The 72089-nt window shown below is 44.0% G+C and overlaps 2 protein-coding genes and 1 pseudogene across 2 annotated transcripts; 1 reads left to right on the top strand and 2 right to left on the bottom strand.

The window, feature by feature from the left end:
• Nucleotides 1–4397: 4397 nt before the first annotated feature.
• Nucleotides 4398–5386, bottom strand: LOC129332877 (myb/SANT-like DNA-binding domain-containing protein 7). Its single transcript, XM_054984176.1, has 2 exons — nucleotides 4802–5386; nucleotides 4398–4553 (listed from the first exon to the last, which is right to left on the bottom strand). Exons 1-2 carry the CDS (start codon nucleotides 5265–5267, stop codon nucleotides 4513–4515), a joined length of 507 nt encoding a protein of 168 aa, XP_054840151.1. The 5' UTR covers nucleotides 5268–5386; the 3' UTR covers nucleotides 4398–4512.
• Nucleotides 5387–17843: 12457 nt separating this feature from the next.
• LOC129332658 (NADH dehydrogenase [ubiquinone] 1 beta subcomplex subunit 8, mitochondrial-like) lies at nucleotides 17844–24096 on the bottom strand (annotated as a pseudogene).
• Nucleotides 24097–26189: 2093 nt separating this feature from the next.
• Nucleotides 26190–29131, top strand: KCNE4 (potassium voltage-gated channel subfamily E regulatory subunit 4). Its single transcript, XM_054983869.1, has 2 exons — nucleotides 26190–26245; nucleotides 27786–29131. The coding sequence occupies exon 2, from the start codon at nucleotides 27818–27820 to the stop codon at nucleotides 28322–28324; it is 507 nt and encodes a 168-aa protein (XP_054839844.1). The 5' UTR covers nucleotides 26190–26245; nucleotides 27786–27817; the 3' UTR covers nucleotides 28325–29131.
• The last annotated feature ends 42958 nt before the right edge of the window (nucleotides 29132–72089 follow it).

Raw genomic sequence — 72089 nt, 5'->3', positions numbered from 1 at the left:
ATTTTGGGGGCTGACACACAACACACATTTTTTTTTCTGCAGCAACATCATACCGAAGAGAGGATGAGGTGACCATCTTGGCCAGCGAAACACGCCAGCATGAGGGGCACGAGGAAGAGGAAAATCAATCAATGGAGGAGGAAACCAGCAGTGAAGGCGCGATTATGGGAGGTCCCTCTGAGGTTTCTTCGTCTGAGGACCAAGGTGGGCCATCAATTATGCTTAGTGTTATCATGTTTCTCTCATGCGTGGAGGGTGTATGTTTTCTCTCACCCACAATTACTGCCATTGCTTACAGATCCAGAGGAGTTAGCCGTGTTAGTCTGTGGTAGCAAAAACAAAAAGGAGTCCAGTGTCACCTTTAAGACTAACCAATTTTATTGTTGCATAAGCTTTCGAGGAACACAGCTCTCTTCATCAGATGCCTGATAAAAACAGTTTTGATCTGGCATCAGATGAAGAGAGCTGTGGTTCTCGAAAGCTTATTCATATAATTGATTAGACTTAAAGGTGCCACTGGACTCTTTTAGACGTTGCTTGCTTTTTCTCCCCCACACAGAGCAATGCAAAACCACTGATGCAAGAGAAAGCCCATCAGAGGGCAGCCCGTCCTCCCACAGCATTGACGCATTCATAGATCTCACTGTGGAGCCCCAAACCACCGCGGCAGCAGATAGCCCTTCAGAAGGGACTTCCTCCACCCACGGAATGGAACCCTTCATTGACCTGACAGAGGATTCCCGCAATGATGATGCCGGGGACAGCCCTTCTAATGGAGCCACCTCCTCCCACAGAGTGGAACAGCTAGCCGTGCAAGCGGAGGAACCCCGAACCACTGCACTCGGAGATAGTCCCTCAGAAGGCACCATATTCTCCCGCATAGCTGAACAGTTCATGGAGCTTGCTGAGGGTCCCCAAACCACAAGGGCCAGAGACAGCCCTTCTAAAGGCACTTCAGCAGCCCACAGAGTCGAACATCTTCCCGAGCTTGCTGAACAACCACAAGCTTCTGGTGCCAGATATGACACATCAGAGGTTACCTCATCCTCCCACAGAGCGTTAGAGATCACAAACCTTGCTGAGGAACCACAAACCGCCACTGGCAGAGATAGCCCCGGTGAAGGCACCTCATCATCCCACACAGTGGATCCGGTAACCCTGCTTGCAGAGGTACCCCAAACTTCCGCTTCAGATGGAACCTCATCACAGCACAGAGTGGCCGAGCTCGGTGACCTTCCCGAGGAACCCCAAACGACCACAGACAGCCCCTCTGCGGGTGCTTCCTCCTCCCTCAGAGTGGATCATGTTGTCGAGCTTGCTGGGAAAGTGAAGCAGGTGGTGGCAACATGTCTCCGTGTGTGTGAGTTTTTATTTTAAATGAAAAAAAAATTTAAAGGCACCATATGAACCATGACTTATCCAATGTGTTGGGCATTGTTTGCCAGATTAAAATTGGGGTGGAAAGGGAAATGGCTGGGGAAGAGTAGAATTTTTTCCTTGCCTTAGGAACAACCACAAATTTCCCCTGACGCATGCCATTTCAGTCAAAGGATTGCGCTGCAATGGTGTTTGATTTCGGCAAAAGTTGTCATGACAAAAAGACCAGCTATTACAAATTACCGTGCTGGACACCCTCCAAAGACAGGGTTCAATGGGAGGTGATGGTTAGTGATCTACCTTTCAGTGACTGTGATTTTTATTTTCCCAGTGAAAAAGACCAACAGGAGGATTGACGGCCTTGAGAGGCAGCTGAGGATTTTGAGACAGGAAACCAAGGAGGATATCGGCAAGCTGAGGAATGACCTGGACAAAATAATCCATCAATCAAAGGAACAGTGATCATGTTTTAATGATTAACAGTAAAAAGTTTTAAACGGCGCAAACACTAAATAGTTTGGTTATGTTATAGCAGTTAACATTAAAAAATTTTCAAAAATCACACACAATAAATATGGTAGTCATGTTTTAAAATTTCTCAGACCGAATAATACCTATCCACAATCAAACTGTGAAACCTATCTGAAATGTTTATTTATTGCCGAAGTCAACTTTCACATGAAGTGACCGGGACCAAACAATCTCCCTTTTCTGATGACTCAATGCAATTGAGTTGTTCTTCCCCCCTGCCTCTCCTCCTCTTCCCTCCTCCAATTTTGTGTCCCTGGGGCTGTGATGGGTTGATCCAGGCAATTCCACACTCTCAGCGGGTGTGTGGGAGAGTGAAAAAAGGTAAATGGGAAATGGATTTGGCCGTGGCCCATGCCCTGCTCAACTTCCCCAGAAAGGAGTAATATTTCACATTTCAAAGGTTTTTCACAAATCAAATTTCTTGCTGGGTTTAATCACACGGCACCTCTTTCTGGGTGGGTTCTCCTGTGAAGATCTATGCACACTTCCCCTTCCACATGATGGTCCTGGCATGGCTTGGTGACTCTGCTCACGGTTTCCCCCCAGCAAAATTTCAGTTAGGGAGCTTAAGGCACTGACCGCTCTGTTGATGCCCTCAAAGTTCTGCTGCTGCGCCTCAATGAAAGCCTTTCTGTCTTCTTGTGCCTCCCTCATAGTGTCCTCATGCCTTCTCTGCTCCGCTTCCAGAAATTGCATGCGCCACTCTCGGCTCTCCGTCAATGTCTGTTTTCTTTCCTTGGCATTGTTGTTCTCCTCTCTCTCTGCCTGAGACAACATCTTTTCTGCCACGGTGCTAAGCAAGGCCACACGTCTGCTTCGGGTTCTAGCCTTTTCTAGCCGAGATGCAGGCGACATCTGTGCCGTGGTTTTTGGTGCGGTTTCAACGGGCTGATTTTCAGCAACTGAAACCAGGAATTGAGAAATTGGTGTGATTGTAAGAGAGAAATTTGTTTCTAGAAAGGGTTGAAGGAATCACGACCGCAAAAGCACACTCACCCACATTTTGACGACCGCCGTCCTCATGCTCCTCCGGGATTTCATCCACCTGAGTCAAGTCCGAATCTGTGGGAATTCAAAGGAAAAAATTTTTCTGATGATTGTGTCAGAATAGAGATGCCAGAGGTTGAATCTGGTTTTCTAGTTGAAAGCGGCAGCCAGTGAGAGCAGACAAAACTAGAGCGAGGTGGACTGAAAGGGCAAGTGCGGAGGCGAGTCTCACAGTGTGTGGATGCTGCCACAATTCAGCCCAAATTATTATAGTTAATGCTGTACATGTGAAAGGTTCCAGATTCTATCCCTGGCATCTCCAGATAAAGAGTCTTGTAGACAGAATTTGAGACTGACATTTCTCTGTCTAAGAACCTCAAGATATGTCACCAGCCCAGAAAGCAATATAATGAGTGACAGCACTTGGGGTTATGCCACTTCACATGTCAATGAACCAGCATTTGTGGTTTCCGGGGACACCATCCGCACTCAGAAGAGGGAACATCACGAAGTTAGCGCACATGTTCTCAAAGGCAATGCAAGATATATTCAAGCAATACAACATGGATGTTTGGGCCAAGCAATAGTTCTTTGATTATGAAAAAGCAGGTTTTCCCCCCCCCCCCAAAAAGGTGGGATTGGCAAGCCAGCCAATTCCGCCTTCAGTTTATTTTCTGAAAAATAGAGGCTGTGATGTGATCAAAGAAATTATTGCTTTTCCCAAACCTTCATGTGTGGTTGCCAGCTCTGGTTTGCGAAATCCATAAAGATTTGGGTGCAGTGCCTGTGCATGGCAGAAGCTCAGCCACAGCATGCGATGTTATGCCATAGAATCTGTCCTACTTAGATGCCATCGTGCCCAGGGAAAACCCCCTTTGCGGTCCCGAGATCAGCCGTCATTCCTGGAAGATTCCAAGCCCTTCTGGAGACTGGCAACTTTAAATGCTTGAACAGTTGAAGTGGCATACAAGTAAGAGCAAGGTAATAGAAAACAATTATGTTCTTTGACAATGCAGAACTTGAGTTATGTGCTTTGTCGGTGCCCAACCTTCCACTGTGAATGTTGGGTGCACCCACGTGCACCGTCAAGCGAGAGACAGTTTTGTGGCTTTCTTTCTGTAATGACTTTGGCAAACATCATTTTTAAGCTGACTGTCTTCTCTACTGTGGAGGCCCTCTAAATCAATCATCCAAAGTAATTCAAATCAATTAAGTTAATTCATTGACAGTATGATCCTAATGCCCTTCTAAGACCACCTTTATCTAGAAAGAACAGAAATCCTCACGCCAACGGTGTCTCTGCCTTATGCACCCCGTCCACTCTGCCAAACAGGATCATGGCACTCGATCTTACCTTCTTCTCCCACCTCTCCCCCATCACATGCTTCCATCAATTGTTCCTGGTCAGATGCAGCCCCTGGAAGAAACATAAGCGTAAGTTATATTTAGGAAAGTTTGGATATTAGTGACGCGAGTATGAATGGAAGACTCTTGTCAGAATAACATGTATTGTCCAGTGATGTGAACTCCCAAGTGGCTTGACGATGTCACAGGATAACAGGTTCCCACACATCTAATGTCACCGGTGCATGTCCAAACTTGTTGATTACTGTGACTTCAGGGTCGCTTCTGCTTGAGTTGTTTTTCACGGAATAAATCTGCAGGTGAGCAAAGGATCACTTGAAAAATCCATACCCACCACATCCCCCCACCCTAGGCCCCTCTTCACACACCCACCATTACAAGTGCCAACACAGATAGATTGCTTTGGCAAGGGCCTGACACCGGCAAAGTTCATAGGAAGAATGGGCATTGTCTATCTGTAACGTTATAACGTTTCGCCTAGTGGTCACATCCCTCCCCAGGATTCTGCCGCTTGACCCACAACAGCAGGAAACATACTTACCTTGATCGTTTGCTGTGACATCCACAGATTGTAGATTCAGGGTCACCATCGGGTGGCTAAACAGTTCCTCGGACCCCTCAAATTGAACTGGTCTCGGAGTGTCGGCGCGCGGAAGGGAGAGGCTTCTGGCCACCCGTTGTGGCCTGATGCTGGCATCGCCCCTGAAGATACGATGTAGCTGGGCATAATATGGGCACGTTGTGGGTGCATTTCCGGATTTGGAGTTGTGTGCCACCACTCGTTTGTATTCTTGGCGCATCGCTTTGGTCTTCGTCCGACATTCCAAAGCCGTGCGCTTGTGCCCTCTTGCCGCCATCTGCTCCGCGATCTTTTCGAAGACGTCTATGTTTCTGTGGCACATTGACAGTGACTCCTGGACCTTCTCCTCTCCCCAGAAGTCGATGAGATCCAGTGTCTCCCTCTCCCTCCACGACACTCCTCGTCCAGCCATTTTCTGCATCGCCATCTGAGCCGTTAGATAGACCAGGAATGAACTTCTCCCGCCCAGCAGTGCTCGAGCTCTCAGTGGTCCGGCTTGGTCACATGACCCAATTTTCGTGTCTCGCAGCACGCAACCCCCTCTCCTGATGTCGTTTTTGTTGTGTGATGAACGTTTAAACGTTAAAATGTTCAGTTTAAAGGGTGAGAAAAAAAAAGGGATTTGTGGCCATCGGGAGTTTGATTGTCGGAAAAAACATGTGCGCACAATCACGACATGAACGACTCTCCCGCCAAGCATTGCTCGAGCTCTCACTGGTCCGCCTTGGTCAAATGACCCGATTTTCGGTTCTCGAGCAATGCCCCTCAGCAAAAAAAAAAAAACGGAAAGTGGGATTTGTGGCTGTGCTGGAAGGCTGCTAATTGGAAAGAGCACAATCGGAGCGTCAGGGAAAATAGGTCAGGACAGGAATGAAGTAAACGCTTAAATGTTACTGCCCCCACTGAACAGAAAAAAAAATGGCGGAATAAAATTTTTGAGAGCTGCGGCCGGTGGGAGTGGCTAGACCGGCAGACTGTCCAATCGGGGGTTAGGGAAGCAAAAAAGGGACAAACGCTTTCACACTAGCATACTGCGGGCTGGGAGCCGTTTTGCAGCGAATCAACGTTAACTTCGCAGTATGTCCGCAGGAGGAAAAATCGGAGAAACCACTGACATGCTGCGGATTGGCATTCCATGACTCCTTCCTGAGTGTGAAATCCACAGAAACATGGGATGAAATACAGGTGCAAACGCGATCTAAAAACTGAGTGCGAAATGCACCATACGGTCTGATTTGTCCCACTGTTTGTTTCAGTAAGTTTCACACAAAGATCTCAAACAAGTCCAGACTGAAAACAGAACTAGGAACCAGGAGAAGTAGGGAGATTGGTGAAGATCATCATGCATTATTCTCCTGAATCAGTGGAGAGTTGCCTGACTTGCTGTGTTCCTCTCCATCACGTGGAACTAAATGTTTTTCCTGTATGGGAGATTTTAGTTATTTACAATTTTTATTTTGGGGGTTTAATATTTTAAATTTTTTATTATTCAGCTTGTTCTGTTCTTCTCCTCCAAAGCTCTCCTCAAGGGTCTATTTATTTAATTGCTTTGCTTTTGAAATAGTAAGATTTTTAATGCAATTGTCATCTTTCATGAATGCTGAAAGCTGCTTGAGATACTGGTCAAAAATAGGAGACAAATAAATCAGATCAGTAGATTTATACCAGTCAGTTCTTAGTTTTACTCTGTTGTTTTTGAACATTAAACAAAATTGTAATTAGTACATATTTTAGAAACATTCATCTGTGGTGTGAACTTCCTAAAATATAGCGATGCTTTAATGAAGGAAATTTGTTTCTTGCACATACTATGTAACAAAGATAAAGTTGTTATGTCTGGAACAGCAACAACTGTTTAGTTTCCACTACAGTTTCCAAACTAAACATTATTTTCAGATGTTCATAATTTTTTTGACATGGTCTATGGCTGCCAACTTCTGAAAAGCCCAAGGAGCCATATTTAATTTTCTCCCACTGAGCATTAAATCCCTACCAACATTTATAGTACTTGACTCATAATAAGGATAAAATTAAGAAAGCTGAGTTAGATATTATTACTGTGTTCGTCTTATAAATTCTAATTGGGACATGACTAGAATGGTAACAAAAAGCTAAGATTTTGTAAAGACATCAGGTTAGAAAATTTAGGAAAGTTAATTTGAATTTATTTGCAGAGAAATTGTGGACTTGTAATAAGATCTACTTTGACTTAGCAGATCAAATCAAGTTTTAATTTTGTAGTAGTTGAGGTGTGGGCTGTTTTGCAACCTTTGCTCTTATTACCTTAATAGCCAGTAACAGTATTTAAAGAAATTTCAATGAAGGTATGTGAATTGCGCCACACTAAAACTTGTTTGGTTATGTTGGTGTTATCCAGTGGCATCTGTTTTAAAGTGAAATTTAATCTAGAATTAGTTTTACTTAATTATGCTGTATCTATCACTAAAGAATACAGAGAAATGGTTTTGTATATTGTGATAGCAGCTAGGCTGACATAGGCAAAAATCTACAAACGGAAAAAAAATCACCCCAAAGAGTGACTTAATAAAGAATGTAAAAAAATAATAAAGAAATATTATCAAGCACATGGAGTCAGCCCCTGTTGAGGTGTAGAGTAGAGATAGGCACGAACTGAATTAAGAACCAAAGTTTGTCATGAATCGGGCTGATTTGTGGTTCGCAAACCAGTGGTTCGTGGGAACTCATTTCTCACAAACTGACGAATTTTAGTCTGGTTCATTTGGTTCGTATTTTGGTTTGTCACTGCAGACAGCCTGGCACCAATCAATCAGTTTCCTAGGCAACAGGGGGATGGGCTCTCTGCAGACCTTCTGCTGACTCAGAAGTTATGTTTTTTGACTTCCGGGATGGAGTAGCGAAGGCACGGCAGCTGAGTTATGAGCTCTCTGCTGTGAGCTTCCTGGTTCCTTGGGACTCAAGAATTTGGGCCTCCAAGTCCCCCCCCATGGAGAGGGGGGCAGGCTGGAACAAGGTGGAGGAGCTCAAGGGGACTGGCAACCCCCAGGAAGCCCCCCCACTGGTTCAAAAAGCAAGGACCAAGGGAGTAGCCAATATGGCTACGAAGCTACAAAAGCCGAAAGTCCGACAAGCAAAAATGAATTGAAGCAAAAACAAAGCAGATTCCTGATAAGACAAATAAAGACAACTGGAAGACGGAGCATTGCGACCCCACAAGACTTCCCATCAAGTAAGAAAATTGTTTTATGACTTTACGAGGGCTAACCAGCTTGATTGCACAGCGGTTGCCTGGGCGAAGGCTGGGGGGAGGGAGGAAGGCACAGAAGATTGATTGCAAAGAAAACTCCCTCAGCAGAGGGCTGGAAAGCAATAAATCCTTTGAAAGTATAAATAAAAGCGAAGCTTTCTACCACTTTGACGAGAGTTTGGACATAACACTTATAAGTAACTTTGAAATGGCTTTCCCAGAAGAAGTATTTTCCAACTTGCAAGAAATTGCTAAATTGATGACTGAGTTAATAACTAAAGCAGATATGATATTTGGAGTGGAAATGGATAAAAACACTATAAAAGATGATAAGGCAGAAGAAATTTCTAAAGCGGCAGACCTAGCTGAAAGAAAACTAGAATAGAATGAGGAAAAGTTTAGCCTGCAAAATGGAGGAACACATCAGTACGCCTCTGTAAAAAGACAAGGCATAAACAAGAAAGGGGAGGGGCAACGAAGCAAACCCATGAAGAAGAAGTCCAGCGTACCGTTTCTGAATGAGGAAAAAAGAATGCAACGTATCTTAAAGAAGAAGAATAAACAGAGAGCTAACACTATTCTTACTAACCCCTTCCAGAACTGGTTAGAAGATAAGAAGAGTCGTCTGTGGGGGTGCAGATGGGAAAAAGACTTGATGTACCATTTTACAGGGAGGAAGAAGAAAAAACGAGAATGAAATCCAGATTGTGATCCAATAATTTAAGCTTAACCTTTTATACTGTTAAGGGATAAGAGAGAGGGGGACCGATGGAGCTTTTTGTCTTCTCTTTTTCTTTCTTGTTTGAAAGGGAGCAAGAAGGAGAAACATAGATTATGATTTAGGCTCCCTCTCTATGCTTAATGATATGTAATACAGACTTATTGAAAGTTTAGATGTTCTGTAACATGTTAGATTCTGTATATTTACTGTTAATGGATTAGTGATAATGTGATAATTGGGTCTTTGGAATTCTTTAATCCTTCCTAGACTGCAGCTATTTTCTTTAGAATATAAACTAGTGCTTAAGCCAAATACCTGTTCTTCCCAGCCTTACTATTATGAAAATTCAAATATATAAGTGTAGATGGCTTGGATAAAACAGATGAAAGACCTACCCTCTCTAGAATATAAATTAGTGTTTAAGCCAAACACTTATTTGGTCTTCCCAACCTCACAATTATGAAAATTCCAATTTATAAGTGAAGATGGCTGGATTAAAATAGAGGAGAGAATGAGGGAAAACGTATAAAAATGTTCCTTTTTCCTATATTGATATATAATAAGAATCATTTATCTTTCTGCTTATACTCTCTATTTTTCTATTTTTATCTCCTAGTCCTGGAATGATTAAGGGATTAATAATTTTGGTTAAAATGTAAGGGATTGGAAATGTGATTTATGTATAATATATATAAAGGAAAGAATTATTAGAAATGAATTAAGAAATAAAGTGGATAAGAAAGCATAGAATGTAAATAATGATTGCAGAGATTAAAAGGGAAGCTTGAAGGTAGAAGGGGCGTTAACTGGGTATGTAATGTCTTGCTCTATTTATGGATGGATGGATATGTGTCTTGTACACGAATCTGCTAGTGAAACCTTTTTGTCTTGTTGTAACCCTTTTCCCCACTATAAAATCCAATAAAAATCATTTATATATAAAAAAAGAAGTTATGTTTTCACTAACTGATTGAACTGATTCATGAACTGAGGAAAGTTTGTGGTTCATGGTTCGTCAACTGTGATGAACCATGAACCAAATGAACCACCATTTTTCGGTTCGTGCCCACCTCTAATGTAGGTAAAGGTAAAGGTAGTCGACTGTGCAAGCACTGAGCCATTACTGACTTATAGGGGGATGTTGCATCACAACGTTTTCTTGGCAGACTTTTTGTTATGGGGTGGTTTGCTGTTGCCTTCTCATTGTTTGCCATTGTTGGGATTTATATTGTATAATTGATTTTTTGTCCTCTGTATTCTAGTATGTATTTTTGTTAACTATCACCATTTTAGGTGACATTCAGAGGCTCACAGAATTAAATATTTCTGCATTTTAGGTGCAGGCTCTGTGGCGGGATATCTGATTTACATTCCAAAGATTCCAGGTTCAGTTCTTTGCATCTCCAGCTAAAAGGATGTGAAAGGCTTCTACTTGAGACCCCGGCAAGCTGCTGTCAGTCAGATTAGACAACATGCCAATGGTGTTAATGTACATGTTCATGTATTCATTTATGTTTTGTGCAGGATGAAAAGCTTACTGTATATTGCCCATTCTTCTTCCTGTGCTTTCACATCTAATGTATGGCTTATTTTTTTCTGAGTCCCCACATGCTGAAGAAATTGTGCTTTCTCTTGAGATTCATGGGCAGCATTTGTTTTTCTGCCACCCTAGACAGAAAAACCACTAGATCACTCATCTTTTATTTTACTTAGGACTCATGTAAGCAAGACGTTTAAAATACCCTGGACAATGGAAGGAACAAGATTGTGGGTGGGTGGGTCGTAATAGGCTCAGTCTGAAGGCAGCAGTCATGATGGTTTAACATCTGCGCTTCTCTTTTGACCATAATACCGAGGGGGGAAATTTGCCCTTTTCCAAAACTGATATAATTTTAAATGCTCTGACATTTATCCAAGAGGAATTCCAAGATGTCATCTGTGAAGAGAAAGGCAAGAGAGATGCATGCTAAAGTCACCTGAAATCATCATAAATGAACAATAAACAGGTACTGTAGACGAAGTGGAAAAAAATCCCAAAAATCTAAAGGTCATTTCCTCTATTGGAGTTCAGCTACACAGAGGAAAATGTTAGCCACAGGATCAGCTGTCACCAGTGCTTTCTTCAAACTACTGTTGTTATCAGATTCTAGGGATGAGCCATGTTTTGGTGGTTGAGCACATGGTTTTGCACACTGAATGTCCCTGGTTCAAACCAAGACACCCTCAGTGAAAAGAATCTCATGTAGCAGGCATCAGCAAAGAACTTAAGTTTCTGAAAAGACAATGGCCCAAGAGTCTGATTAAATATATTGTGGCTTTGCATGTTCATAAACTATTCTGCTGACATGAACAATGAAAAACCAGGGAAGAAGCAAAATACAAATACTATTTTACCATTTTTGTTAGTCATCTATTTATTACTTACCCTGCATGTGTGTATATTGCCTATTTGGTAGTGCTGGAGAAGGCCTTCAAGTCATAGCTTACTCATAGCATCCCCTGGTGGAGTTTTTAAATTTTTTAAATTGAAACTGTATAACACAAAAAAATTTACAAAACACACAATCCTGGTGGAGATTTCATGGCAAGAAACTAACAGAGAAGGTTTGCCATGCCTGCTTGTGCAACCCTCGTCTCCCATCCAATTACTAACCAAGACCAACCCTGCTTAGTTTCTGAGATCTGACAACCTCAGGCTCACCTGGGCTATCCAAGTTAGATCCTATTGCCTATATGCAAAGTGATTTTTCTGGAAATACAAAGCCAATAAATAATAGACTTCTGAGGTTTGTTTTAATCATCTTAGGAGAAAGTACCATATCGAAGCATTTCTTTATTCCCTTTTCCCTGTATTCTTATACATGTTTAGAAAAAAAATAACCCATGTTAAGACCACACACATTTCTGCACGACAGCTGTTCATTTGTTTATACTGAAATTCTAATTGCATGTCATTAGAAGATCACTGGATACAATTTAAAAACCAAAAAAATGAACTCATAACATTCCACTGGATTAGCAATAATCTTTATTTTTAAGTATACAAGAATAAATTATTCCTTCTCCCCATTGTTTAGCGCTCAGCCAAAAGAAACTCCAGGATAATTTCAGTTGCCGTTAACATTTAAAGATATGACTTGCTTATTCACAGAGGAACTAGTTTTGAAAGTAAGGTTTTAATATTAATCAATTTTAATGTTAAGAGATTAAATTATGGTGAACTAGAATGGTACGTGGTTAGAGGGGTAAGATCTGGGAGACCAAGGTTTGAACCCCAATGTTGCCATGGAAACTTGCTGGGTGGCCTTGGGACAGTAATTTTCTCTTAGCGTAACCTACCTTACAGGGTTGTTGTGAGGATAAAATGGAAGAGGGAGTATGATGTTGTACCCCTCCTTGGGCCTCCATTGTGGAGAAAAGCAGGATATAAATATGCAAACCATAACGTAGGAGAAGGGATTTCCCATGGGACTTAAACAGAACCCTTTGCTGCCTTTCTTTCTATGGGGTTTTCCACAGTGGGATTTTTAATACAGTTCATCAGTTTCTTAATTACACTGGGTTTCCCCCTCTGTTACAATGACCAACAATCCATACTGCCTTTAAGGGAGTGGAAAATGTGATGCTGTTAAAAAAACTTGAGTTGCATCAAAATCCAGCATGGAAAACCCCTTAGTCTGGGAGAAGGATCTTGGTCTTGTATCTATTTCACATTGGTTCATTTATTCCTCACTATCACATGAAAAGTGTAGCACAGGCTCTATTAAGCAATAGCAGGTTAGAAACAGATCAGTAGTTTGCACATCACCAAACTGGCATATTCGAAAAGATCTTTCCCCCCAGCCCTTGCCCCTTCCCCAGCCCAGAATTCTTCATGCATTTAAAAGTACACACATGGTGCTCCAGCATGGGGAGTCTATGAGCGGGACCACAAGTGACGCCTGACACAGGTTGGACACTTGCCAGTTTCCCTCAAGTTTTGATGGGAAATGTAGGCAGCTTGGCGGAATGTTGGACAAGTGACAGTTGAAAAGTCCATTGGACAGCAGTCAGATAGTCAAGCTGCAAGACCAGGATGCCTACATTTCCCATCAAAACTTGAGGGAAGCTGACAAGTGTCCAACCTGTGTCAGGCGTCACTTGTGGTCCCGCTCTATGTCATTGGAGGGGGCACTAAGACTGAAGTGAATGAAATTTAGCAAGACAGAATATACTAAAATGAACCCTATACATTAATAATCTGTTGAAGGAACCAAAAACAGATCTGACAATCCAAAAAAAGAAAAGAAACTTAAAGCCATGCCAAATCAGCTCCAAAATCTGAGCATCATTAGAACCACAGAAGGTCTTCCATCAGCCAGTTGTCCCAGTCCAAATAGGGAGATGTGAGCATGGAACAGACTTCCAAATGAACATCAGAATCAGGCACTATAGGTATAAATCGTAGCAAATAAAGGAAAACAAGCCACAAACAGGATATTCTGGGCTCAGTACAAAATTTGTAATCACTCCCTTCCCATGCCATGCAGATCTGATTGTCGTGTAATAAAAGTTCAATAAGCTACAGAGAAGTGATTGGGGGAAGGAACCAGAAAATGCACAAACGGGTCAGAATCTGAACTTCTCATCTCTCCTTCCTTGCCCTCTGTTGCTATGCCACCTCAGTTACTCACAATTTCCTACAAAACCTCCACCGCTATGGGCCTCAATAGAAAAACAGAAGTATAATCTCTTCTCCAGTCCACTCATGTAGTCTCTGATCGACTCAGTGTAGAGTTACATGAACAAATTGCCCTTTTGCATGCATTTTTAAACCCTGTAAGCACTAAAAAAAAAAAAATCTGTCCTCACTATTTCACATTCATCACAGAAGAGCATCCTAGGTCAGTATGACCTTAATAGCATAGCAGATGTTTTATTTTCACATGGATAGCAGATGCCTGAACTGCATTTTGAATGTACCCGGATCTTCCTCCAACATATGGCACACACATCTGATACATGCAGTGTTTTTCTCTGCATTTTTCTGCAAGCATTCACAGTATGCCAGCTTTTTTGCAAGGAAAATGCTAGTCTCCATAGTGTCTAGGTCTTCCGCTACCTTGTTGTATGAGTATAAATGCTGAACAAGTTTCTCAGGATATGCTCTTACTTTTTTAAACCTCAGTTCCATTCATAGCTCAGAGTTTTTCTTTCTGTCTCTGGGCCAAGGCCTAAACAGAATGAGGGCTATTGGTACAAAGCAGAGAGAGGCATTATAGGGCCATAACTGCCAACAATGGCATTTTTCAAGGGATCCCAATGTAAATTTGGAAGGCAGCTAGAAGAGTCAGACCCATGATGTTGTTATATAAAATTGGGAAACTTTTTGCTTTTTGAAGGAATACTAGTATGACAAATCAACCACAGCATGCTTTCTGTCAGTAGACAGTACCAACAGTTAAACCTCCATTTTTCTCCCCAGTGGAGGCCTAAAGCAACTTACACTATTGTTCTTTTCTCCTCCTCTTTATCTCTACAATGACAACCTCATAGGGTTACCAACTCTGGCTTGGGGACTCCCTGGAGATTTGGGGGTGGTGCCCAAGGAAGCCACAATGTCCACACTCCAAAACTGCCATTTTGTCCAAGGAGACTAATATGTAGTCTGGAGATCAGTTGTAATTCCAGGACAACTTTTTCCAGATATAGCAATATATATCCCTTGGTGTTTTTTTTTTTAATTTAGAGATATTTATTCCTGCAGGTCTTTGCTCATTGATCACCCTCCTTATTCCACTTCCTTTTGTAGCTATGTACAGGCATTTAAAAACACTGTTTTCAACTGTAGGCACATAAATCCAGGTGTGCAGCCAGCAAGCATTACTTTTCCTAATTTTGTTATGAATTCATAGGCAGAACTGCTGTTTTTGCACAGTGGCTGTCGTCACACGGGCCCTTATTTCATCAGTTTTGCACTAGAAATAGTTTCTTCTGTTATCGTTATTAGAACGGATTCTCCCATCTTTTGACAACTGCTTGCGCTTCCAGTCAGTCACATTAAAAGGAAAAAGCGCAATTTGACAGTCAGTCAAAGCGCCTCTGGAAACGGGGCCCTAAAAATCCCGCCCTTAAAAAAAAAAATTTCGCATATTTGCGCTATATCACTCTTCTATTATACCAATGTTGTGCTGGGCCAACCCAAAAGCCAACTGTGATAAGTAGCAGAGGTTTCCCACCCATGGCAGAATAGTGCTATAGCGCTATAAGGCTGACGTTTTTTTAAAAAAATTACCTTGAGGCTTAATTGCGGGTCGCGCTGGGGCTTATGGTAGTGTAGGGCAGGAGAATCAGTGTTAGGTGGGACAGATGATCGGGGAGAGTAAGCGTTTTGGTGTTGCAAAGCGTTCATAGTTGATCCAGGACATTCACATGGAAGTGGATAAAGACGACATAAAGAGTCACAAAGTGTGAGTTGGGGAGAATGGCGAAATCGCAAGAGAGCCGGAATAAGGTAAGCATTCAGCGGGAGATGGTGCTAGTTTGGTGCTAAATTTATGGCTGTGTGACGACGGCCAGTGATTGCTTTGGAAGCCACTTTACTGCTCTTAGTATTACTACTACTACTACTACTACTACTACTACTACTACTACTACTATTCAATATAGTAAGTACTTGAGTATTTTTATATAGTATCCTCTTCAGAAACTCTTAACACAGGGCAGCTCCATTACAACTGCTGTGTGACAGTGATGTTATATTGATTTCCCCACAGCAAAAATATAAAATATATAAAAAGTGGAATGACATTTCTGTTTCCATAAGTGTGTATATGCCCATTTAAAGGTGGAAATATGTCATCCACACAGGTGTGTTTCCTATAGGAAACACCCATGAATCACCAGTGTATGTGGAGTTAAACCGCCCCCCCCCAACAGAAGATTAGAAAATGAAGAACGTCATGGAATATCTTGTTTCTGCACATAAGAGCATTTAACACCTGGAATAAGTACAGGGTTGAATTTTCAGTTTTACTTAAAACTACGAAGACTTCCCAAAGTCTGAGTATTTGATTTCCCTGATGTTCAGTTTCCTTTTTGCAGAGGAGGTCTAGGGCATGATAAATCGTGTCATATCATTCTCACCGCAAGCAGTACAACTCTAAAATTATGATTTCCAGAACTTTTGTTCTGCTTGGTTTATTGCTTGAGTGAGAAGAAGGCACAACTTATCGTGTGCCCACCCACTTTCAATTTTTGTTCATTTCTGATTTCTGTATTTTAAAAAAAATAAAAACTGAAGCCTTGAGCTAGTTTTTTCAGAAGATCTTGAAACTGGCCTGAGCTACTTACTGCTGGAGATGTTTATTTTGCTATCTGTGATACAATGGTTATATTCTAATAAAACAGTTTAATTTGAGTATTACAGCTTAATCCAAGAACCCCATTTCTGAAACTAGGAATGACGACTTTCCAGTCAAGAGCCAGCTTCCCATCGTCCTCTGACCCTGGAGGCCCAGCGTTCCCACATGCCAGACTCAGTTGACCGTTGAGCCATCAGGCTTCCCCCCCTCTTTCTATGGAATATGTACAGCAGTCCAGCGGGAAAGAAATAGAAATATAAAGTTTTAAAATCTTGAGGAAACTGTTCTAAACATGAAGCAAGCAAATCAATGATCATGTACAGAACTTGATTGATGATTTTAAATAACAGTCTTGTGATAGGGGTTTTCTTTATGTTTGCCTTTTGATCTGTTTTGCATCAATCCAGTTACACTGTGTCTGTTTAATAAATCTAAAATAAAATAAAATATATTGTTCCTATTTTTATACATATGCTTCTTTTTCACTACTGAAACTTTGCTTTGGAAAGAAGGGAGAGGATTTCCTTTCCTCTCCTACTCCCTTGGCCTCCCACAGCCCTTCCTTTCACACTGATCTTAAACAGATCACTTCAGAGGAGGATAAGGGAGCGTTGTCTACACACTACTCAGCTACATGCACAGGGTTGTAGGACCAGTGGGAATTGAATGGGGACCAGCATCTTAAGGATCAGGAAAACCCAGAGGGCTGATGTCATTGAACCTCACTGACTCACAAAACATAATCTAGTAGATAAACATAGCAGGAGGAGGATGCTCTTTCCCAAAGGGTTAATGCTGCAATTTTCACGGAAGCTTGCAGGAACTAGTTTTGCAGCTCGCTGGGATGAATGTTTGCTTTAGCACAGGTTCTCTAGCAATGATGAATATTGTGATTATTTCTTGGTTCTCTGGAAACACAGTAGGATGGGAAAATGTATAGGAAAGGAATTGCTAGCATGTGTGTGAACCTTCCAGGGGTGGGGGTGGGGCGGTAAGTGGCTTGGTCTGGAGGAACTTTGTGGTTATTTCTAACACTATTCATCTAGGCTGTAAAGTTGCTCTAGAATACCTTCCATGGCTGCATTGTATGAAATAGGGTCAACTGTTGGCTCTTCCCCGTGATATGAGTTATGGATGCCCAGCTAGATGCTTTCCATGTGCATCGCAGCTGGAACCAAGACTTGTTTAGTTTCCTCCTATAGGTAAATGCAGTGGTGGCCAACCTTTAAGCATGAGTGCTACAAGTCAAATTCAGAGCACAAGGAAGTGACACTGTAATGCATTCAGCAATGCACATGAACATATGAAGCTACTGAATTAGACCATTGGTCTATCACTGTTGGTAATGTCTGGCAGTGGCTCTCCAGGGTCTCAGGAGGAGGTTTTTCATCTCAAGAGATCCTTACAACTGGAGATGCCAGAGACTGAACCTGGGACCTTTTGCATCCACTGAGCCACAGCCCCTTCCCATGCCTTACTGTAGCTCTGCTATCTACTTATAGTAAAGTAGCAGGCAGGCATGCAAATCTCACCCAAGCTCATTGGCTCAAGTTCATTGGCTCTTTTGTAAGATAGGAGAACAGGGGAGTCACACAATCCATGCATTTTTTAAAAATCATTTTTCTCCTTTTGGGCTCTTTTACACAGCAAAAGTAACATTGCAACAGTCAGTCCTGCAGACAGGAAAAAGGAATGCCACAGAGACAGGAGTCCTCAGATCTTGTAGTTCTTCACCTCTGGTGGCTCTTGGTTGGGATCCCCGCCATGTTCTAGATACAGATTGTTGAAAGGATACTGTTTGGGGCCCACTGGTTGATACGATGGATTAATCTTTCCAAGGCCAAACATGAAGCGCATGAAGCCAATATAGCTCAAGAGATAGTTGCGCATTACATGCCAAGGAAAGATCGTAGGGGTGGTGTCAACCCGTGTCTGAAGAAACATGTCAAAATCCCAGTGCACCGGTTCTCCATAGTTACGCCTCAGATCACTGTGGCCCCAATTGTAATAAGGATCTCTCTCCTGCTGGGATCAGTCTGGGAGTTTTGGATAATCACCATAACCCATGCCACCATCTAGGAATGGCCCGTAGTCTTCCACCCTCAAGTTGTACTTCTTTGTAGCAGCAGCCTGTTCCTCTGGTGTCCTGGGATAAGGCCCTGGCAGCAGGTCCTTGGGCAAGTCTGAAGCAGCCCGGGCTCCGCTTGCAGCTGCCACCTTCCACCCGAGGGGTCCCCGGCGGGCCAGCACCCCCAAGCAGTGCCAAGCATAAAGAGGCTAACAAGAACAAGGAGGCTGTTCTCCCTATTATTTCCTCTGATTGAGAAGGGAATTGATTGCCAAACTGGAACCAAAAGAGTAATATATCAAAAGAGTAATACATTTATTTTGCATTTTTAGCATCAGATGCAGAGATATAGAGATTACATACAGATATTTAATTTTTTTTTAAGTGCCATTCTTTTAGTGGAAGACAATGTTTTGAGTCCAAAAAGTAAGTCCTCTGGCAGGAATATCAACAAGTCCCTCAATGTGTCTAAATTACCAGTGTAATTAGAGGGTAGCAGAAATAAGTCACCATCACATTCATTTTTTTAAAAGTTCAGTGGCATCTTAAAGGCTAACATTTATTTCAACATTAGTTTTTAAGGTGCTGCTGGACTTTTATTTTACTATAACAGACTGAGACGCTGTCATTCCATGAGTTTTGTGCGATTTTGCGCAACAGTTAAGACGTGTGAAATTGGCCTTGGTTATATTTAATCACTTATTTGTTAAGAACTGTAAGTCAGGTGCAGGGGAGGTACAGCCACACAGTTACAAAGGATAAGGCAGACTCAAGGGTTGTTGAACATGTAACCACAAGAGACAACCACAAACATGTCACCACAAGAGACAAAATACACTTGAATTACATGGGTAATTCAAGTGTATTTTGTAATTCGAGTATATTTGAGTGTTATTCGAGTGTAATTCAAGTATATTTTGTCTCATGTGCTTTGACCCTTAGTATGCCTTTGAGGAAGCATGCTTCATCAGCTATCAGTGAACTTATATGATGGCGTATGAAGTGTTTGTGGAATAAATGGTGTCCGGGGTCTGAGCCCCAGCCCCCAGACTTGACAAGAGGGAACAGCAGGGGACAAAAGGGTGGCAGCAACTCCACCCCCCAAGCCGGCAACCAGGGCCAGAACCTACCTACTCCATGGGGAAGGGGCAAAAGGCCAATACCTCAGAGGGGTGGAGGGGGCAAGGAGAAACCAGCCAGCCCCACCCTCCAGGGGGAAGAGAGGGGGCTAAGCAGGCCGGAGGGAAAGGGACACAGCAGGGAGAAGGTGGGTCCAGCAGCAGCAGCAGCAGCAGCAACCCAAGCAGAGCCCTTACCTGGCAGGGAGAGGACACCGCCGCTGCAGCCCAGAGCCACACCATGGCTAGAAGACAGCAGCCTGGCTCAGGAGTTGCTAGAAGCCAAGCCTCTCCAGGGGGGGCTGCTACAGGCATTCTGGGGGAGGAGATGGGTAACCCCGCCCAGCATTGCTGAGCAGGCAGCGCAGAAGCTGGCTAAGGCAGCTCCTCGTGAGCAGGGCCAGGCAAGCCCAATAGCACAGAGGCTGGCTGGGGCAGCTCCTCGTGAGCAAGGCCAGGCAAGCTCAATAGCACAAGGGCTAGCTGGGGCAGCTCCTCGTGAGCAGGGCCAGGCAAGCTCAGTAGCTCAGAGGCTGGCTGGGGCAGCTCCTCGGGAGCAAGGCCAGGCAAGCCCAATAGCACAGAGGCTGGCTGGGGCAGCTCCTCGTGAGCAAGGCCAGGCAAGCTCAATAGCACAAGGGCTGGCTGGGGCAGCTCCTCGTGAGCAAGGCCAAGGAGCCCTCAGCTGGGGATGGCTCGCACTCAACCCCACCCTGCCAGCATGGCAAAAGGGCCCAGGAGGGATTAGTGGTTGGAGGGAAACACCTGGAGGAATGCACAGCTGGGCCCAGTCAGGAGAGGGAACAAGCCTGGAAGGAGGGCGGGGTGGAGAAAGGAAACCCTATAAAGGGTGGCTGGGAAGAGCTCTGCGGTGGTGGGTGTGAGTGAGGAGTGATGATGTGGAGTGAGAGCAGTAGGATGCAAGGGTGGAGGCTTGGAGGAGAGTTCTGGAAGGAGGAGATGGAGGACACAGAGGGTACGCAGGCCAGGTTGAGCAGGCCAGCGAGTGGACTGAGAGGGAGTCTGGGTGAGGTATACCGCCCCTCCTTCCACAGAGCAGGGTCCTGCAGAGTCCCTGGCCCCCCTGTGACGTCAGGAGCAGACCGCCCAGTGCCACGCCCAGCGGCAGCCGCGGCAAGCCCTGACAAATGGTACAACTGTTGATAAAGAGCCATTTTGACATTCTCTAAATCAGGTTTTAGAACCAAAGTGCAAGAAACTGCAAAATTGTTTTGTCCCCTGTGTGTTATGACATATCCTGCAGTGTATAAATCTGGGAGTGCAGAAGAAGAGGAAAGAAGTATTCCCAACAAGTCTACAGCTACATGGATTATGTCCTTAATGAGACGGCCTGCTAACAGAACTTTGGCAGGTTATCTCACTCATTACATACGTCATTATTTCCCATGCGCGAGCAGGTCATCAAGAATGATCCCGGGTTTTGAGCGTTTTTTGTGAAACTTGTTCCGTTTTCATTTTTGATGCCACTTTTTTGCACAATTATCTAATGTACCAATGCATCTGGAGGCTTTTTTGTGCTTTTGAAGTGCCCTCCCACAAATCTCCAACCCCTCCTCTTGCCATTACCCCTCCCACACAAGTGTCTGGCTCGCATATGCAATCGTATAAGTCCTCCTCCCCTTTTTTACTTTTTAAAATGGTCCTTGTGCTACTACGATGCAGTGCTTGCTACACTGGATCACTCAGCAATCAGACTATCAGTTTAGGAACAACATTGGGAACAGAATGCCATTTCTGATTTTATTTCAGACTAGCATTAAAGCCTGTTGTTTTGGAAAATATAAGAGCTCCTAGCAGCGCTCCCCTTCACCCCTGCACCTCTCCCCACGGCATCAGTCAAGAGGGGGATGGGGAAGAGAGCAGGGGCTCCCTCCTCCTCTGATCCCCCAGCCACTGCTTGGCTTGTGCCCGGCCCTCCCTAGACCCCACGGAGGTGGTGGGGAGCACCACCCCTGCTGCTGTGGGACATTGGGAGGGTCTCACCGCTGCAATGAGCCTTCCCACAGCCTGTGCTGAGCTCTTGTTTTGCCCCTCACTCGCTTCTTATTCCTGCATACTGTGTCTCCGCGGGGATAAGGAATGAGTGCTAGAGAACATGGTTTGCCTTTTATATAGTAGGATATGAAATCGTGCGATTGTGATACTCTACTGTTTGCATATTTATTAAACACTTTTGCATTTAAAACTTTGGGAAATCAACGGTAGAGAATGGAATACTACGCATGCCCAGTTTCTACAGAAACTGAAAGACAGGACAACGATATAGCGCAATCCTGCATGCGCTCAAAAAAAAAAAAGAGGAAAGTAGGGCAGGACTGCACCAACATCATTTGTGACATGGTGCAGAAAGAACGTGCTTTCTGTTTTGGGATCTTTTTCCCTTCCACTATGAACACACACAAGAAATGCACGAGGATGCTGCGTATGGAAGGTGAGTTATGAATGCAGGTTGGGAAGACTCGGCTTCAGGACAGAGAAATTTTTTTAAAATTTTTTATTCGATTTGTATTCTGCCCTCCCTGTACCAGCAGGCTCAGGGCAGATTCCAATTACGAAAGCCTGAAAAAAAGGAATATGTGGAAGCAACCTGAGTTTAGCTTCAGAGAAACTATTGGAGTAATCCTCTTGTCTTCAGAAAGAAAATTGTGTGTTTTGTGTGCTATTTGATTGTCACTTATACAGGTAGCAGCAGATGAGAGGGACTGAACCTGGATTTTGCCTTGTACCAACCAATTTTTTAAAAACCTGCACTGAGTCCCTGGGTGTTCAAGTTAGATTTATAAAAGTTTTGAGAAAATCTCTTGTGTCTTTAATCTTGCTTTCTCTTTCCCTCTCTATGGAGGTGGTGGCAGTGAAAAGCCAATGTTAAAAATATATTTAAGCCTAAGTTAAAGGTATTATTAAGAGACAGAGAGCAAAAAAAATACAGACTTGGCAAAGTAATGCTGCAGACAGACTTTTGCAATATTGAATCCCAATGGATTTTAATCCAGTATTAGTGACTCCTGAGTTATTATATGGGAATGTGTGATGAGGGGATAAAATCAACTTCCTAGAAGAACAAAGCTGCATGGGCCAAGGGAAATGAGGAAGCCAATCATTACAGCCTCTTTCTCTATTTTTTAAAATAAAGTATAAGATTGAAAGTTTCTGATTGTGTAACTCCATGCTTGTTTAACCTCTAAAGAAAGAGGCAAGATCTGATTGGGAAACATTCAGATCATGTAACAGATTAGTTTTCAAATGCGGTGAGAAGTTGAAATGTCTTTTAATATAAACATTGCTAAATGTTATTAAGTGGGGATGACATTTATGCTATACATTCAGAGTGTAACTTAAGAGTATTTTCACATGTTGGTTACAGGGCAGTCTAGTGAGTCCATTTGTTTTTGAAATGGATTGTGTGACATGTAATTTCTGTACAAAGGAAGATGGCAGTGTGGTAGAGACTGAGTAGTTAAGCTAATTCTGCAAGCAGAGAATGAACAGAAACATCTGCCAAATTACTACCCAGAGTTTACTTATTTTATACCTGATCACTTGCCTTCCCCTGATCACTTGTGTGTGGAGCACAAGTGAACAGGGAGGAATGCATGTGAGTAGAGCTTTTTTTCTGGGAAAAGAGGTGGTGGAACTCTTTGGGTTGCCAGCACAGGGGGCAACTCTTGGCGGGAGGTGGTGCCCCTGGTACCACATGTGCGCACGCAAAGTGCATGCATGCTCCCAGGGCCAATGATGCCACTTTGGGTCAGCTGGAACAAGGGGGGAGTTTTTAAAAGTTTAAATCGCCCTCAGCGAAAATGGTCACATGGTTGGAGCAGTGCAGAGGGCAATCTAAATTTCCCTCTGTCTGGAGATCAGGGGGCGGGGCCCCTGAATCACTTTGGAAGGCTCCGAATCTTTACAGAGCATTCCGAAGCGATTCAAATACTCGAATCCGAAGCGGTATTTCTGAATGTTTTTCCTGCTTCGGGTAAACCCAAAGCAGGAAATCCGAATATTTCCAGCGTGCACACCCCTGGTACTGAATTATAAGTATTTGTATAAATATTTTATTCATTTATTTATATCTCACTTTTTTCTTCCAGTGGGTACCCCAAGCAACTTGTAATACATACAATACAAACAAACAGAAGAATGGTGGGGAAAGGCTTTTCAATGTAAAGCAGGTCTTCACTGGCTTTCTTCTACCAGATCTTCTGCTCAGCTCGAGGCCAAGACTCTCGGGCTAAGCACCAAGGGATACTGCGCATGCCCAGGCCTTACGTACTGGCGAGTAGAGGAGAAAAAACTCAAATGCTGCTAGACAATGCTTTTTTTCTTCTAAAAAACCAATTGCCAGTACTCATAATGCTCGCCACCTTGGAGGTCCAAGTCCACTCTGGAAAGAGGTGCCAGTATTACCTACTAGCATATACTGCCCAAAAAAAGCCCTGCTTCTAGATACCTAGTAGGGTCTTCCCCATTTCCTCCCCTGCCAGGAACACTATATGGCTTGTGAGAAGCATACACTGAAGATCACCTTCTCCCATATGAACCTATTGGTCTTCTCCAGTCATCTTCAGAGGCACTGCTTCAGATGCCCCTGCCATTTGGGGGCAGATGTGAAGCAACACAATAAATGGCTTCTCAGCCATGGTGCTGAAACTTTAGAACTCACTCCCCAGGGAGATTCATCTGTCTCCCTTTGTCCTTGTCTTCCACCAGTGGTTGAAGACTTTTTTGTTTGGTGTACCTCTCGTAAACTCTTATTGGCCATTTTTGCTGGTTGTGTGTGTTCATTTACACATACACACATACATAATCTTATATATTAATAGCCAAATGGCCCTGATCGGAGGATGCTTAAATCCAGATACTTAAATGTTTAAATCCAGAACCATGAATAGATAAGACAGATCTTCCTACACACCTCAAAATGTCCCAGGTTTGCAGAAAAATGGGAAGAGTTAAAAAATACATGGGCAGCTTTAAAAAACCCAAAATGATAAAAAGAGTGCCTGTAGCTTTAACCTGATGCAACCATAACAGTTCAGCCAGTATTCTAGGCTTGGTTTCAATCAGTAAAAGACAGGGGGAGGGAGCAGGGAGGGGGCAGGGCCCATTTTGGGGCTCTTTTAGGCTTTGAGGGAGGACTCAAAAGAGTCACACCCTGAAACTTAACATACAATGAGCCCCTCATAAGACCAAGGGCCAAGCTACACATGACGAATGACACTTGAACAGCAAGTGTATTTCTCCCTGTTCACTTGCCCTCCACTAAATCCACTTGCCGTTCAAGTGTCATTCGTCATGTGTAGCTTGGCCCCAAGAGAATTCGAATTGGCTGAAAAGTATATTTCTTTAATACGTTATAAAAATGGCTATGTGCATTGCAATAGCTGAGCCAGTTTAAGCAGAGGAACTACTGCAGGAAGACAAAAGTAGCTACATTGCTTTTTATTGGCACTAGATAATAACAGAGAGATACTATAGTAGCATTGCACTAAGAGTTCACTGTGAAGCGTTCACAGCGTACTGGCCTTGACCTAGGTCATAGAAATACCATCATCAAGTATTCTGCTACAATTCAAGGCATACTTACTGAGGAGTAAATAACACTGAAATCTGCAGGGCTTCCTTCTGAGCAAATATTCAGATTGCAAGGATGTTCCTGATGGCACTGCTCTGCCCACAGCGAGCCTTTTATCATATCAAGTCTCAAGGGGTCACGTATTTTGTGGAAAAGAAGAAATGTGGCAACTGTCCCCATCGCAGGCAGCAGCTGTACAATCTGATCAGGAGGACTCCCAAGAGGCTGTTGCCTGGTTTCAAATCACAGTAACCTGCAGTTCCCCAATTACAGTCGCAATGTCAATTTGCAGCAGTCTCGGCCAAGGCAGCTGAGAGTAGAGGACAAAGGGAACATAGTCATCCTGGGGGGCCATGAAGCTGGGCAAGTAGTAATAAGATGTGTTTTCCTACAATGCTTGGGCTGGGTAGAGGGAATCTTTGGCCATCTTCACACAGAGCTCTTGCTCTGCCTTGCCTTTGAAATGGCAGCAGTTCTTCTGAGGGGCTTCCACATAACACTGTTGCCTGGTCGTTTCCTGATGGGCCTCCCCCAGCTCTGCTGCAGGTTTTCCCAGCCGGATTTGCTATGATCTTCCCTAGAAGATCGAACACGAAGTGGTTTTGTGGAAACTGTGCGGTGTGTGGATGTCTGGTGTAATTTCCCCTCCATCCCTCCTGCCACACAACTGAGCTTTAAAAATTATCTCTAGTTGCTACATTGCTATAGTGTTAAAAAACAGTGATACACAAATTACCATTTTTTTTAAAAAAATGCCCAGCAAAAAGCTTTACATTCACAGTGGCAATGAGAACAAACCACTCAGGGATTGCCTCTGTGCAGAAGCTGACTGAAGTCTGGGGGCCTGTTGCAGCTTTTGGCAATCTTTGAGCCCCAGGAAGAAAACAGAACTTGCACATAGCCATGAAAGGGGCTGTCTGCTGGTTGCTTTTTTACTTCACTGTATTTTCTGGCAAAGCTGTTAGCATGGTTTATATACACAAAACAGCTTTCAGTACAAGTAACATAACTCATTGTTGGACTGTGAGTGGCTGAGGAGCACGCCTGCCCAAGCTCTCTGGCACTGCTCTTTGTTACGGAAAACGTTACTCAGAATTCTCACCCGTTTTCATTTTCCAGAGGTGTCGGGAGTTCAGCAGTTGAACCCACAGGCCTTGGAGTTCATTCGTTGACTCCAGCATAAAGCTGTTGTAGACGCAAAGTCACATGATGAAACATTTCTTCAGAGTCTATTAATTCTGGCCTCAGCTGGGAAAAATTCTCAGAGCAGAGGAATTTGGTAGAGGAACGGTCTTCTCTAGAGCTCTGGGAAGAAAGAAATTATTTGCAGGCTCACGTAAGTTGCTCAAATCATTTTTTTTTCTTTGCTTCATTGCGTAGGATATAACAACACTTTTCTGTTGCTATTTCCCCTAGTACAATGCTGACAAGCTATAAGCTTCAAGTCAATAAGCTTGACTGATAAGCCTCCCTGTAACTTTATGCCATCTGTATTTGTGTAATTTGTGTATTTGAGAATCGCCTTTATATCATTTGTTAATTCATGGTCGTGTGAGCCGTTACTGTAATATTGTTTGGTACATATTTTAAGAAAGAAAGAATGTATCACTTGTGCAACAGTCAGTTGATGAAATTAGATAAATATTCATTTAGACAGTATGTTTACAGGAAAGGAATAATATGGGAAGCTGTAGAGTTGTATGATAATAACAGTACTTAGCACTGAGGGTTCAAATCATTTTCTATAAAATTATCTAAGTAATTCTTCAAATAAACTGGTACTGTAGACCAGAGTGAGAGAGAATGGCTTGCTTGACACTACCTACTGAGCTTATGGCTAAGGTAAGAATTGAACCCAGGATCACACTGTACACTGGACCAGCTTTCATATAACCATGCAGTTGGGAATGGCATGAATATCATTGAGACTGATCTACTGAGCCTGTTCTTCTTTAAATGTTTCTGCTTCATTAATCCCTATACCCATGCCAGCTCAAAGACATTTTGCTGTCTGAGGCAGAGCACAAAATGGCACCCCACTCATCGGCCTTGGCTGCCACCCCTCCCCCAAGTGTTCATGTACCCTCTGCATGCACACTGTCTTGCCTTTGCTCTCCCCCACCACCTAGAACAGATGATCCTTCTTGCCCTCCCCCGATCTCTTTTAAAAAGCACAGCAAGCCACACGTGCTATAGAGCTTCTCAAATTCTTATGAGATGGAAACTGGTGATCTCCCAGAATTATAACTAATCTCCAGGACATAGAGATCCATTCTCCTGGAGAAAGTGACTGCTTTGGAGGGTGGACTCTATGGCATTACACCTTGCCGAAGTACCTCTCATTTCCACTCCCAAATCTCCAGGAATTCCTCAACCTAGAGTTGGCAACTCTGGTGAGATTCCTCCTGCTTGTAAGAGTTCAGTTATCATCCTAGTTGTAATTGGTAGGGTTGCCAGGAAAAGCCAAATAATGACCAAACTCTTATGAGAAGAAGGAATGCCATGAAAGTACAGGAATTCCTATTGGGTATGCATGGCTTGCTATACTGGAGTGCTGGAGGAGAGAGGGCAAGGAAGGTTAGCTGCTTGGGTTCCCAAGCAGAGGCAGCAAGAGCAGCAGTGATGGGGGCAGCACAGGAAATAGCATGATGCCCCCCCCCAATTACCACCAGCTGAGATGGCTTCCTCAGTTTGCCTAATTATTGAGTTGACCCTGTCCATACCATTTAGAAAATTAATACATCTCAAGCAAGGAGTCAAGATTTTCATTCACATCTCACTAAGATGTGATTCTCACAGTGATTCACATCTCACTAATGCTTGTTTTTGGAGAACTTAATCTTGGTTTCCATCTCTAAATGCACTTGCTGTTCCAGGTTCCTCCCTTTCCCGGAAAACTTTGACATTCATGATGGATCATCCCAATATGACCCACCCTCTGCTTGCTGCTGTCAGTCGTAGCACTGAAACATCCACTACTGAGAAGAGTGGAGGGAATGGAAATGAATACTTCTATATCCTGATTGTGATGTCCTTTTATGGAATCTTTCTCATGGGAATAATGCTGGGCTACATGAAATCCAAGCGAAAAGAAAAGAAATCTAACTTGCTGCTGCTTTACAAAGATGAGGAGAGGGCGTGGGGTCAAGCCAGCAAACCTATTTCGACCATCTCAGAACTGAAGTCCATCCAGATCCCAATGATGTTGAGCATGCTGCAGGAGAGCATGGTGCCAGCTTTCTCCTGTACCCTCTGCTCCATGGAAGGGAGCAGTGTGAGCGAGTCTTCATTGCCAGACGTTCACCTCACGATCCAAGAGGAAGCACCTGATGCAGAACTGGAGGCAACATCTGAAGCACCCTTTCTGAATGGCAGTAGTGAAGGGTCCTCAGAAAGCATCCACCAAAACTCCTAGCACTTGCAGGCACTGGAGTGGCAGCATTTTCTGAAAGAGCAGAGGGCAATGTTTCCAGATTTGCTTCCTACTTTAATCATTTACCCACCAGAGATAAAAGGGGTGGCCTATGTGATGCTGGAAGCAGGAAGGGGAGATATCCAACGAAGATGCTACTGAGCAAATCATTGCAATGTATTAGGGATTGCCTTCGTTATTAAGGAAAGGATGAAAATTTCTATCAAAGAAAATAGTAGTTTTTGTAGCCTTTGCATACTCTAGAACCCTGCAAGTGTCTGGGAGACAGATGCAATCACCAGAATATCAAGAGCTAGCCTGATGTGTTTGTATTTCACTACAGAAAATGATGGTATTCCTTGAGGAGGACTCACAGACAAGAAGTGACACTACGGATCAAGGGCAGGAGTTATGAAATACAATGGGCTAGGCACATGTGGGATGTAAGACGTGTAAAGGGTAGGCTTGGGAAAGGATAGCTGAGCGGGATTGCTTTGGGGGGCAAGGAACAATGAAGAAATGGATCTGCATCTATTCATACCGGCAGAGAGCATAACAATTCATGGAGCTGCTCAACCACCTTTTATTTCAACAGTGCAGTTTTTTGGAGCAAACCTGAGTGAAATGAAAGGAGACTTTGTAGCACCAGTATCTTGTGGATGTAGGTTGGGTTAGCACTGCATCATTCATTTTGCATGTGATGCATGCATTCCTGCAGATTGATGGGGGCCAGGCTTCTGTCCCTTTGTTTTTCCTTTTTTAATCCTATCTGCTCAGCATTCCTGTTTGGTTAGGGCAGGAGTCTCAGAAAGTAAAACACCAGCTATAACTTTGGTTTGCCAATTCAGATAGAACATCAGGCAGTGAACTGGATCAAGAGGAAAACTTCCATTGATTCCCCCCCCCCCCCACTAATTCTTCCCTCCCTGCCGCAGGCCTCTAATTCCCTCAATGCTGTTCCTGGGGGTTCTACCTCCCCTAGGAGTAGCATTGGAGGGCATTTTGGGTTGTACCAGGAACGGGGAGGCAGAAATGTTCCACTCATGGGTATCCCTTCTGCCAACAGAAATTTTGTACAGGATCCTTCCTTGTACAGCGCACAATTATAATTTGTTTTGCAAAGCCACTTAGAGCTATCATTGCTGATTCTCCTTTGCTGGCTGATTGTGGGTTGTTAGGTGAGACCATAGGGTTGCCAACTGCCTGGAGAAAAATGTCCTGTCCCGTTAATAGAGGCTTAATGGGAAGTGATTTACCTGATGTTATTAACCTCCATGGTTAATAGCTGCTCATTTCCTCACATTAAGCCTCTGTTAAAGAGAGAGGTTATTGGCAATTCTATTGGACATTGCACAAACCATATGTTAAGATCCTTCAACCACGGTTTGGTGTGCTGTAGGAATTGAGCCACTGTGGTTCTTCACTAATGCTTATGCATTGTTACTTAAACTGTTGCACAATTGTCATAAAAGTTGTAACACTGAACCAGAGGATGATTGCTTCCATCCTGCCTTGCATTTGACAAAAATGTCAATGTTTGGTTTGCTTTTGCAAGCATGAGAACAGAAATGCTGCCAAAATGCCTGAGTCTTCTAAGCTAAAATAGCCTGGGGACAGATGCACTGCCATTAAGCTTGGGATACACTCTGGGAAAACCGCTCGAGCAGTGAGGAGGCATGACTGAATCAAATGCCCCACTTCCCAATTTAAGGCCCCAGCTCTGAGTTCCATCAAAAGGGGGTATTCTAATGCCAGAAAAAGAACTGTCACTTAATTTTTCTGATGTCACAGAGATTAGTGTATTTTGTAAGTAGGCTTGATTGTTCATTGAGGCCCAGCTGCAAATCCCATTGGAGAAAATGGGGGTATGCACAACCTTTGGGTTACTTTGTTCCATGAGGGGCTGTTTTAAATTTTCCAAGAAGCCAGATTTCTGTTTGGCGTTTTGCCTGGAGTCACTTGAATTCTGAACCTTTCCAACTGAGACTGATGTGGGATCTGCCACATTTTCCCATTTTATGTTTTCATGTCTTGTATTTTACTACCAATGCTGGTGACTTTTTTCCATCCAAGTAGAGACAGTTTTGCATATACCTTTGATACCAAGCTGTATATATTTATCTGATGTATTTAATGTTAACTGTTTCTTTCTGATGACACTAAATTTTATTTAAATAAAGGGATCACTGTTTTGTGGATTGTGTCTTAGTGTTTTTTCTTGGTATTCCTCAGAGTTCCCCAAAGTTAGGGATGGACCTTGAGCAATAGAACAGACAAAGTGGCATGGCAAACTGCCCCACCGTGCTGATGGCCTGGTAATTCAGTTCAGTTATGCATACCATAGCTTTTAAAATCCCATGCTAAGCATTATTCCTATTTACATATATGCAACTGAGCATATATGGATGGGAGTAAACCTAGGGTTGCCAGGTCCCTTTTCCCTTCCAATGGGAGGTGGGGGAACCGGCACTTAACTTGTGCCTTGTCCATGATGCTCCTGGTGCTTGTGTGATGACACTTCTGGGAAGTGACATCACTTCCTTAAGTGATGTCATCATGCCAGCCATGGGTGTGCTCTTGCGCTTTGCATGGGGCTAATTTGGGCTAATTTGGGGCCAAAATTGGCCTCAGAGAAGCACAGGAGCATGCCTGTGGCTGGCATGGTGACATCACTTAAGGAAGTGATGTTGTGTCCCCTGGGAATGCACCTGTGCCACACATTTTCCCAGGGTGACTGCCGGTGGCGGGCAACCTCCGGAGGGCTTGCCACCTCTCACCAATTGTTGGTGGATTGGCAGGCAATGGGACAACTCCCCAGGATTTTGCCTGCCACTGGCAGGCAGCTGAAAACCCTAAGTAAGCCTCATTGAATTAAACAGGACTTACTTCTAGGTAGGCCTGCTTAGGATTGCTCCTCTCCCTTTGTGCATATATATGGGGCTCTTATCAGATGGGGCCTGATTAAATAATTTGCCACTTTGAGTCAGAAGACCTTGATCACAATACTTCTTTAGGATGACTAAGTAGGCCTCCTGTTTGAGGTTGGGGCTTTGCTATGCTTGGAAATAGGTTACACACTGGATACAAAGTCCTGCAACTGGCAAGGATTCACGCAAATAAGAGTTGCCGACTTTTGAACTGGCCTTGTGCCTTTTACAGATCTGCCAGTGATCATTTTGAGGAAAAGCTTTTCTGCTAAGATTACAGAAAAATGGTGTTCCAAGCACAAGAGAAAACAAGCTGGTAAACCTTAAAATGAGTTGGGGTAACTAACGGTTACAGCTTTCAAATCTTAGCTTGACCAGAGTAGGTTTGCCAAGTGTCTGGTTTTCACCCAAACAGTCCAGTATTTTCTTGGACTATCTGGGGAAAATGAATCAAAATACCAGACAGCTGACTCAAGACCACCCCAGCTGGCCTCCAGCTTCCCAAGCACCCAGCCCTCTGGAGCCTCTTCCAGAAACCCACCCAGCTCCTCCAAGCCTTCACACACCTCCCATGGCCAGGAAGGGCTGAGATTGCCCTGGGCAGCCCTTCCCTCTCCCCCCATCCTGGCCTCAGAGAAGGTGGCTCCTCCCTGCCCTCCTTTCCAGGAATCACTGGCAGGCCAGATGAGCAAGTGAGCAGACACTGGATCGGGGTTCTGAGAAGTCCCCTCTACCTCGTCCAGTGTGTTTCAGGTGCAGTGCCATGGCGCCACGTTCTGGATGCTGTTCCCCACTGGCTTGTGGTGGCTGCTGTGCTGCGGGCAAGACTTCACCTTGTTGCGGTGTGTTTAAATACCCAAGTAGCTGGAAGTAATGGATGACATTGCTTCTGGAAGTGACATCATCATTCTGGGTCCAGGAACATGTGCACACACCAGTGAGTCTGTTTTTTTAAAGATGCTGTTTGGCAACCATAGGCCAGAGCTCCCTCCCTGGTGGTTTAGAAAAAGTGTATCAAACTATCCAGATAAAGAGCTCAACACAAAACTTGCTTAGCAACCAAGGCAGAAGCTGAAAGAAGCCATCTAGGCTTCTGAGAGCGGAACTACAAGTGACAAAAGGCACAGGTTGGACACTTGTCAGCTTCCCTCAAGTTTTGATGGGAAATGTAGGCATCCTAGTCTTGCAGCTTGGCTTTCTTACTGCTGTCCAATGGACTTTTCAACTGTCACTTGTCCAACATTCCGCCAAGCTGCCTACATTTCCCATCAAAACTTGAGGGAAGCTGACAAGTGTCCAACCTGTGCCTTTTGTCACTTGTAGTTCTGCTCTGAGTATGACAAGGCCTAATGATGCCACCGTTGAGTTGCTACAGCCAGAATGCCATTGCTTGTTCTTTTTATTAAATACTTTTGATAAGGCAGAGGAAGCAGGTAGACAGTGACATTTGCAGCCTTCCAGGAAGGGAGAAAGTATGTAACTTCCCCATCTTGAACACTATCATCTGGTGTCGCAGGAAGGGGTGGGGCCATGTAGGGTTTTAATTGTGAATGGGGCATCCTCTCCTAGGAGGCCTCTAGAGTCCCATACACCCCTCCTTCCCCCTTCAGCACTGAGCAGGAAAGGGCCTTAAGTGGCTGCCACCACTCTGGTTGGTGCGTTCAAACTAGGGTGGCTCCACAGTACCTCCCTTTCTAAACAACGCCCGTCTACTGGTGCGGGTGTTGCCAGGTGAATGGATGAGTGTGAGGCATAGGGATCCAGGCAAAATAAAACAAACTGCTTTATTAAACAATGTGGGTAATAACCAAACAGTTGGGGAAGGAAACACTTGTAAAAGGTAACAGCTTCCGACTGAGAGGGCAAAATTAACACATAAAAGCGCTTGCTAGAAAAACAACGAAATTTCCTAACACAGCTTCCTCACCTGTCTAGGGATGCCGTCTCCAGGCTTGGGAATTCCAAAAGATCTTGGGGCAGGGCAGGGTTGTCTGGCTGCACCTGGCAACTAGTGGGAGGCTTAGGAGCGGGGACATCTTTGCGCCAATATCTAGCATGGGGCCTGTTTTACCCTCACTATATGCAAAAAAAAAAATCTGGGAAAACGTGCTGTATTGGCTTGGCACACATGCAAGGCACGTTCACATTTGGCTAGGGTAAAAATAACAAATAAATGTCTTAGCTTGAATAGCTGATTGGCAATGGCAGAGAAAGCAGAGCTATTTCTTGGATTGCCTGCTGGACTGAATGACACCCTTAGCATTTCTTCCCGAAGCAAGGCAGTTGTGATACAAAGCAAGAGATGTAGCTCAAGTCTAGTTTCCTTTGAGGAGGTAAGCACAGTGTGTGTTACTTCAAAATTAAAGAGGGGGCTCATGTGATGTAATGCTCCCCCAAATGAAAGGAAAAAAAGATTCCAACTTTTTGATATGCAACATTGCCAACTTCCCCCTGTCCTGAATCTCTTATTAATAGTCCCAAAGCCACCATACAAGCAAGAAGAGAATCCCACTTGAAGAGTGAATACTTTACAAATGTTTTTTTTCTTTTGCCGTTTTAATTTTCAAAACCAAATACAGTACCTGTTAACTTATTGAAAACGAGGCTATATTAAATTCAGATTTTAAATCTATGTATATTTATTTTATCCTATGGCAAACAATGACATTGACACAGGATGTAGTAAAGAGGGAGGGGGTTCAAATGACCATTCGATCTCTCAAGGAATGAGTGGGGGGGGGGTTGATGGAACTTGGTAACAATAATGCCTAGCATGTAGAAGGTGCTTTTTGAATGAAAAATTCTTTACATACATTAACAGAATATCTCCAATATCCTTGTAATGTAGACCAACGTTATCCCTTTATTGTACATAGGGAGAGAAAAAGAGTTGACACTGAAAGATTTACAGCACAGTCAGAGCACAACAGAGTTACTCCAGTCTAAGCTAATTGAAATTAATGGGCTTAGACTGGAGTAATTTAGTTTAGGATTGCACTAGTGGCCTTAAGTGACTTAGTAAGTGCAGAGCAAAGGGAAATTTGAACCTGAACAAAAGATATTCCACCTTACATCAAATTTAGTTCATCAAATTTCTACAAGCTACATATATAGCCCGTGTTGGTCCAATAATGTTCCATGGAGTACTGCACGTATTCCCCCCCCCCCAACTCCCAGATACAGTTTTTGGCCAAAGCATCTAAGATAGCTGTGAGAAATATCTTAGGAAGCATTTTATTCCAGTTAGAGTAAAGGAAACTGAGGAAACAAGCCTTAGCAGATTTGTTCAGAAGTCAGTCCCATTTCATTCAACAATGCTTACTCAGGCTTCCTATTTACCTGCCAGGGGCAGGAAGTTACCTGCCCACGGTCCCAATTTCCTTCCCCCAGGAAATAAGGAACAGGAGAAAAATGACCCCTGAATGTTGGCATTCTAAGCATTTCAGCCTAGATCAGCCTAAATCATTATTCGGAAGTCACATCATATCCTCCCAAAATTCTACCCTCTTCAGGCACCATTCCCCCAAATATCTAAGCATTTGCCACGGCAGTGTTAGGAACCCTAGGCTTACTCCCAAGAAAGCAAATCAATGGCCTGACTCAGTATACTGCCCGATCCGATCCAAGCCACCCAGTCGCGTCTGACCCTCGGCTACTCCGTAGATCGTCCCCCTCCAGGCCTTTCTGTCCTATAGCGCGGCGAGAGAGATCCGCAGTCTCGCAGTGAAGTTTTTACAGGGTAGTTCACCATTGCTTTCCCCAACCCAACTCACTTAGCCGTACGACAGCCACGGATGGTAAGTCATACTTTGCCACCCCCTTGGCACTTTGAGCCGGTGTGGGATAAGGGGGCAGTATACTGCACCTTATCATATATCCAAATAAAGGAAACAGAAGGATACGTGGGGATTCTGCAGTTCACATGCAGGCAGAACATCAGCCCCTGCTACTCCCCCAACATGAATAAAGGCCTCATTTAGGCATCACATTAACTACTCATAAGAAGTAGAAATAACTCTCGTATTTATACTTTTGCAGGAATATAAGGCATTCATGTGCTATCTGCATTGATGGCTTTCCTATCACACTGTAATCTCTGGATTCCGATATGTGGAGATATGCCTGACAAGGAAACAATCCATGTATACATCATATCCATACACTACATTTCAATGGCAATCTAGGCACAAACTAACCCACTGAAGAATTCCATGACTGGAAACCGTAATGAGAGTTGGCCCTCAGACAAAGCAAGACAGATGGATTGTTTTGGCTGTGATACTCGCATTTATTCTGGGACTGGATAAAAAGCCGAGGGAGGAATCGGGACAAAAGGATGGGTGCTTCCCAAGAAAGGGGCCTTGGAGAAACAAAATGACCATGAACTCATGCTTCATCAGTGATAATGAGAAATGGACACACTTGTTTATTTTTCACTGATTGTAATGGACATAATGATTTGACCTTCTTAAGCAATCATAATACGTAGAGGGAAGGAAGAGGTAAGAGCTTACAAAGCCACATTTTCTGCATTCTTATAGAATCCCGCATCCTTTATTGAGGAGTGTAGCTATACTGCATTCTGTTAATTTTGAATTCTATTGCAAATGCTAGATCAAGTATGCTGGGCTTGAATAGACTGTCAGTCATAGAATAAATTATGAAAGTATAGAAAACCTCACAGAGAAATGCAATTAAATATGTTTCTGCTCAAAACTTCACACATTTGAATATTTTTTTTTAACACTAGGACAAATGTTTGGGTTTAAGAATGCAGGTATGCAGATGGCTTCGATAGCTAAAAATAGACATCTTTACAACTTTCAGTAGCTCAAAATTGGAGAAAACATTTCTGAATGTGAACCAAAGAAGTTTTCTCCACCCAAGAATGCTGCATATGCAAATGTTTTCTTTGATAGTAGGTTGATGTAACAAAAAACAAAACAAACCCCTCTTTTTTGGAAATGAACTGCTCAAATTTGTTTACCGGAAACTATCATTATATATGTATACATGCACACCTATATCCTCTTCATAAAACAGGTCGACGTGTTAATAATGCTTTCCTTGAAGATCCTAATTGCTTCCCCCCACCTTAGTTTATATTTCTTGGAATGAGGCCTTGCATTGACACAAACAGAAATTGTACATGGACAGTGCTTGGTCCCACAGCCTGGATAAAAAAAAATAGGAGCAATTAGGAAGAATGTTTTTTCTTGTGCAGCATAGCTTAGTCTATTAAATGTGGTGACTATATTCTATTACGTTGTGTCATAAACACACTTCCTGCATATTAATCTACTCAACCTGAATGCCAAATGATTTCTATTTTGCTTATGGAATTGGAATGAAAGCCTTGATTCCCGTTCTGGAAGGGCATATAGAAGCTGCTATGTTTAGAGGTGTATTCTAGGTATCAGTAGAGTAAAGTGGGCCTAATAACGAGATTACAGGTTCTTACAGTGCAACTCTAAACAGAGTCACTCCATTTAAGCCCACTGAATACTACACCACAGTTTCAAAGAAGCCAAAAGAACTCCAGGAAGACTTGTATTTTTAACAGACTGATATAAAATCCACAATAGACATCTTATCCTCTGCAATGTCACCATTTTACATATCCTTATGAAACTATTGTGGCAGGTTTACAGTTCCAAGAAAATACAGTCAAAAACGTCACATAAAATTGGTTTACTTATTCAACAGTTCTCACTCCTACTGTCCTACCAGAGACAATAATGGCCATGGACTTCATGGTGATTGGACAAAATAGAGACTCATATTCTCGGTGCCACTTTCTCACAGTAAGTCCCCCTCAGGATTTCTCTCATGCCTGAAACCTTCCGCCCACAGAGAGCTATAAACTAATTAGATCACATCTTTTGCAGTCTGGGAAAGAATTCAGCATTGTTATTATTATTTTAAATGCTGAGTTAGTACACAGATATTGGTGAATGCTAGTACAAACATAAATACATAATCGTAGGCTATGGAAGGGATAAGAATAAAATTTTCTGGTAGTTTTTCTCACTTTTTCACATGGAAGGAACCGCAAATCTGAACATATTGTGACATTTTAGAAGCCATTATGATGAAAGTGTTATCTTTCTTGACACTTGAACTTCTGGCAAAACATCTAGAATAGCATTGTTTCAACCCATTTCCTGTCATTTGTTTACCACTCACTTGTATATGTAAATTCATACACTTTCCAGCATCAATCACCTCTGCCTCCAGCTTTGTGCTACTAATAGATAATTAGAAAGAGGCCACAACAATGGTTGTAGTTCTTAGCCTCGTCTCCAGAACAAGGGTTGGAGGAGTACAGGTGTACATAAAATGGCAGCTATTTTGTATGTACCTATCTTTATACCCTTGCTAATTGCATCCCATCCTAGAAGCATAGGGTGGGGCAGGTGGGCTATCTTGGCGACTTCCATGCAGTGTGGTGTCCCAAGGTACTCTACTGTAATCCAGATGAGAGGCCATCACTGGGCGTGCCCCAACACACACGCCACCGGGGTCCAGCGGTGCACCATCAAGTCCGGAGGAGGTGGGTGTGGATCATCAAGAGAGAGCTTCCCGAGTCCAACAGTGCCTGCAGTCTCTTCCGGTGTACAATCACGGGGGTGCACAGGTCCAGTGTTCCTTTGAAGGCCGTGCCAGCCAGCCATGAGATCTCCCACGCCAATGCACATTCCACTGTCAAGCCCCCCTTGGCGCACAGGCCTGCCCCCACTGCTCCACCTCACGCGCCATCGCAGTCTGGGCTTCTTGGTACAAGGCCATTAGCTCCCCCCACAGTTTCCCCAGGCATTTCTCCAGCTGCTGCCCAAGCCTAGCTTGGTCCATTCTGCTGGGCCACACCCTGTCCATCTGCATCTGCGGTAGAGCGAAGTTCCCTGTATGGGCACCATTTTGTCAGTGCTCATCCCGGGCACTGCTGCGTTGGGTACCAGGGTGCCTAGCTCTAATGCTTGGGGGGGGTCATCAGAAATACTGCAGGACCCTACTCTGTGGAAGGAGTGGTGGTATACATCACCCTGACTCCCTCTCAGTCCACTCGCCGGCCTGCTCAACCTGACCCAGCCACCACTCTCACTTCCCTCCACCTTCTCCTTCACCAACCTTCCTTTTCCTCCATGCATATTCCTACTCCGTTGCTTCCAATCACCTCCACTCCATCACTCCTCCTACGCAAACCACCACGAACTCTCTCCTGAGTCAGCTTTTACAGGGTTTTCTCCACCTTCCCCCGCCCTTCCTTCCAGGCTCCTTCTCTCTCCTGATGCTGCCGGGCTGTGCCTGCCCCCAGGTGTTCCTTCCCTTTCATTAGCTTCTCCTTGCATTCCCTGCCTCTCTTGCAGGGTGGGGCTGAATGTATCCTAGCTGGGGCTTCCCTCAGGTGTGCCTCCTTTCCCTCTTCCCTTCTCCCTCAGTCTTTCCTGCAGGACAGGGTTGGCAGGGCCCTTCCAGGTGATGCGCCACAGCCTCTTCTGATTTGCTCATGAGGAGCTGGGCTGGTCTCCTGGAGTTCAGCCAGCTCCCTTCGGTGGTTGGGGTTGCTGGTTTCTCCTAGGGCTTGGGCAGGGGCTTCCAGTACCTCTACCTCCCTTCCCTTGCTGTTGTCTGGAGCTGCACCCCCTCCCTGGGGCTTCCTGCGCCTGCTGCCAGCGTTCCATTGGCTTTCAGGTAAGGGGGCAGTGGCAAGTCCAGGGTGCTTGGGGTACTCACCCCTGGACACTAATAAATATTTAATGGCCCTAAGAACTTGTAATCCCTAGCAAGGACTGCCTTTAAATGCATTGGCTCTATTGCCACAGAGCTTAAATACACAGAATTCTCTAGAAATGTGATCAGATCCCAAACATCATAATTGAGACAATTATACTTTTGTGTGGTGCTATAATTGATATCACAGGGCAGCAAAATACAGAAGAAACTACCCCCCCCCCTCCTTTGAGCTATGGAAAGTTACACATTATTTCCTCGAGTTCTATCAGGGAGATTAATAGTTTGTGAAAGAACATTTGGGATTTAGATTGTCATCAAGAGAGTCATAAAGGAAACATGTTAAAAAGTGTTCTGGAAACATAGCTTAGTTCCTTGGAGTTTTGAAGTATGAATGCCAAGCTGTATCTAGTGCGAGTATAAAGAGCCTTATCTTTTTCCCATTAAAGCAGGGATGGTGGAGCCGACAATGTGCTGTCAGAAGTTATTATACACTCACTGGAAACAAATTGGATTCCTTGTGATGTAAATTTCTTGGAAGGGCTTAGGCTCCGAATTTTTTTCTTTGTGTTATGCTGTATGTGCTTCATGCGTCAATAGAAAGATGGGCAATGACAGGAACATTTTTTTTTAAAACAAAATCACCATGGATCTCTTCCTTACGATGGAGTCTGAAATGCCGACTGGAAAATGATTAATCTGTATGGGTGGTACATAACGCAAGACGCGATAGCCAAATCCACTTTGTCTGTGCCTGTGTACTTGTTTCCAGCCATTCTTGGGTTTCTCTCCAGCTGAAAAGTATCTTAGAAATGCTACATATAGTTTACTTTTCAAGAAAGAGAGAATTTCAGTTTTTATAAACATTTGAGGGGCCTTAAAAAGCTTCATTGCACTATCACTGGTAAAGGTTCCGTGTGTGTGTGCGCGTGCATGTATAGAGAAGGGCACCTCAAAAATTTTTAAAAATAATTTCAGGTCTGGTCACTTTTTTGTTATCCTGATTTTTCAGGAGTGTTGTTAACAGTTTGGGATTTTTCCTTGCATTTTTTTCAGGTCCCCCAAAGTAAGGATCATTATTTTATATCATTTCCCCCCTACCCAGGTAGCAGGAATGGGGAGGCGAAAGAGAGGAAGCCACCCCGGACATACCATTCTGGTATCCTTCCCACTGGAAGTGTCTCTCTGCTGCAGGCATTGGAGGCAGCAGAGCCCACCCCATCACCAGAAAATGGTGGGTGTGCCGGTAGGCACTGGGATTCCCAGAAGGCTTGGCTGTTATAGTGGCTATTTTCTCCCCTGCTACTGGGGACTTTTTAAAAATTGGCCAGTGAACAGCATTATTATTATCGATATGACAATATAGCTATATGTGCACCAGGTTTTCTGAATCCCCAGCTTTCATTAAAAATAGTAAGTCTCTAGCTCTTTATTTTGCAGTGGTATAAAGGAAGAAGCATATCCCTGCAATGGAAGACCTAGAGAGCTTTTTCTGTTTTTTTAAAGGTAGGAATTCAGAGAACCTGATACACATATTGTTATACTGGTATTTTAAAAAATTCCCCAGCTGGCAGGGGAGGAAATGTTAGCTGCAACAGCCAAATTTCATGAGTGTCCAGGAGCCCAGCATTCCAACTACCATTATTCAGTTGACAAGGTAGGCTCTGCTGCCTCCAATACTGGTGGTGGGGAGAAGCATCTAGCAGGGACAATGGTGGCATGGTAAGTCCACGGCTAGTTCTGTTTTTCCTCTTTTAAAATTTAAAGAGCTGCTGCTGGAGGATAGGTCTACCTGACCATCAGCTGTTAATCAGCACCTCTCTTTGACTAACATTCTTTTCCAGGTGGCTTCCTTTCTTTTCCTCCTCACTCCCACACCTCCCTAAAACGCCAAAACAGTTCCCAAATTCCAGGAGATAATTTTTTGTTACTGCCAGAATTTGAGGAGCGTTTCGTGTCATTTTGAGTGTTACTGATCTGACCAAAAATTTGTAATTTCAGGCATAATTTTGGCTTGGGTATATCCAAATGCCAGTGGCAGGCAATGGAAAACCTCCTTTATTAATCTCTTGCCATGAAAACCCCAGTAGGGATTGCCATAAGTCAGCTATGACTTGATGGCACTTTCCATCACCATGCAGACCCTATGTGTCTGTGTATTTGTGTGAGACAGTGCTAAGTGTTAGTAAAGGAGAGGAGAGCTTACCCAAGCTAACCATCCTTTAGAATGCACCATCTGATAGGAAAGAAAAGGTTTAATGTCAATTCCCCCTGAAGGTGTATGACTACTGCCTCTCTAGAAGCCATTGTGAATACTTTATACACTATATAAGCCTAGTTTAGTAGGTGTCTACCTGCCAGAAAGTTATTCATATAAGCACTGTAGCAGGACAAGATGGAATTTTTGGTGCTAATAAATGGTAATATCAATGAAAATGTCATCTAATTCCTTCATTATCCTTTGAACTACACGGGGTGTGTGTGTCACTACTACACCATTATGAACCTGGCCAAACTGGGTTGTTCAGCAGTTCTGTGCATTTGAACTGGGGGGATACCGTTTGACATTCCTTTGATGTCAGGGGTTCAATCCTTGTCACGTTTCAGGTTAGACAACATCTTACTAGTTGTGATGGTGGCACGCTAGTTCCTCCCAACATAGGTTGCCACCTAACATTAGTAAAACAAGGTGGTAATTTCAAGGAAACCGATTTCTACTCTCTGCTGCAGTAGAAGAAGACATATTGATTGTCAGCAGCAGAAACGGGCAAAATCCTAACACCCTTTTTTGTTTCCTGTTTCGGACAGCACAGGAAGTAACTAAAGTGGCCCAATCCAAATCTCCAAGTTTCCCTTGAGAATCATCTTCAATAGGATGTGACTGTGTTTGGTATGAGTTGATACTGTAGCTCTTTCATGTAATAGTAATTTTGTTAGCCATCTTTTGCAGAGCATTACAAAGGCAGAATATACATCTATCAGGGCTATCAAGCTATCACATTTTTATCCTGCCCTTCCAAACATGCATGGTTTTCTCCTCATCTCCTAACAGAACATAATAAAATTAATGTAATAAAAACTACACTGTGGTGCATCCATTTCTAAAGAAGTCTGTCCTGGACCCTCAGTAATCCCTCTTTTGTGCCCAATGTTTTAATTGTTTTTATATTTTAGTATGGTTTTTTAGCTCTGGTTTTAACTCTTTTAATGTTTATTATTGTTTTTGTTATTCTGGTTGTTTTTATCATAAAATGTTATTTTACTGTGCATGTTTTAATTTGTTAGCTCCATTGGTGTCCCTTAAGAGGGTAGAAAGGCAGGATATAATTTTTGTTAAAATAAAACAGCAATGGTTAGGACTGGGAGCTGAACTCCAGATATTTTCCTTCCCCAAGTGGACTCAACTGGAACTTCATTGGGGAAAAAGTAGTTGAATGGTGGAACCTATGGGAAAAAGTGACAGGGAGAAGAAGGATTAAATGTTTCCAGCTCCCCCTATTGCTTTCCCATGTGCAATCTTTCCTTTACACACACATTTTACACATTTGGTCCGGCATACCTACAGGACCTATGGGACTGCCTCCCTCCCTATGTTCATCTACGGCAGCTTTGCTCATCTGAACAGGGTCTCCTGCAGGTACCAGGCTGCACACAGGTGAAGTCAGCAGCAGCCCATACATGGGCTTTCTCTGTGGTGGCCCCTATCCTGTGGAATGACCTGCCTGAGGAAGTCAGAAGAGCCCCCACTCTCCTGGCTTTCCATAAACGATGCAAAACCGAACTATTCAAAAAGGCTTTTTACTCAAATGGGAGGGCTGTATTGTAGGGATGGGGTCTCAGATGCTTCGCTAACAAGTTGGGGATCATAGACTTCATCACCATTTTTGCCTTATATATTATCTGCTGCTTTGAATATGTACTACTGTGTACAACCAGCGCTCCATGTTGTCTAATGTTAGTCCTAGAATTGATTATGTTTTGCTCCAGTATTTTTTCTACTGTGTCTTGGATCCTTGCTAATGCTATGTCTTTTAAACTTGTATATGTTTACCTTATGATATTGTATTGAAATGTACTTACTTGATACTGATTGTATTAGCCTCATACTGTGTAATCTGCCTTGAGTCGCAGTGAGAAAGGCGGACTATAAAAGATGTAAATAAATAAATAATAATACGTTGGCACATACCTGTCCATGTGGATCTACTGTTGTCATCTGAACATACCCTCTGGCTACCTCAGGCCTGCTGCACTGGGAAGGGGGAGGGTCCAGCTGAATCACTGTCCCACAACTTCCCTGAAAGGACAACAGAAAACCAAGAGACACATGCCATCAGTTCCCAGTGAGACCAGTAGCCTAAGAATTATCTTTTGCTGTCTTGTTCTGTTTCTGTATCTTATCTTTTAAAAATTTTAAGTTGTGCCTGTCTGGGGCAGACTCCGCCTGCCCCAGCCTCGGGCCTCGGTGTCCCCCATCCCAGCCCCCCAGGACGCAGGCAAGCTCCACTCCCTTGCCGGCTGAGGCCCCACTCACCCGGATGACGGCCAGCTGGACCACGGAGGAAGGCGGAGGGCCATGGAACACCGAAGGAGGGGCCCAAAGGAGCACTGTGGTGGCAGCCCCTGCAGGGTGAAGAAACGCAGCCCCTGTAACACTAAGCCATGGCCCAGCTGACGCAGTCTGCTGGCCAGCTGGGCAGCACAAGGGTGAGGCCGTGGGCGATGGAACCCGGTGGGCAGCAGGGACTCATGACGGCACAGCCAGCAGTGATGGCCTGGCAAGCCCTGATGCAGCAGATGCTGAGGCGGTGCCCAGTTCCTCGGAGGCAACCCAAGGGGTGGGGCTCCGGGGGGAAGAGCAGCTGGCCAGCCAGGAGGAAGAACAGAATGTCCCAGGAGGAGGAGGAGGGGGCAGGACAGCTTGGCCCTGGCCTGACTGGCCAGGAGCCAGGGGGGGAAGGAACTCCAGTGTGAGTGGCAGAGGCTGGACCGGTTGGAGGGAGAGCCCTCAGGTGGAGGAAGGGTGGGGCACTGGCATGTAATGAGGAGAGTGAGTGGATTGGCTGACCCTCAGGGGGAGGGAAGGAATGGGGTTACAAAAGGGGGAGTTCCCGAGGAAGCCGGGGATGAGAAGTTGGGTGTGAACTGGCTAGAGAGAGTGCATAGATTCATGACCCAGTGGGCAGGAGGGGGGAACTGGTGAGATAACCACCTCCCCTGCTCAGTCTGAGGCCGAGGGAACTCTCCTGCTGGGACCCCGGGAAAACGGCGGAGGGGAGCTAGTGCATCATGGGTGGGGCGGCAGCTCACAGTGCCTTAACAGAAAAGCCACAAAGTTGTAAATAATATAAATTATATAAATAACTTACCAGTAAATCATATCATAGATACATAATTTTTTTTTGCTCTGTAACAATTCAATAAACAACAATACTGGGGCTGTGTTAATGTCAAGCAAAGTTTGCTTATTTGGAGAATTGTAATTGTATACATGCTGACAACTTCTTCAGCTTCTCTCTCACTTTAGACTTCTGCAGATCTTACTAATATGGCCATAAGAGCTGAGTATTTCTGAAGAAAGAAAGGTTTATATTAGATTGTCCAAGGCATGTGGTTCTTTTCTGCACTCCCTTCATCAATACAGTGTACAAAGTGCAGCATATTCCATACAAACTGCCTTTTTGAAAGAAGACTTTTAATACGGAAGATCTCACTGTACATTGGGTACCAATTTCAGGGTAAGAGTTAGTCTCATCACTTTCTTAGCCAAGCATGTCCTTCTCATGCTTGGCTAAGGGGCTGGGGGTTTGTGGGATTTGGGCGTTTAAAGGGCCTGCTGCTTGCAAGCAGCAGGAAAAGTTTAAATGGCCATTTCCCTGGGGAAATGGCCATTTAAACTGTCCTTTAATACGAACCAAATGAACCAGTAAACCAGTTCGTGGAAGTTCGTGGAAACAAGCTTCCACGAACCACTGATTCGCGAACTATGAACTGGGCTGGTTCATGGGGTTTTTTGTTCATATTCAGGTTCATACCCATCTCTACTCTTAACCACGACACCAAACAGTGTAGGAACTACCCAGTAGGATCATACTCATAGCAATAATAGTGAAGTCTATGGTCCCTCACTGTTTACAGCAATAGTAATGAAGTTCGTGGAAACTTCTTATCCCTTTACTGATGGATCTCTTGAGACCACTTCCTTACAATACAGCCCTCCCATCTGAACAAAAAGCCCCCTTGAACAATTTAGAGTGGAAACTGATGTGCACTGCAATAGTCAAGTCTCAATGTTACCATGGCATGGATCCAAGTGGCCAGATTGGCCATGTCAAGGCAGGGGCCATCTTCCAGGCTAAGCTGAGTTTGTGGAAAGCATTTTTCACAGCTGTTTTAATTTCCTTTTCTAGCAGTAGTGCTGGATCCAGTATAACCCCTAGGCTCTTGAATGAGTCTGCAAGGGTCAATTGAACTCCACCACCATGATGACACTCACATTAATTAAAGAGTGACCTACTAACCTACATGTGTAATCTACATGCAACCTACATATGTAGACTAAAGTCACTGACCTTTTTTGGACTGAGACCACATGCCCTAAACCTATGTCTAGCAGACAGATTTCCCCCCCCTAATTTGGAGAAGTTTCCTCACCCATTGTTTTCTTCCTGCTAAGCATATGTTAAGGGCAGAGGCTCACAAATTGTGGCTCTGCTCAGTAGTCAACTGTTTCTTTTCTAGTAGCTGGCTGCAAAGTCCAATTTCACCACAATATTTCTTAGACTAGCTGGACCTTATTTGTGTAATAAATGCTCTTAAAAGAAGCAAAACTATTCTTAATTTTACAGAAAAACAATAGGAGTTTGAATTCATTATTTTATTCCTTTGTAAACCTTTCCTCTAAGCCTAACTTGCCTCACAGGTTCAGGTCCAGTAGCACCTTAGAGACCAACTAGATTTCCAGGGTGTGAGCTTTGAGAATCTGAGCTCCCTTTGTCAGACTACAGACTAACACAGTTACCCACCTGAAACTGTGAGAATAAACTGCAGGATGGAAAACCATGTACTCCTCCCTTAGCTCCTTGGATAAAGGTCAGAATAAAATGTAACAATAAATACCTAATTGTAATAAAATGGTGGCAATCCTATTTAGAGTTGTCAACCTCCAAATGCGGCCTGGAGATCCCCTGGAATCGCAACTGATCTCCAGACTACAGCAATCAATTCCTCTGGAGAAAAAGGCTGCTTTGAAGGAGGGATTGTATGGTATTATATCCTGCTGAGGTCCCTCCCCTACCCAAACACTGCTCTTCCCAGGCTCCATTCCCAAATCTCCAGGAATTTCTCATTGTGAAGTTGACAACTTTAAACTTTAAGCCATAATTGGTAAGGTAGCATTTTATTCTCTCCATCCCCTTATCAACAAATATATATTTTATTCGATAGCTTTCTGGGGAATGTGCCCATATAAACTCAAGTTTTTTGACAACGTGCCGCTTTATGAGCTGTTACTGTAAAAGTAGCCCTACTTGTAAAAATCTGAAGCTAACAGGCAACTGGGTACAACCAACCAACAAGGGTGCTCTGAGTTCTTTCCACTAGGTGGCAGAAGAGAACTTAAGTTCAATGCAGCGTATTGCGTTCCATATATGAGGAAAAATGTATTTGGATGGTGACACCTTAACCACAATACCACTCCAGAACCTTTTGCTGTGAGAATAACAGCAATCATGATTCATGCTGCATCTCCTAACAGAGATCTTGTATTATCTATCCGTTTGTGCCCTTTTCCAGACCACTACTGCAGGAACTTGTCACCAGTCATCATGACTATAGCTGTGATTGGCTCTGCCTCAAGTCCATCATCTGGCACACCAATTTGATCACTAGTATGGCAGGTTATTGGTTTATTTATTCTGCCACATTCTGTTCAACTGTGCTGCCCTTAACATTGCAAGTCATTTTAAGTTAATTGCCACGTTATTGCAGAGGGCTTTCCTCTCTGCTTATAGGATAGATGGTTGAATTTTTGCTGTCTTTCTTTGGTCTCCGCTAGCCTCTTTGTCATATTGTACAAGTGTCATATTGTACATTGGTAATTCTCTCATCTGCTTGTAGCCACCATTTTGTACCTATGTATGATATGGAAAAAGAGAACCGCGATTGGGCTTGCTACACTCCCTACAATTCAGGAAAATTGTATGCAGAACCATTGGGAGTGGGAAGGATAAATTGCACCAAAGAATTAAAAACTTCTCAAAGTTAGAATGATTCTCCTAAACATTAATGGGGTGATTGACTGGAGCACTCCGGAGTCACAACATTTCTACATTTATATTGCTTTTTGCTGATGGCATTCGAAGCAATTTACAATGTTTGAATAGTATCAAGACTATGTCTCCATGTACCACTTGTGGTCCTCAGGTTTCTCCCTGAAAGTTGTCTCCTTGGTTAGGGTAGCCTGCCTGCTGTCAACATTAGAGCCTTTCCCATCAGATCTCCCATCCCATGGCATGGGCTCTCTGAGGAGATGAGGGGGTGCTGGCTATAGAAACACTGAAACAGTGCTGCAAGGTTATTTTATGAGGAGATCACAAAAACTTGCATTTTTACCTGGCCCTGAACATGGCTTAAAGTAAGACTTAAATCTGAAAAGGTTTCAGCAGCATTGTATCTTAGGTGCTTTAAACAGTAAAATAAAATAAAACCAGTGTAAATGATGCAATGAATTTCTGAGATGTTTTTCACTGGTTTTTATAATGGATCAAAACAGTTTTCCTATTGCATGTGATACTCATTGCTAGAGTACAGTTTATTTTAGAAAAGGATTTAATGACTTCAAGAGTGAGTTAATGATAAAAAGTATTAGGGAATATGGACAGGAGATCCATCCTTGACTTTTTGAATGTTTATTTTAGGAATGAGGGGGAGATCTGTCCATCCATGCTCTTTGGCTGAGATCTCTACTAGTTCCAAATACCTGACAGGGATTTGGCCTTTCTTGAGCAGCTTCCTCCTTTCCCAAAGCATCACTAAAAGCACTTTGTGATGTTAGGGGTGGGGTGGGGTGGGTCTGCTGTTCAATGGGGGGAAGTGAAAATTCAACAGGGACTGTCCTGGATACACTTAAAACAGGATTCTGGACAGCCTTCGTCCCCAATGAAGAATCTAACAGCTGGTTAATTCTTGAGTGCTTCTTCAGATCCAGAAACAGGCTTGCTAAAAAATTGTTGCCTTTTTCACAGTCACTGCATGGCATCCCTTTATACCAAACAGATGCTAAGAACAGCCAGGTTTCCTTCCTTTATTACATTCAGAGGAGACATGACTGTTCCCTGGCAGCATGTGGGAGGACAATGGTCATCAAGTGCAATAGCTGTACGGCATGACGAATGTTGAAACCAGGCCATTTTCTGTCTTAAAAATAATACCTTCGATGGGTCTTAAGTAAAGATTTAAAATTGAATAATAAGGATTAATATGAATCCACTGTCGCTGCAAATGGCAGCATTGACCTCAGCGTATTTGATGCTGTACAAATGGTTGATGACATTGCAGCCAAGACTCTTACAATAGCAGGGATGGAGATCTGAATCCACTGTTTTTTTTAAAAAAGAAAAGCAAAAATTTTTAGGAGGAGATCACTAACTGCCTAATTGCTGCTGTAATTCAAATTGATGACATTTTTGGAAGATGACTCCTGAGCCACTTATTGCTGGCCCACTTGTGAAAGGCTCAACCGAGGAGAAAGACCTACTGTTGTCCCAACCTGCTCTTATCATTGATGTGTTGAACCACCCTGAATAAGGATGTTATACTCGCACACACTAAGGACTTCAGTCAGTTTGCTGTGAACTCTACTGTCATTTAAATGCCATGATGGCCAGAAGCATAGATGGCTTTAAAAGGGGATTAGTCAGATGCCTGGAAGACAGTTCCATCAGTGATGATGAGCCATGGTGACTGAAGGGGAACCTTCACAAACAGAACCAATACACCTCTGATTGCTAGTGTTAAAAGGAGACATCAGGAAGCCTTGGATTCTGAGCCCGCCAGAGCAACTGGGTTTTCACTGTCTGAAACAGGGTGCTGGCCTATATGGGCCACTGATCTGATCCAGCATAGTTCTTCTCATGTTCTTAAAAATATATTTCCCCAAAGCATTATTGTGGCATATAGATGCTTCTGTCATAAACTTTGGTTCTGCTGTGTTAAGTGATGCCCAAATGTCTATCTGCCGTCTGAAAAGTATACTGCACCCCCATTCTAAACACTTCCTTGATTCAGCGGACACTCTTAGCACAGGGATAGCAATAGCCCATGGAGTCAAGCCTCATGGAAGCATGTCGATGACATGACTAGGCAGAAGTCTTGTAGACACTAGGTTTGTAAAAAATGGCACTTCCTCGTGGTGGTTGTACACTTGTCAACTGTGATTTATGCAATCCAAGGAGCCTGAGAAGGGCTACAGCAACAGCACAAATAACAGAACCGGTGTGTGGTCCCCCTGTGGATTCAGAGGTTTTCACAAATCTGAAACAGAGCTGAGTCACCTTTCCAAGTCACTTGAGTATGCATGGAGCCTGCCTGGAACTCCTCATTTTACTGAAGTAAATGGTGAAACCCATTTGCATAGAGCCTCTGTATAAGCTTCATTGCCTACACAAGAATCTATCTCAGGGCCATTAAATCCTACTGAAATTAACTTCCAAATAAGATATAGAGGATGAAGAGGAGGAGGAAAAGCTTCAAGCAGGGAAAAGAAAGATTATCTTGTTCTGAAATTTGTCTTTATATCCCCTGAGCACCGAGAAACTGGGCTTTGATGTTGGAAGAGATTGCTGAATATTTATATTCTGACATAATTCTGAAATATGCATCATCTTAACCAAACATGGTTGGATTTTGTTCCTTGATCATAGGTGGCAAGCTGGAAAAACAATCACCAACAAAGATGGGAGTTTGGCTTGTAGTTTAGCTTCAATAAAACACCCTTTTTATACCTTATTTAACATCTTCCTCTGTTTGTGCCTGCTCCAGTGATCTACTTTCTTTTGATAGCTACTTTGGATGCCCATAAAACTGTCTTGCTGGACCAGGATTGCAGTTAGGACTGCAATTAACGATGCAGTTTTTATAGTGTACTTTGTTAATACAAACAGCTTCACTACTTTCTATGAAACAACTCTGAAAGCAAACACCAAATGCAACTGTGTACAATTTATTAAAACCAGGACAGATTTTTGTTCTTTATTTCACCATGTCCTATCGATTGGGTTGGACTCTAAAAGTTGGGAGTGCAGCAGCGCTTATGGATCAGAACTATCCCCTTTTACTTCCTGCTGAAGTTTGTGCTCCGTGGCCACTCTGTGGGGTACAACACAGGGGCTTGCAGCAGGATGGGGGATTGGCAGAAATCTCCCCCCCCCCATTGCTAATGGGAACATGACTTTTACAAACATGAAAAGAATTAGCATCCAGCCTACTGTAAGCCAAATCCCTTCTTCTTTGAGATACTTCTTTTCTTTTCTTCTTCTTATTTTATTAATTTTTCAAGTAAGCAACAAGTAAAGAAGAGAGGAAAAAACAAGAAAAAAATTAGGAGTAGAGATGGGCACGAACAGCAATATGAACAAAAAAAAGCCACAAGCAGCCCAATCTGCTGTTCCCGAACAAGCTGTTCATGAGACCCCGTTCTAAACAAACAGGTGGTCTTTGCAAGCCTTGTTCGTTGCTGTTCGTCAAGCCAGACAGTCTGGCACCTGCAATCAATTCCCTCGGCAACGTAGGCAGGGATTGTCTGAACTCTGTCTGAACTTCTGCTGTTGCCCTGGAAACCCCAATCTAAGCCCAATTTAGCTTGATAGGCAGGTCTTCCTTCCAAGTGTGGAGCCACAAATTTGTTACAAGGGAGGCTCTGGTTTTGCAGACAGTGAAGAGACAGTTGCTGTTGGCATTTTGATAGAGAGAGTGCATTGGAGCTTGAATTTTCTTTGTGTGTGGTGGGATAGGGATCTACCCCTTCAAGTTCCAGGGCTGCTGCCAGGCTCTGGGCCAAGCTATTATTTATTATTGGTACCTTTCCTGCTGCCTGCTCAGATAAGGTTTCTGGGAGTGGTGTGGTAGGGATCTTGACTTGGATGATGGCTGGAGGAGAACCTGCTGGCCCCCACAAACAGCCAACCACAAACATGTTCGTGAACTGGGCTATGTTCCTGGTTGTTCATGAGTCCCTGTTCGTGGATGGCAATGAACAATGAACATCATGTTCGCGTTTTTTTTCTGTTCATGCCCATCCCTAGTTAGGAGAAAGAAAAGGGCAAAAAGAGGTACATATATTCATTATGGCCTACTTACAACAATACCTGATATATCATTCAACATTCTTAGTGAATAACATATACTGTTAATAATAAGACATTTGAGTCCTTTTACATTCTTGGCAAGTTCAGATCTTTATGCTTATTTCTAATCCAATTGTAAAATGGTGTCCAAGATCTGGTGAACTCTTCTTCCATTTTCCCTTTTAATATCATTGTCAATTTATCCATTTCTGCAGTTTCCATAATCTTTCCCACTAGTTCTTCTTGTGTTGGTGTTGTTTGTTGTTTCTAATAAAATGCTAATAAAATTCTAGCTGCTGCCACTGCATGTATTATAAAATGTTTTTGGTCTTTGTTAAATTCATCTGGGATGCAGTTCAATAGAAACAATTCTGGCTTAAAGGGTATTGGTATCTGTAAAATTGTATGGAGTAGTGTATGTATCATTATCCAAAATCTATGTACAGCTTTACAGGTCCACCACATATAGTAAAAGGTTCCTGTACATTCCCTACATTTCCAGCATCTACTTGGTGTACTCTTACACATTTTAGCCAATCTATCTGGAGTTAAATACCATCTATAGAACATTTTATACAGATTCTCTTTAAAGTTAACCGATTTAGTCATTTTCATATTAACCTTCCATACTTTATTCCATTGTTCTAAATCAATTTCATATCCCAAATTTTGTAGCCATTTAATCTTACAACTTTTTACCACTTCATTTTCCTTCTTCATTCGCATTAAAAATACATACATCTTTTAAATCATTTTTTTGTCAGAATCACATAATTTTTCAAACTGGATTTGTTCTGTTTAGAACCCTCCCATCTTTTTATCTTTATGATATCTAGACTCAAACTGTGCTCTTGACTACCAATCTAAATTGATATTTTGCTTTGATAATCCTTTTGTTTTTAAGGACCCTTTATCATTCAAAAAATCTTTATATCTAACAATTCTATCTATTGAAAATACATTCGGTTGTGTAAAAGCTTCCAAAGGTGAGACCCATCGTGGCGTTTTGACATATACTAATGGTACAAATTTTTCCCATACTGAAATACTTGATTTTCTTATCATTTGATTTTTGAAATATTTATGAACAGTAGCTTTACCATACCAGACAAAAGCATGCCAACCTAACTTTAAATCATGCCCTTCAATTGCCAGCAATCTTGGGTTATCTAACATGATCCGCTCTCTCATCCATACTAAACAACATGCTCTGTAATACATTTGCCAATCTGGAAGTGAAAAGCCTGAGTTTTCTTTAAAGTCTTGAAGTGCTTTCAACTTAATTCTTGGTTTTTTCCCTTGCCATATGAATTTTGAGAAGATATTCTTCTTTTCCACTGACACCCTGCTAGGGTTGCCCTGGGATAAGCTGTTTGCCCCCTCCCGGACTTACCACAGCCATGGCACCTGGTGCCTGTGAAAGGCGTACCACCCCCACAGCAGGCAGAGAATGGTGGGACGCCGGTTCCTGGGGGAGCCACATACAGGTAAGAAGGCAGCCCATGGACACCAGGAGACCCAGGAGCAGTTGCAGAAAAACCCCAGCCCTCTCCCTGGGAACAAGGCACCAAGGGGCAAAATGCATGCCTGAACAACCAAGTAGACAGGCTAGAAACCCCCCACTCAGGCACACATTGGGTGGAGCTGGCAAGCTGAGCATCAGGCACACAGAAATGCCACCTGCCCAGGGGACCTGTCTAGCCTCACAGATGCCCCTGGAGAGGTGGCTACCAGGCCACCTTGCCTGGAAAGGCCCTGCCAGCCCCATCCTCCAGGTAGGGAATAAGGGAAAAGGGAGAGGCTGGAGCTGGGGAAAGACACCTGGGGGCCTCCCCAACTGGCCCAGATCAGAAGAAATCAGCCCAGGAGAAGAAGGGTGGAGAGCAGAGCAAGAAGCCCTATATAAGCAGGCTCAGCAGGGAGCCAAGGGGAGGGAGTTGAGGAGTGGAGAGAGAGAGAGAAGCAAGCATGTGGTGTTGAGAGGGCGGTGGCAGCGGCAGATGGAAGGGAGTGAGAAAGGAGGCAGCAGGAAGTCAAGGCAATGGAGTGGACGAGAGGGTGCATGGGTGATGTATACCCCTCCTGCGGCCCCAAACCCAACGCCAGCGACAAGCCTCAGGGCAGCCTCCCCGAAGCACCTGCCAGCTGAAGCAGGGCAAGGCCTCTTACCTGAAGCCTCAGCAAGATGCCAAGGGTAGCTCACCCCAGCCAAGGCGGGGCAAGTCTGCTTATTGGAAGCCCCTGACAGACAGCAGGGCGCCAAGCATAGCCGTGCACAGATGGGGGCCTGACAAGGGTGCTGCTTTGGCAGCCTCAGGCATCTGTGCACCCATCCCAGGCAGGAGAGATTTCAAACTGAGAATAGTATATTGATCATTCCAGCAACTGGTGGGACATGGTTATCAACCCTTAGCAGAAGATGTCAGAAGAAGCAATCCGAATTATGAATAGACCAAAGGAGTGGTAGTCTTTGAATGGTTAAACATTCCAGGGAGTTTGATGTTTGCATTCAGTCTTCACTTTTGCCTTGTACCTTGCTTTAAATTTGGGCAAGTCACATTTCTCAGCCTCACTGGTTTGTTTTCTCTGCAATGGATGTTTTAGTCATATAAATGGAGAGAAGTGACGCTTGTCTGGGGTTTAGTTTGTAGAATTGGACAAGCCGCTTTTGTTCATAAGATGAGATGAATCTCCCAGTGTTTCGAAGTGAAATTTCAAGTTCATGTTGAACTACAATTTCACAAGAGAGGAAGGTAACCTTGTACCCCTCCATGATTTTACCTATCAAAGATACAACTTCCCCTTGTTCCACACCCTGCACCACTGTTAGCCTTGGAAGGAAAACACAAATGTGTGCACACAGAGTTAGAAGGATTAAGTCCCCCCACCCCAGTCCCTGAACCTGATGTTCTGTTTTAAAAGATATTGGCAGACTCTTGTACTCCATCTTTATCTAGTCTGACCTTTCTTTTTTAAAAAATAGTGGCCCACTAAATGCCTCTGGAAACTTGAAAGTGTGACAGTGTTGTCTCCAGCCTCTGGCATTTAGAGGAATACTACTGCTTCTGAACATGGACTATCCATTGGTCTATCACAGCTGATTGGAGGGCAGAAGTTCATGGCCTGAGATGGAGTGGACTAGGGAACTTTGAACCAATGGAAAGTGCAGTGATTGTGGCTCGGCAGATCTGGTGTAAATTGTACCTCCCATTTTTAGAATTACCAACCTCCAATGCTCTAGATTACCTCCTCAATCTGTAGCCTTCTGTTTTGTTTGTTTGTTTAAAATTGAACATGAAGACAAGAGCAAATCAGGGTCACAACTGAATTCATAGAGTCATTGAAACTGGAAATAAGAAAGAAATCCTTTAGGCTCTGTCTTGAGATATCTTTTATGTTCAGCCTGAAAACACACTTTGAAGGAATTGAGGCTAAATTGTTTACCAGTTTCAGTGATCCATGGTGCTGTACAGTCAATACTTAGTGACCTTCTTGGATCAAGCTAACTTTTCAGAAGTCTGCAATTACATGACTCATTCATTAAAAGTTGCAATGTACTTTCTGTGGTATTTCTCAAGGGCTTAGAAAAGCCCTTCCAGAAATAATTTTGCTGGCAACTTGATTATTTTACATAGATAGCTTTGATTTTTCACATGCACAGGAATTAATTATCTTCTCAGAAGTATACCTGCTTGAATGCCTGCTTCCCAATCCCCACCCTATCAACCTTCTTAGGAACAGCCTTATATGACAGAACTTATCATTTAGTGGGACTTTGCTGGCCCTGTTCCTCTCCTGAAACAAAGCGTGTGATTAGCCATTGGAAATGGTGAGGGTGGTTCTACACTAGTTCATCTAGAGATTGTCCACATGTTCAGATCCCATATGCAGATGACACTCAGCTTCATATGTCATTAAATAAGATAACAGATGCTGTCATCTCTGCCCTGGGCTAGTGCCTGACTGCCATGTCAAGGGGCTAAGGGAGAATAAACTGAAACAGATTCCTCCTGACAAGACAGAGTTGAAGCTGGTTAGTAAGGAATCTTCTTTAGAGGGATTTAATTCCTCATGTTAGATGGGGTCCAACTTTATTTGACAGTCACTTTTGAAGAACCTGCAGTTTTGACAGACAAGTTCTATTATTAAAGAAACCAGCATCTTGACTGGCCCAAAGGGCTATTTACCAACTACTTTTGGCTTGTAAGCTTTCCCCCTTTCTGGAGATTGCTGTTCTGATCACATTCATGCCAATCCATGCAACAGTAACCTTGAGGCTTGACTACTGTAATGTGTTCTATGTAAGGCTATCTTTGAAGATGATTCAGAAACTGCAATTAGTACAAAATGAAGAAGCCCATGTGTTACGAGCCCCTTTCGTTTTCATAGTTAGATTTTTCCTTTAACCTTCTTCTTACACCCACTGGATAGATTGCTGCCACCAGGAATTATATTCCAAAATAAGTAATTTAAATTTCCCTTTTAATAATGTGCCCAAGCATCAGGCTTCTTCGTGGGACTATGTGGCCCTTAGGATAGGAATGGGATTTATAGGAATGACAGATACCCTGGGTTAAAAACAAAAACAAACTTTTTTTTTAAGAAGCATATTGATTTCATTCTAGTGTTTAAGCTTGATGGTTTCAAAGTTAGTTCTCAGTTCTTAAAGTTTCCTCATGTAGGCTTAGTCACACAGATATACATAAACTTTCCCTTTTAGGCACACACACAATGTGCTTGCTTCAGATATATCAATCACTCACTCAAATATAGATAGACTTTCACTTTCAGGCGCACTCTCACAGACACACACAATTCAGGCTTCCATACAGGTTGCCTGCTTTGCCCAAACTGAATACTTTTCTCTCAGAAACACACAGTTCAGGCTTCACACAGATTGCCTAAATGACCTAGAATGAGAATCCTTTCAGGCTTCCACATAGGTTGCCTGCTTTGCCCAGACTCCATATTTCTCTCATAAATGCATAGACACCCTCAGGCTGCCTGCTTTGCCTAGACTGAATCTTCTCTCTCTGCTCAGTAAATAAAAACTGCATTCACTCCACCCACACTCTCAGCCATCAACCAATCATCTCACTCACTCACTCCTTTCTTTCACCGCCACTCTTCATCTGTACCGCACAAAGTATTTAAACACACACACACACTTAAAAAATTATTACACCATGTGTTATAAGGGGTGGGCTGCGGGGAACGTATCTCATCTACTTGGCAACCTTTGCATTGGTTGCCTGTTGATTTATGAGACCCAAAAGTACTGGTGCTGACCTTTAAATCCCTTCACACCTGAGGCCCACATACCTGAAGGGCCATGAGGTGGCTTAATTCAGCACAGCAATAGCAGCTGGTAATCCCAGACCCTGCAAAGATGTGTGCCAATTCTGCTCACTTGAGGGCTTTGTCCACTGCTGCTTCAAACTTATGGAACGAATTTCCAGAATAAGTTAGGAAAGCTCCATCTACTGTAGTCTGTTGGCTCTTAGAGGCAGAGGTCTCTTAGGGGTGTTATTTATAAGGTTTCTGACCGCTGTTTTAATAGTTTGCTGTTAACTCCACTCTTCACACAAGAGCTGTATCTTACGTATATACTTTCTGTATTTTATATATCTTTTAGTGTATTTTATTCTGGTCCCAGTTTGGGAAAAGGTGGCCTTACACATATTTTAAATAAATAAATTTTAAATAGCAGTGTAGTTTGGAATTGTCATGGTTTGTTCACTCTGTTTTAACAAACGAACCATACAATAATACTAGTTCAGTTCCAATATTTTCTGTATTATTGTTTCCCCTCCCCACAAAAAGCCTTTGTTAGTAAAGATTAAAAAAACAAGACAATATCTATCTCCAGAATGTCCAACATGGAAAATCAAACTAATACTGAAATTTCTTAGGATGACGATCCTTTTGCATTTCCCACCACTCTGTACCCTTGCAGCTTAATTAAGTACTTCCTTTGGGCTAGCAGCTGATTTTTTCTGTTTTGGCATTCATAAATCAATTGTAAGTTAACAGCTCTTTGGAGGTAGGGGTTAAACAAGTCTTTTTCAGTTTGTAACCAACCAAAATTATTACTTATTTCATCATCATCATCACCATCACCACCACCACCACCACCATCATCGGTAAAGAATAAAATAATGGTTAACTGCAAAATAACAAGCCATTCCCCCAAGAGAACAAGAACTGATAAATAGCCATTTATTCATGAGGGCCCTGAGAGAAGCAGCCAGTGTTGAAAAATAGGAAGTAATTAATTTGGCTGAACACAATGGAACAAAAGAAAATTGCAGGGAGAGGCAGGACCTTTGCTGCAGTAGACTTATGTCCAAGAAGACATATAGTGGGATCTTGCCCATGGGGACTAGCATATAGTGAAATATAGTACTAAATTAAGTTCTGCCTGAAACCACTCTCCTTCAGCAGTACAAAATGTCTCATATAAACACTTTTTGATCATTAGTTCTTTTCTGTCTGCTTTAAAATTGGGAGCACACTTTATTCTTCCACCTCATAAGGTTAACTTTTGGTGTATGAAAAGAGTAAAAACTGCCCAGTCTTAGACAAACCTGTTTCTGCAGATTCTGAATGTGTTTCCAGATTAGGAGGGCCCCAACTGAGAGCAGTGACTCATGCAGAGGTACAGTGACCAGCCCCCTGAGAGACTGTTCTGTTGCATCTGTGCATCTGGTGGGAAGGAATGATACAATCTCATCCGGTGCAAAGAAACAGCACAATTACCCAAGATCAGTAGAGGCTTGGAAACTGGTCAAATTAGAATAGCGATTGATACAGTGATTCCCTTGTGCTTTGGATGTGCATTTTGTGTATGTAATTCTGTGTAGTTATGCCAGTGCAATTGAAAGCAATGGGACTATACTGAAGGAACTCTGCAGAGGATGGCACTATAGAGAGATTAGAATAGGCAGTGATTCTTATTGCCCCATCAACAACTATGCCAGGCTTAGAAGGAGAGCAGTTTCTCCTCACTGTAAGGCATCAACATTATTCATATACAATCAAGGAGGAGAAATGGCTTGAAAAGTTGCCTGTAGCAGTGCCAAAAAGAATCAGTTTATTTCTAATCCGAATGTATTTGAAAGTTTGTTTGTTTTTTTAAAAAAACCTTCATATTTCTCAGGCAATGTTAACAGAATCTCTGTCTCCAGGGATCACTCTGTGCAACAGCAGACCTGACCAAGAACACTGTGATCAGTTCAAGGCACCATGGCTGGATTCTGCATGGGAAAGGAATTGGCAAAGTGGATCTGTCCCTTATTTCTTCCTCTCCTGGCAGCTTGCTCCTTGCCTTGATTAGAGACCCTTGGGAACAAAATGCACCACAACACAAGGGGCTGCAGTGAGAAGGAGAACTACGTGGAACAGGGTCCTCTTCCTTTCCTCTGCTAGTAGAAGAAGGGAGGAGGGAGATTGTAAAGGAATTTTTTTTAATGACCCCTAGTCTAAAGACCTATGTATGAGCATTATTGGAGCTGCCCTCTCCAGGGCTGGATCTAGGGTTGCTGGTGCCCAGGGCAGCCCGTGCAGCAAGCTGGGTGCCCTGGTGTGCTGCGAGTTGGCGGAGGCAGTGTGGGGCTGGGCTCAGAAGCTGCCCACACCATTCGCCTGCCCTGCAGGACAGGGGGCGGCCGGCCATCCCCTGTCCTGTGGGGCAGGCACATGGTGCAGGTGGCCTCCCAGCCCCTCGTGCTGCCTTTTGCCTGCCCCACAGGACAGAGGGTGCTCGGCAAGCTGGCCGCTCCCTGTCCTGTGGGGCAGGGAAAGGCAGCATGGGGGGCTGGGAGGCCACCTGCGCGCTCCCGGCGGCTGGCAGCTGTGCCCGGCACCCCCTCCTTGGGGGTGCCGGGGGCAGACTACCCACCTGCCCCCCTCGATCCATCCCTGTCCCTCTCACACAGAAGGCAAAAGCTTTCTGTTGTAAGCAGATTTCTTCTGACACAGTTTAAAACACTAAACTGCATGTCAGGAAGTAAGGAGAGAATGTTAACAATTTCTTTCTTGTTTTCACTTTGTATTCAAGAATTAACCTTGGATAAGCAGTCTCTCAGGAAGATACCCAAAACTCCTATGTGGCACCAGACATTTAGCATGTTTATATTATAATGAGATTTTATTGTTCTGTCAATCAACCTGTTTTGGGACCATGTCTCCTGAAGAATTTGATTTTGAAGAATTGTTTGTATTTAGCTTTGTATAACAATTAGCTTTGAAAGTATATAAGACTCTCTGCTATGGCTGATCTTTATGCATATGCCCTAACAAGGCATAGCATCTGAGTTTTATTTATGAAATAAAGCTCATATTTCTTCATTGATCACAGTTTGGTGTTTTAATTAATGGAGGGTGATGGCTGTTACGGAAAATAAAATTAAAGCAGAGAACTTTTTTAAAAAAAATTCTGTAACAGATTTTGCTAGCCCTGTTCTTTTCCTATTTCCTAGCAATATCTGATCCCCCCCCCCAGCATTGGTCTTTTATCGACAATTTCACAAAGCTTTTGCCATTTTTAATTAGCAACCTTTGTCTATCTGAACAAAAAACCCAGAAATTTAAGACAAAACAATCAGCTCTTTCTCTCGAGGCAATTACTTACAACTCCTACACAATGAAAACATCTCCATCTTAAGATAAAGGTTTCAATATTTTGACATTGAAAAATGATATTGCTTGTTTTATGCTTCCCTCTACTGAAATGTAATGTTCAAGTTCCAGTCGTCAGAGATCTTCAAAAGCTGGGATCCTAGCCAGTTTAATAAAGGGAGGAGGAAAAATCTTCTTCTCTTGTGAATATATTCTTGCTTAAATTTTGTTAAAGTTTTAGTAAGGAAAGTTAAGTCCTACTTAACCTAAATAGAAATTTCAAGAGCTTATAAACCCAGAACATAGTACAAATATTAATTGACTCTGTTTATTTTCACTTGTTTGTTATTAATGGTGTGTCTTCCCTTGATCAGATTAACTAAGTTTGCTCAGAGATGTGAGGAGATCACTCACACAGACATAAATGTGGAAAATACAAGTAAACTACTATTTGGGGAAAGACTGGTAACTGAAAATGGATGTACCTCAGACTTACATTCAAAACCTTCTTGCAACTTGTTCTCCACCACTCCTCTGATGAACCAGCCTTAGCTTCCCTAAATTTGCAAACCTTGCTGGTTATCATGCCACAGTAAGCTATTCTCCATAGAAAAATCAAGACCAATCTACGAAAAATGTCAGAGATCAAATCCCCCACTGTAATTCAAGTGCCAAAAGCAGCTGCAGAGGGCTAGTATGGACGAGAGTCATGTCACTGGAGAATGGGTGGTTTAATACTTATCCCCATGTTGATGTCCTGATTGAAAATTGCCCTTTTTAGGCTGCTTGATATTCCAGTAGGGCAAAAGGTGCTGAGGCTCAAGCCAAAATTAAGCCCAATTTTTACATCAAAACAAACCACAGTTAAGTCTAACTATAGTTAATGAGCCAATTTCAGACCATGGTTCTAGATTCTGGTTGGATGTACCCAAATAACTATAGCAAGTGCACTGGTCCATGTTTGGACAATCACAGCAACTTCTGGTAATTTAAAGTGGGCTTTCTATAAACAGAGCTGGGAGTATGTTCTTAACCCACCCATTCCTTAGCACTCTGAGCCAGATCTGTATGAGGAATAAGGCTCCTCACAACTCTTTTATTGCGGCTATATTGCGTGTTGGAAGATCTATCCAACCGTAGATCCTCATGAGCACTTTTTACACCACATGTGCCAGTGCACTGTTGTCAACAGTGAAGCCTCTTCTAATGCAGTAGCCGGAACAAAAAAGCAGGAGGTAGTAAACAGCACAACTGTTGTAGTGGGACCAAGAAGACACAGGGAAATCACTAAAGGGGCCTCGTTTGTCTCTTCACACTGTAGTTTGGGGACAAGATTTGGCACAGTGATGTGCATTATAACTACAGGACTCTACCTTTTCTCCATGGAGTTTAATGGCATTCATGCAAAATCTTTCCTCCGTAATTCATTTATACACATGAGATCAAGATGTAAACTGGGCAATGGTGCATACAGCTCACAGGAAATCGCATGATCATGACGGATGGAAAATGGCTACTGGTTGAGGCTGGTTGTGTCTTCGTTGTCAGGTTCAAATTATGGTTCTGTTTAGACATAATGTGGAAACCACTGTTTATTTTAAAATGATTAATTTGTGAAGCCCGGATTTGAATAATTTGAATAATTATTCAGGATCTGAAATATTTGAATAATGGTTTAACTCAACAAATGCTGATTTCATTGTCTTCAGTCTGATGAGACATCTTTATTGCTTGAGAGTATGTGAAGAAGGCAATGGGAAACAAAATAAAATTCAGCCAGGATGTCCCAATGATGCTAGGTCTGCCAACCTCCAGGTGGACCCTGGTGTCCTCCTGGAATTGCAACTGATTTCCAGACGAGTGAAAATGGCTGTTGCAGTGGGCAGACTGTATGGCATCACATCCCTGCTGACTCACTCCCTTTCCCAGACTCCACCATCCTCAGGCTCTGCCCCCATTTCTCCAGAAATTTCCCAACTGGAAACTGGCATCCCCACATTATGTCAAAATGCCACTAAGTCTGTTTAATAAACCTTGTGGAACAGCAGGCCTGAGGGAGGTTCCCACACTTCTGCCATTATGCAGGATGTGCAAGACAGAAATGTTGAAGAGGGCATTTTTACAAAGGAAATAGGACTGTAGGTGTAGTGAACTGGGAGCTTCAAGCAAAGACCATTGTTAGAGAGGCTCCTTGCAGCTGCAGTCAGATTGGCCGCGCTTGCTGAGCCAGCCAATCAGGACACTCCTATGGACTAATGATTAGTGAATGGGGTTTCTGAATGCTGGGTGTTTGCTATTGGTTGATGTGAATTTGGGGGGTGTTTGGTGACAGGTTGTGAGTATATAGTTGTGGCTTGCCGCATGTGTTTTCAGTAGTATTCCTGCCAATAAAAGAGCTATGCTGAAATCACTCTAGTGTCTGAACCCACTACATTACAGTAGTTAATAGAATGGTATCAGATTCTGGTTTGACATACCTTAACTAACCATAGTTAACAGAGCAGCCTATGTTTGGACAATCATAGTATCTTAGGTAATTTAATTAAACTATAGTTTTATATGATGTTTGACTTGCACCATTGTGTTTGGCCATGCAAGTGAGTGAAATGGACTCTTGAGACTGCTTGGGTGTACAGAAGAACATATTGTACAATCCATTCCTAAATAAATAAAGTATGAAAGGCAACACACCAGTAAATTTACTTTCTCTAATTAAGATGGTTTGATAATTTGTCTCGCAATAGAAAACAACTTTTACATGTCAACAATAGACTGTGGATCTGTTGGTATTTTGTACTCTCACATTGCTCAGGCATTGAACATACAACACACCATCTTTGGATGAAAACAGGCCACAACTTTATTGATTACAGCCATTGGCACACTGGTGCGGGATAAGGCAACAGATCCACTACATCTAATGGCCCTTTCCTCTCGATGGCACACATTCCCCAGCATGCCTGCTGTCAGACTGTGGCTAAATAAGGCTCTCACTACAGGGTTCCCTTTAGAAGCAAACACAAGTCCATTGTTTGGAAAAGGAAACTTTACTGCAGAAAAGGTCCATTATAGTCCACTGTCCTGAATAGGAGACTCAGGATGGTACATGATCATTGTTACCAATGAAGGGCAAAGCATGAGGTACAGAGTTACAATACCCATCTGGATTTGCCTCCCCCCACAGTTCTCAAAACAACATCTCTCAGTCCTGGGAAGCTGCTCTCCTTCAAGGCCAATGCTTGGTGGAACGGTGTTAGACAAAACAGTCGCCTCCGGTGGGAACGCTGCCTGGGAACTGATGCACCTGGGAAGAAAGCACTTAAACACTAGAAGCATTAGAAAATGGAGTCAGTACAGTTTAGATATACACTGGATCTGACATTCTGCCCCCCTTAAAATAGGTCCCCCCCTGGTTTATATGGATAGCGAGTATGAAAAGCTTTGGTCAGTCTAGGAGCATGAACATGTACAGAATTCACCCACTCATCGTACCCAGAATCAAAGTCCTTCCATCTAATGAGGTAAAAAAGCTGGTTTCGTTTGAGTTTACAGTCCAAAATTTGTTGTACCTCATAGTGTATTTGGTCGTCAATTAAAGTTGGAATGGGTGGAGCTTTGAGGTGCCATTTGTCATCAGTAGGAGCTCTTTTTAAAAGACTGACATGGAACGTATCATGAACATGGCGTAAGTTCTTGGGCAAAGTTACAGCAACAGTCACTTTATTTATTATTTTGCGCACAGGGAAAGGCCCCAGGAATTTCAGAGCGAGTTTGCGGCTTGTCTGAGCCAGTTTCAGGTTCTTTGTGGAAATATATACATGATCTCCAGGTTGTAAATCCCATTCGGCCACACGATGGCGGTCTGCGTATTTTTTGTAATCCAGTTTGGCTTTTTCAAGATGTTTCTTAATAAGAGTCCATTGTTGCGCCGCCTCCCCCCACCATGAAGATACATCTGGCAAACTAGAGGAATGGAGAGGAGGAGCGTCCAACGGGAAGGGATTGAAGTGAGCTCCATAGATAATCTTGAAAGGGGCCTCTCCAGTGGAAGCATGTACACTGTTGTTATATGAGAATTCGGCCAAAGGGAGAAGGTCCACCCAATTGTCTTGTTGGAAATTAATGTAGCAACGAAGAAATTGTTCTAGTATCTGATTTGTTTTTTCGGATTGTCCGTCGGTTTGTGGGTGGTGGCTTGAGCTGATGCCTTGCTCAATATTCAACATTCTCAAAAGCTCCCGCCAGAAGTTGGCAACGAACTGTCCGCCGCGATCCGAAATCACCTTGGACGGAAAAGAATGTAATTTTACGATGTGTTTTAAAAATAAATCGGCTAGTTTTCGGGCGGTGGGTATAGCTGTACAGGGAATAAAATGAGCTTGTTTGGAGAACAGATCTACCACGACTAAAATGCAATTATGTCCTTTTGAAATAGGTAGATCAGTGATAAAGTCCATAGATATTATTTCCCAAGGTCTGTTGGGTGTTTCTAACGGTTGCAGGAGACCCGGAGGTTTTCCTTTTCTGGTTTTGGCGCTGAGGCAAACGGGGCAGGAACTAACATATTGGGAAATGTCTTTGCGCATGCCCGGCCACCAGAATTGCCTTTGGATTAGATGTAATGTTTTCAGATACCCATAATGACCAGCGGTGGGAGCATCATGACAGCGCTGCAAGACCTCCAGTTTGAGGCTGTCTGGGACATAAAACTTGCTTCCAGCTAGCCAATCCCCCTGTGGGGATTGGACCAGTTTGTTTCGCGGAGCTTTATCCCCCTCCTTCTCCACCTCAGTTTTAAGTTTCGATTTCCACTCCTGGTTGGCCAGGAGGGGCTGCTTGGCTCGACCGCGAGTAGTCACCACGCCCCCAAGTTGCGTAGGCGAGAAGACCGTGTCGACAGTCTCCTCCCGCTTGCTCCTGTGTTGGGGCATGCGCGATAGGGCGTCCGCCAAAAAGTTAGTTTTGCCCGGGAGATAATTTAGAGTGAAGTTGAATTTGGAAAAGAATTCCGCCCATCGCAATTGCTTGGCATTCAGTCTGCGTGGGCTTCGGAGGGCCTCCAGATTTTTATGATCTGTCCAGACCTCGAAAGGGTATCGCGCCCCCTCCAGCCAATGTCTCCAGTTAGTAAGGGCTGCTTTTACTGCAAAAGCCTCCTTCTCCCACACATTCCAATTTCTTTCCGCCTCCGAAAACTTTCTAGACAAGAATGCACAAGGCCGCAATCTTCCATCCTCCCCCTTCTGCAATAAAACTCCCCCTATTGCCGTATCGCTGGCGTCGACTTGCACTATGAAAGGGGACTGTTCGTTGGGGTGGGAGAGGATGGGTTCCGTTACAAATTGCTTTTTTAGGCATTCGAAAGCAGTTTGGCAATCGGAGGTCCATTGTAGTTTGGAGGAGGGTTTTTTAGCTTGGTCCCCTTCGTCTTTTGTTTTCAATAACTCTGTTAAGGGGAGCGTGATTTGGGCGAAATTTGCTATAAAGTCTCTATAGAAGTTGGCAAAACCCAGGAAGGATTGCAGTTCTTTACGGGTGGCGGGTGTTTGCCAGTCTTGGATCGCTTGTATTTTGGTTGGATCCATTTTTAAACCCTCTCGGGAGATGCAATACCCAAGGTAAGTGAGTTCGGTTTTATGGAATTCACATTTGGACAACTTGATGGGCAGTTTATTATTCATCAAGGTGGCCAGGACCTTTTGTACCATTTGAATATGTTCTTCCTCTGTGTCCGAATAAATTAAGACATCATCAAGGTACACCACCACCCCTTTGTACAGAAATTCGTGCAGAACTTCGTTTATCATGGACATGAATACAGACAGGGCTCCCGTCAATCCAAAAGGCATGACTAGGTATTCATATTGTCCGAGGGGCGTATTAAACGCGGTTTTCCATTCATCCCCCGCCTTGATACGGACGTGGAAGTAAGCATCTTTTAAGTCTAATTTTGTAAAGATCTTACCTTGGGCCACGACGTTGAGAAGGTCTCGGATGAGTGGTATCGGATAGGCGTTGTTGGTGGATACTGCATTAAGTCCTCGAAAATCTGTGCACAGTCGTAGTCCCCCATCCTTCTTTTTCACGAAGAGAACCGGAGCGGCGTGGGGGCTGTTGGCTGGGCGGATGAACCCTCGTTGGAGGTTGGTGTCGATGAATTTCCGGAGCTCCTCTCGTTCTTGGAGACTCATGGGATAGAGCCGTCCTTTGGGCAGTGAGGCTCCGGGTAAAATTTCCACCGCACAGTCCGTTCGTCGGTGCGGGGGTAGGGTATCAGCTTCCTCCTCGGAAAAAGCGTTTAGAAAAGGCCAATACGGTTCGGGTATTTGGTTGATTTCTTCTTGAGTAAGAAGGGCCTTCTCGGTGTGAGTTGGATCACTGCCCCAGTTTTGATTCCAGCGATGGTTTTTGCAGTTGGCATGACTGAAAGTGATGCATCCTTGGGCCCAGTCAATGTAGGGATTGTGATCACATAGCCACTTGCTGCCTAGAATTAACGGGTATTTGGCAGTGGAGCTGATGACAAAAGATCTCTTTTCCCAATGTTGTCCCATGCCTGTGATCACTGGGATGGTCTCCGTGGTAACAGGGTTCATATTGGTGCCATCCATTTGTTCAAAGATTACTGGATTTTGTAATTCCCGAGTTGGTAAGACTAGTCCATTGACTAGGGCTGGGGCGATGATGTCCCTCGAACAGCCAGAGTCTATAAGGGCTGTCTGGGAAATTCCGTGGGCTGTTCTCCCGGTTCTCCAGGGCAGGCTTCCTCCTCTCCCGTAAGTGACGGCTGTTGCAGAACTACCTCCACCGGATATGAGATGACACTTTGGAGGGTAGCTATCTGCACCGCCATCTCTTCAGGTGACAGTCTCTCTCCTGCCCCCATTGCTGAGATTAGATGAATGGCATGAGCCAAACTCTCTTCCATATCCATCAGTCTAGCTTCTAACTGTTGCATTCGACTTGGCCCCGGTTGCTCCATCATGGAACCTCCGTTCGCTGCACTCACCGGGGAAAATGGGCCCCAAGGCGGAGGGTCTCCTTGATCGACTCGCGATCTCGCTGCTAGAATTCCCTTGGCCAGGCCCGTCACTGCCGAGATGCCGGAATCTACAGCATGGGTGCGACTTTGCATCTGCACCCAACTTTGTTCAGGAACTTTTGTTGGCTCTTTCCACGGAGCAAATTCTGAATAATCCCAACTCAGGGCGCCGCGGTGGGATGTGTCCCCCTCCGTTTGTTCGGTCATCCTGTTCCAATATCGCCATGGTTGGCTGCTATCTAGCTCAGGGACAGTTTCTAGGCTTCGGCGCCCGTCCATCGAAACTCGTGGATGCAGTCCACCGGCCCGGCGCTCTCTCGTTTCTCGGGGTCTGGCTCCCCACTCCGACGGGGTGGGTAACGAGATCAAGGGGAGAGCGGCCGCCGTCGGCCTTGTCCCTTCAGCCCCGAGGTCGATAAGAGGCGGGGTAGGAGTGGAGGCTCCGGTCCTGGTCCCGGCTAGTCTCGGCTCCTGGGAGTCTTGGGCTTGCACTGGTTGACTGTCGGGAGACGCATACGGATCAAACAAAGGATCCCTGTCCGGGACAACCTTGGATTCCGCTGGGCCCGACTCAGGCATGATTGGTAACAAAATGTCAGACTGTGGCTAAATAAGGCTCTCACTACAGGGTTCCCTTTAGAAGCAAACACAAGTCCATTGTTTGGAAAAGGAAACTTTACTGCAGAAAAGGTCCATTATAGTCCACTGTCCTGAATAGGAGACTCAGGATGGTACATGATCATTGTTACCAATGAAGGGCAAAGCATGAGGTACAGAGTTACAATACCCATCTGGATTTGCCTCCCCCCACAGTTCTCAAAACAACATCTCTCAGTCCTGGGAAGCTGCTCTCCTTCAAGGCCAATGCTTGGTGGAACGGTGTTAGACAAAACAGTCGCCTCCGGTGGGAATGCTGCCTGGGAACTGATGCACCTGGGAAGAAAGCACTTAAACACTAGAAGCATTAGAAAATGGAGTCAGTACAGTTTAGATATACACTGGATCTGACAGCCTGCAAGGCACTGTGGTATGGCAGAGTTGTAACATCTGTCCAGACATGAACTTGGCAGCCCCTGACACCCAGGATGAAGCCTGCAATGGCCAGCTCCAGCACGTATCTTTCATGTTCCCTCAGATTCCTTAAGGGGACCCCAAAAAGGATGTGTGTGAGCCGCCCAGTCAGCACAACTCATCCCAGTGAATCTGGCCCAGTGCCTTGAAACTGCCACAAGAGGCAGGCATGCCATATGACTCCCACCAATGCTCTAAAAATTGTAGCAAAGTTGGAGCACCAGGGTGGTCCATGCCCTGTGCCCAGTGGAGGTGAAACCCTGCCCCCAGAATCCACGGCCAATGTGGCCTCATAGGGAAAAAAATCATCCTGGCACTCTGAAGAGCAGCTGGTATGCCAAAACCCTGGGCAACCGGGCCTGGACCCTGGGCAACCCAGGCCACAAGCTCCCATCGGGGCTACCCCTCTCCAGTCCATTTTATGCTGCTCACTGTCTTCCAGCCTCACCAACGCTCTAGACCACCCAACCTCCAGCAGCACCTCAGCTCCTGCAACCAGAACCGAGAGATGTTAGTGCCCAATTGGACCTGGATGTACCCTGTGTATTCACTTGATGGAATGGATGTTGGCAGGGGGCAACCTGGCTTCTACTGCAGTGGTTGATGCCTAATCCTGGAGGAGTGAGACCCAAAGATCCCCAAGAGGAGCCTGGTGGCTGCCAACCTGGCCCACAAGATAGCAAAAAATTGGAATCTGGTAGGAAAAGATCCATCAGAGTGTCTTAGTAAAGACTGTGCTGTGAGGCCTGATGGCCAGGAAGGCCAATACCACCTGTACCAGGCAACAGGTCCCAATGCCATTTCATGTGAGAGCACCATCACCCCCTGATCTTGCTGGTCCATCCTGGACTGCTGGATCTGAGCATGATTTATTGATTGACTGGATTTCTAGCCCTCCCTCCCCTCAAGCAGGCTCAGGGCGGGTTACAATCATAGATAAATTTCAACAAATAAAATCAGTTAAATACAACTCAGTACCAACATGGATTTCAACATTCCAGGTAGTGCACCCTTCCCCTTCCCCTGCCCACCATACACAAGGGAAGAAAAGGGTGGAGATGTGGGTTGGTGAACCTCTAACTCTTCAAGAATGGGGAGGCAGAAGGACCATATGCTCCCCCCCCCCACTGGCAGGAGACCGGCAGGGATGATAATTAGATGGATCCAATGCTGGCCTCAACCATATGCCTGACAGAACATCTCTGTTTTACAGGCCTGCTGAAAAGATACAAGATCTTGCCCGCCCGAGTGTCTTCCGACAGAGAGTTCCACCAGGTTGGGGCCAGGACAGAAAATGCTCTGGCCCTGGTTTAGGCCAGCCAAGCCTCCCTGGGGCCAGGGACCACCAGTAGGTGTTTACTTGCATATCTAAGAGCTCTCCGAGGTACATATGGGGAGAGGCAGTCCCTCAGGTATGCTGGTCCCAGTCCGTTTAGGGCTTTATAGGTCAGAACCAGAACCTTGAACCCAATCCGGAATTCCACGGAGAGCCAATGCAGCTACTGCAGAGTTGGAGTCACATGTGCCTTGAATGAAATTTCTGTCAGGACACGAGCAGCATCATTTTGGACCCGCTGCAGTCAGGCCCAAGGGAAGCCCTGCGTAGAGTGAGTTACAGTAATCTAATCTGGAGGTGACCATTGCATGGATCACTGTCGTTAGGTCATGGGTTGAGAGACAGGGGGCAAGCTGCCTGGCCTGCCGAAGATGGAAAAAGGCAGTTCTGGCAGCTGCCTTGACCTGGGCCTCCATTGACAAGGAGGAGTTCAGCGTCACACCAAGGCTTCTGACCGATGAAACAGGCACAAGTGGTGCCCCCTCAAAGGCTGGGAGCTGAATCCCCATATCTATCCCCCCATGGCCCAGGTACTGGACCTTCGTCTTCATAGGGTTGAACTTCCGTCTGCTCTGTTTCACCCATCCAGACACGGCCCCCAATGCTCTACTTAGGTCCTTGGGAGCAGAGCCAGGCCATCAACAGATACAACTAATACAGATACACCATGAAGAACCTTCGCATCAATCGGCACATCATCCAACCCCAGTGTCCTGCCAGAACAGTCCCTGGCGGAGGCCACCACCAATTTCCCTACCCTAAAGGCCCCATAGAATGGGAAGGTGAAGAACACTTAGAACAGGATAGGCTCAAAATGGGACTGGCAGATGCTGGGAAGCTAGTCCAGGAGTCCTTGTAGGAGCAGCAAGGTGATAGACTGCCTCATATTCCAACATGCTGGAGCCAAATGGGAAGAACCCACTATTGCCTCCTGGAAAGAAAGCGGCTGGCAAGACCTGGCAGGCCCGTGGTGCTGCAGAAGAAGGAAATGTCTGCCAGGTGGACAGACATGATTATGGAGGTTACCCCTGCTGCTCAGTGAAGCTAGGTATTGCAACAAAGCAAGCACAGTTGGTGGTGTGTTGTGCCTTCCCTTCCTGTTGGAAAAATGTCAATGAGGTGACTGCAGTGGCGTCCGCTGCTTCTTCCAACATGTGCTGCCTAACCATGGACAAGGATCGTGCCATCTGCCCCAGCCTCACCTCCTAGTTGCAATGTAACCTGCCACTGAATCTGTGAGCCCCTTTATCATTGTGTAACTGTGACAATCCATGTGAAAATAGTGTTTTTAATGAGTGTGAACCTTACTAGCTGTGATCTGTGCCTTGTTTGGGGCATGAACTTCCATTTAAAAAGTAGAAAAAGAAGCTGAAAAGAAAGACTCATGTGAAATTTTTTTTTTGTGGTATGTGATCACTTTTAAAACACTTTCTATTGTTACTACAAATGGCTCAACTTTGTTGTGACAGACTGTGATTTTCCCCTTAAAAATAACATGATCTCCATGCCAGCTGGGTTTTTTTGTCTCTTGTTGTTTTGCTCTTGGCTTTTCATGCTGTCGTTTCTTCTTCTTTGTCTTTTTCCCCTCATATTTTTTTAATGGATGCTGAGCACAGTTAGATAACCACTGACATACATTATGTGTAAGACATTGTTTAAAGCTGATCATAACTCCTCAAGGTATTAAAATGTCCTTTTTTTGTTAAAATACAAGGAGATTGCAAATACAGGAGAACTAGCTGGAATAACTTTGAGGATATCTTTTTTAGCCTGCAGCTGTTAACTACCCTGACATTTTCTTTTATATAAGGCAGGAGGGGGGGGTTTGAATTAAAAAGAATGACTGTACATGCAGTTGAAATTGGCAGTGCACACAGACTTGACATTGTTGCGCTGCTGTGCCCTACTGAGCTACAAGTGATCTGTGGTGGTGGAGGGGGATAAAGGAGAGTGACCATCAGAGCTTGGAGGCAACCTCTTCCAGGTGATGGGAGAGCCAGGTGGGTATGTCTGTGTGTGAAGAAACAATAGAGTTTGGTTTAGTACAACAGTCACAGAACAGACAGACAGAAACAGAGACTGCTTAGGGTGTTTCAGGGCAATAACCCTTTGGGTACCAGTGCTAGGAGGAAACATCAGGGAATAGCCCTGGGCTCTGTGCCCTGTTTCTTGGCCCTCTGTGCTGAGTGGTTGGCCACTATGTGAAACAGGATGTTGAACTAGATGGACCACTGGTCTGACCCAGTAGGGCTCTTCTTTTGGATCTCTCTCTCTGTAGTGGGCTGTTTTCACCTTTTACCGTGACCCTTTTATTTTATATTTTCCTTGCTGGCCTGCCTATGATTGTTTTGATTGTGGTTTTATGTACTGTGCCTCTGCAGCTAAGTCCTTGAATTGTTTTAATGTGGATCCATTATGTTTTATCAGTGGCTATTATTGCAGTGTAATTGCTCTTCTTTGATGAGACATCAGTGTCAGCCAGCTTCAGCAGTTCTTCTGGAGAGTCAGCAAATAAATGCTCAAAATAAATAAGTAAATAAATAAGTGCCAGGTGGTGGTTCTTTTGCCCCATAGAGAGTACATCTTTGCTTTCACTTGTTTGTAAATAAAGTACCTATTTGTAAATAAAGCACAGCTTACAAAAATACAGTAAGACTCCTATGCTTTGTCCTTCAAAGAGAACCAACCCACGAGGTGC

Source organism: Eublepharis macularius, chromosome 6 (assembly GCF_028583425.1).
Source record: "Eublepharis macularius isolate TG4126 chromosome 6, MPM_Emac_v1.0, whole genome shotgun sequence".
In the NCBI taxonomy this organism is placed as follows: domain Eukaryota; kingdom Metazoa; phylum Chordata; class Lepidosauria; order Squamata; family Eublepharidae; genus Eublepharis; species Eublepharis macularius.
The sequence above is the reverse complement of the archived record's forward strand: the minus strand, read 5'-3'. Positions and strand labels throughout refer to the sequence as shown.

Excerpts from the sequence above, each read along its gene's own strand:
- LOC129332877 (XM_054984176.1), bottom strand. The coding sequence starts at position 5,267 with ATGGCGATGCAGAAAATGGCTGGACGAGGAGTGTCGTGGAGGGAGAGG. Across the intron at positions 4,554-4,801 it reads TGTCACAGCAAACGATCAAG|ATTTATTCCGTGAAAAACAA; the intron begins GTAAGTATGTTT and ends GCTCACCTGCAG.
- KCNE4 (XM_054983869.1), top strand. The coding sequence starts at position 27,818 with ATGATGGATCATCCCAATATGACCCACCCTCTGCTTGCTGCTGTCAGT.